This window comes from Narcine bancroftii, chromosome 2, assembly GCF_036971445.1.
Source record: "Narcine bancroftii isolate sNarBan1 chromosome 2, sNarBan1.hap1, whole genome shotgun sequence".
In the NCBI taxonomy this organism is placed as follows: Eukaryota; Metazoa; Chordata; class Chondrichthyes; order Torpediniformes; family Narcinidae; genus Narcine; species Narcine bancroftii.
This window is the reverse complement of record NC_091470.1, coordinates 39139436-39211524: the sequence shown is the minus strand read 5'-3', so window position 1 is coordinate 39211524 and position 72089 is coordinate 39139436. Positions and strand designations below refer to the sequence as shown.

The 72089-nt window shown below is 40.9% G+C and overlaps 2 long non-coding RNA genes across 2 annotated transcripts; one reads left to right on the top strand and one right to left on the bottom strand.

Moving 5' to 3' along the window:
• Nucleotides 1-37697: 37697 nt before the first annotated feature.
• LOC138752307 (uncharacterized) lies at nt 37698-45968 on the bottom strand. Its single transcript, XR_011350506.1, has 2 exons — nt 45345-45968; nt 37698-37944 (listed from the first exon to the last, which is right to left on the bottom strand). It is a non-coding gene; the product is annotated as an uncharacterized lncRNA (long non-coding RNA).
• A 109-nt stretch (nt 45969-46077) lies between these two features.
• LOC138752306 (uncharacterized) lies at nt 46078-63030 on the top strand. Its single transcript, XR_011350505.1, has 3 exons — nt 46078-46289; nt 61006-61157; nt 62283-63030. It is a non-coding gene; the product is annotated as an uncharacterized lncRNA (long non-coding RNA).
• The last annotated feature ends 9059 nt before the right edge of the window (nt 63031-72089 follow it).

The window sequence follows — 72089 nt, the reverse complement described above, 5'->3', positions numbered from 1 at the left end:
TTTGTCTGCACAAAACCTGTTGGTGTTTCAGCACTCGGAGATGTTGGTGCAGGAATGCTGCCAAAGCATGGATCTCATGGCTTGTTAGTATTAGATAGAAAAAAAATGATTTTAATTCCATCTTTCTTGTCCTCAATTATCATCTAAAGCTAAATAATTGTTCTTAGTTTGGATGTCCATTTTAAGTGTAGATTCCACAATCTGATTGGCTGAAGACCATGCTGCTCATTTATTTGTTCAGATGGGTCTCATTCCCCTTGAAGGGCAGAGGGTTGGGGACATCCCCCTACTAATAGTCAGCTATGACTAGCAAAGTCATTAGGGCCCATTGCCCATGATTGGCTCGTGCTGCTGCTTTGTTAGTGACCAAGAGACCATCAGGGTCAAATCCTAAATATTCAAACCCAATTTTAATTTCTTTCATTAAAATCTGCTCAAATTCAGAAACCATTATTTCTTTTTCCTTTCATTGTCTTGAAAAAGACTGGCAAGAATTTCAAGGAAGTTGTCTAACCAACTAATCTTCTTTAAAATAATTCTGTATAAATTAATTCAATAACGTTATATCACTGAAATCTTGAGTTATTTCCCCAGTCTTGCTCAAGACAATTCTTGATGTCATTTTACCAGTTGACTGCTTTATCCAGGAAGCTGAACAACAGGGACAATTTAAAGAGTTTTGAAAGAATTTAAAAATTTTAAATTAAAACAAAGCATTGTTAATGCTATCATTTTCTTGGATCTGAGTGTCACCAGTTTATCTCCAAGGGGTTGGTGAACCATCTTTTTAAAAAAAACACAGGGATTCTCCTCCTGAGGGCTCCCCTCCTAACACTGTTGGATGGGAAGTTTCAGGATTTAGACACAGTGACTATGTAGGACCAGTTATATCTCATTGTGAGGAAACCTGTTGTACTCTTAGAGCGCATCGAAAGAATCAAAGGCTTGTAGATCCAAACCAAGGCTTTTATTAACTAGAAGACTGAAATGTATCACATGTAGGTCGACCAGTCCAGAATGATCTGGTCTGGCTAGGAGCAACCCTTTAAGACCTGCCAGTAGGCATGGCTACACTCTCAGCCAATCACAATTATACTACACTACAATCTATATATATACATATTGGTGATAGAATCTGTACTACCAAATTCACTCCTTCTTTGAGAACTGACCCCAGGGTGGATGGAGGGCCATAAAAAAAAGAAAGAAAGGGCCCAGTGGAGGTTAGGGGCTGTACCGGTCAGGGGGCCTGACCATCCGGCGTGACCGCCATGGTGCTGGGATTAGGGTCGCTGGAGTCGTGTTGCTGGCAGGCTCATCAGGTGCGGTCACTGCTTCGCTCAATTCCCCAAAGGTGTTGTCAACAGTCTGGCCTGAGCTGGTGGGGTGGTGCTGGTCCCTCTGTTCAAGCACATGACCTGGGGGAGAAGGATTTGGGGGAGACTGGGTTGGAAGCACTGCTGGGCCTGATCCGGCTTGGGCTAGGTCCCTTACCAAGACTGTGTCCTTCCACCCGTCCAGGTACTCAATGTAGGCATAATGCAGGTTCGCATGGAGCAGAGTCACTCGGTCAACCAAAGGGTCATTCTTTGAGTACTGGATGTGGCATTGCAGGAGGACCAGCCTGGGAAATGTGAGCCAAGCCGGTATGGTTGTTCCCGATTCGGATTTCCTCGGGAAAGAGGACATTCTTTCATGGGGGGGTGGCATTGATTGTGGTGCATAGGAGGGAGCGGATGGAGTGTAGGGCACTAGTGAGCATGTCCTGCCACTGAGAGGTGGGGAGACCTTTGGACCAAAGGGCAAGCATAACTGCTTTCCAGACAGTGGCATTCTCTCCTTCGACCTGCCCATTACCACGTTGGTTATAGCTGGTGGTCCTGCTTGAAGCAATACCACACTCCAGAAGGTACTGCTGCAGCTCTGCGCTCATAAACAAGGACCCCCTGTCACTGTGGATGTAACTGGGGTACCCGAAGATGGCAAAGATGCTGTGCAGGACCTCTATGACTGAGGAGGCGGTCATGTCCGAGCAGGGCACAGCAAACGGGAAGCAGGAGTACTCGTCGATGACCGTAAGGATTTAGGAATTATGGTTCGTCAATGGTAGGGGCCCCTTGAAGTCCACGCTGAGACGCTCAAAGGGGTGGGTGGCTTTGATGACATGGGTGTTCTCTGGACGGAAGAAGTGGGGCTTGCACTCAGCACACACCGGCCAGGCTTGGGTCATGGAGCGAATCTCCTCGACCATGTAGGGCAGGTTGCGAGCTTTGACAAAGTGCATAAACCTAGTGATCCCTGGATGACAGAGCTTCTCATGGAGTCTCTGCAATCTGTTCAGTTGTATGTTGGTGCAAGTCCCCCTGGAGAGAGTATCTGGTGGGTCGTTGAGTTTACCAGGCCAATACAGTATGTCATAATTAAAGGTGAAGAGTTTGATTCTCCACCTGGCGATTTTGTCATTCTTGAACTTACCTCGCTGGGTATTGCTAAACATGAAGGTGACCACGCATTGGTTGGTCAGCAGTGTAAACTGCCTGTCAGTAAGGTAGCGTCTCCAACATGTACTGCTTTGACTATGGCCTGGGCCTCCTTCTCGACAGAGGAGTGTTGGCTCTCAGGACCCTGGAGGGTTCTGGAGAAGAAGGCTTCCAGCTGACTGGCCTGGTTCAAATTGGCTGCCAATGCAAAGTTGGATGCATCGCTCTCGACTTGGAATGGGATGCACTCGTCGACGGCATGCAGCATTGCAGCGGCAATGTCTGATTTGATGTGGTCAAAGGCAGTTCTGGCTTCAGTTAACAGGGGGAAGGAGATGGTCTTGTCGGCATAGGGTGAAATCCATTGGGCATGGTAGGAGAAGAAGCCCAGGTAGCGTCTGAGTGTCTTCTGGGTAGCCAGACCAGATCATTCTAGACTGGTCGACCTACATGTGATATGCTCCAGTCTTCTAGTTGATAAAAGCCTTGGTTTGGATCAACAAGACTTTGATTCTTTCGACGCACTCTACAACTTTTTTAACTAGAAATTTTAAAAGGAAAGTAGCTGTTAAAGAAGACTGGAATGTATCACATGTAGGTCGACCAGACAAGAATGATCTGGTCTGGCTTGGAGCAACCCTTTAAGACTGGCCAGTAGGCATGGCTATGCTCTCAGCCAATCACAATCATCCTACACTACAATCTTGGCATACTATCACACTCTTGGTCTCCATAACAGATGTTCTCAAAGTTTGAGAAGAGCCGTGAAAGTGAATTAGCTGTTCAGTTATTGCACGGGTCCATATAAAATGGGTACTACCTTGTAGCATGATGAAAAATAGTGAGCTATTTTAAAAGGATGTCCACATATTAACTTGATGGTTTGATTGCCTGTTAAGTATTTGATTTGTATGACAGAAGTCATCTTTCCCTGGAGTTTAAGATGCTATCTTTGGCTTGGCTTCGCGGACGAAGATTTACGGAGGGGGTAAAAGTCCACGTCAGCTGCAGGCTCGTTTGTGGCTGACAAGTCCGATGCGGGACAGGCAGACACGGTTGCAGCGGCTGCAGGGGAAAATTGGTTGGTTGGGGTTGGGTGTTGGGTTTTTCCTCCTTTGCCTTTTGTCAGTGAGGTGGGCTCTGCGGTCTTCTTCAAAGGAGGTTGCTGCCCGCAAAACTGTGAGGCGCCAAGATGCACGGTTTGAGGCGATATCAGCCCACTGGCGGTGGTCAATGTGGCAGGCACCAAGAGATTTCTTTAGGCAGTCCTTGTACCTTTTCTTTGGTGCACCTCTGTCACGGTGGCCAGTGGAGAGCTCGCCATATAACACGATCTTGGGAAGGCAATGGTCCTCCATTCTGGAGACGTGACCCATCCAGCGCAGCTGGATCTTCAGCAGCGTGGACTCGATGCTGTCGACCTTTGCCATCTCGAGAACTTCGACGTTAGGGATGAAAGCGCTCCAATGGATGTTGAGGATGGAACGGAGACAACGCTGGTGGAAGCGTTCTAGGAGCCGTAGGTGATGCCGGTAGAGGACCCATGATTCGGAGCCGAACAGGAGTGTGGGTATGACAACGGCTCTGTATACGCTTATCTTTGTGATGCTATAATAAATTAGTAATTGTCACAAAATGCACGTTTTTAATTTCCTGTATTAAACTTTAGAAACACAAATAAAATGCACATTGGAAACTAAGTTTAGTCTACTGAGTTGGTGAAATTTCCATTTTTAAATTTGAACACTTTAGAATATGAAAGTGCCCATGATCTTTGGTGGTAAACAAGAAAATCTATAGATGCTGAAGTCTAGTGAAGTACACAGAAGTGTTGGAGAATCTCAGCAGTCCACACAACATTCGCAGGAAGTAAAAGGCAGTCGACATTTCGGACCTGAGGCCTTCTTCAGGGGTGCCGAAAATCAGACAGACAACTGCATAAAAAGGAGGAAGAAATCTTGAAGGGCTCAGGCTTGAAACATCGAGTGCCCTTTGCTTTCTATGGCTGCTGTGTGACCTGCTGAGATTCTCCAGCACTAATTTTTGTCGCTTACTCTTCCCCTCTGACTTGTATTCATTTATCATCTTCCAGCATCTGTTCAACCACCATACCCTTTTATTCAGGCTTCTTTCCATTTCCTGCTACTCCTGAAAAAGGGTTTTAGCCTGAAACGTTGATGATCTGTTGCCTTCTGTGGATGCTGCTTGATGCATTGAATTCCCAGTGAATTTCTCCAGTTATCTGTGTATTGACCTAACATTCAGCCTGTTCTGGGCCAATCTAACATTTCTTCCTATCTTGACTGGATCCTGTCCCCTCTGTCCACTTCCTGCCCACTTCCATCCATGATGATCCTGTCCCCTTTGTCCAGTTCCTGCCCACTTACATCCATGATGATCCTGTTCCTGCTGGTCCAGATCCTGCCCACTTGACTCCATGACAATCTTGGTCCTGCTGGTCCAGTTCCTGCCCACTTACGTCCATGATGATCCTGTTCCTGCTGATCCAGTTCCTGCCTACTTGCATCCATGATGATCCTGTTCCTGCTGGACTGTTTCCTGCCCACTTGCATTCATGACACTTCTGATGGCCTTGGCCATTTTGCCAATTTCCATTTCTTTGATCCCTTCCATCTCAACTTCGCCATGGATGTTCAATCTATTTACACCTCCATCCCATGTCTGAGGGTCCTCCATTTCTTTCTTGAACAGAGGTCCAACCACTTCCTCCCAACCAACATGAGTCTTGTTCTCAATACCTTCCCCCATGATTCAATTTACTTTATCCAGTTAAAATGGGAATTTACATGAGCCCCAGTTACACCTGTATTTCTGCCCAACATGCGGAACAATCATGTTCCAGACTTATTTGAGACCACTGCCCCACCTCTTTCTCTGATACTTTAATGACTACGTTGGTGTCACATTCTGTGCCCATGATGGAATATAAACATCATATTTTTTCTGCCGATTCTCTTACATTTCTTCCAATCTAGTCTACTGTATTCTGAGTTTACAATGTGGCCTCTACACTGGAGAAACCAAACACAAGATTTGGTCTTCTGGAGGGATACTGAGGTTCCTGTTGCCTGCAAGTTTAATTCACCATCTCACTCTATCTCTGACATCTCTGGCTTCCTCTACCATTACAAGCAGACCTAATGTAAGCTCAAGGAACAAAACTGTTTTTAAAAAAATCACTAGCAAAAACAGAAATGTTGAGAGAATACAAGACAGGCAGCATCAATGGCGAGAGAAATCAATTCATGTTTCAGGGCAAAGACCATCAGAACTGAGAAATCGGGAAAGTTACTAGTAACAGAGCAATTGGGGAGACAAAAGGTTGAATAAAGGGAATATTTGTAACATATTGCAAGCTGGAGGACTCAATATTAATTTCTCCATCCTCAAGTAACTTGCTCTTTCTTTCTATTTGTATCATGACTGGTTATCTATACATGTCCACAGAAAGTGTATCTAACCCACATTTATGTAAAACCAGTCCAAAGTATTCATCGTTTAAGAAAAGCAGGCCAATAACTGGCAAACACAGCCAAATGTGGCTGAAAAGAGTGTATTCACGGTGAGGTGCTTATTTCTATTAGGCACAAGGAATCAATAATATTTCCAAGAGTTTAATTCCAATGGGTAAAAATGTGTTGGGTTCAATCCAAAATAATATTGTCAGCTCATGGCCAGGATAGGGTTTTATATATATATATATATATATATATATATATATGTAAGAGGATCATGTGCTGACCAGCAATGAGGTTTCTTGCATTGAGCCTGGATCTCAAAAATTCAAGATCTGTACTTAAGTTAAACTGGGTTTTTATTCTTCACTGGTCATACATGCTTATATTCATATTTTTAAATACTGGAATGACCTTGAGAGTGTTGATCATGAGTTATGAGTTGTGAATAGTATCACATTTACAAACATTTAGAATCTAGTTTTCATCTTCTTTGTTTTTGTATTAATCAGCAGAACTGATTGATGGCTATGGAACCTGCTCAGTTCAGTGTGATCACTGGGTTAATTCCATAATGCTCGATGTCCCTACGCTCCAGTTTACCAAATGAAGATGCAGCTAATGTACAGAATCATGTCACCTGTTTTCCCATTAAGATTCGTAAATTGAAGGATTCTTAATTTTTCCTCGTAGTGACATAAAGTTAGGATGGTTTAAAGTCATTGCACAGATGTGAGGTTAATTGGTGAGGACATTTGAACATCAGTTTTCTTTCCCAGTGGATTAGATCATTCATTGTTGATTACCTGTGATAATATCTCATCATGGGGACATTTTCCAAAATGAACTTCAAATCGAATTGATGAGAGATAGTACTTAGGCTACACGGACTCATTATAAACTCGAAGCAAATACAGGTATCAGCAGATTTTTTTCTCATATCTCCTGCAAATCTTACTCAAAGCAGTCAAAGAGAAGCTGAAGGCACTCAGCAAGTCAGGCAGCATCGACAGAGAAAAATGGACAGCTAATATTTTTGGGACAGGGCCCTTTTTTTAATACTAGGCCACACCTCGCATAGATGTCTTCAGTGGGTGGGAGGTTGGAGCCTGTTGTGGACCTAACTGTGTTTGCTACCTTCCAGAATTCCTGGGCCTTGAAATTCCTACACCAGGCTGTGGTACCGCTAATCAGTACACTTCCCACAGGACACCTGTGAAAATTTGACAACGTGCCAAATCTCCTCAGATGCCTTTAAACAGAGGTGTTGGTCTGCCTTCTTCATAGTTGCCTCAATGTGCTGACTCCAGCAGAGGACTTCTGAAATATAGAGTTTCAAGGTTCTTACCCTCACCACCTCTGTCCCATCAGTGCAGGCAGGTGCACTGTACCCTGACCTCCCCTGATTAAAATCAAAAATATGCCCCTTGGCCTTTGTGATGTTAGGAGCAAGATTGTTGTTCTTGATCTCTATTCTGTCTCATCATTTCTAATTATTTGGACAAACAAATATTTCAAAGCACTGATTTTAATTATGTTAGCCAGCACCTCTATTTCTCAATTACTTGTGGATGCTCTTAAAAATAGCACAGCACATTCATTAATTAATAAAAACTCTGCCTTGCTATATTGAATCTTTGATTATTTAAATTATTTCCTCTTCTTACAACATTGTTACAGCATTGATAAATTTGACTCCTCAGTAACATATGAAGTTTACAGTACTGTTTTCCAATTCCCGGTCAGTATTCATAATCTGCAACAGACAGATGAGGCTTCTTTACCTGATGCTGCATTCGTACAATGAGGCACAAAACAGAAATGAAATGAAGCAACTGCACTGAACCTAGAACACAGGAGAGTACAGCGTAGGAACAGGCCCTTCATCCCACAGATGTTTGTGACGAGCATTATGCCAATCTAACTCGTCCCATCTACCTGTACATGATCCAGAACCCTACATTCCCTGCCACTTCATGCACCTGTCTAAATGCTTCTTGAATGTTGCTATGATACGTTGTCTGGCAGAATGATCCATGCAACTACTACTCTTTGAGTAGAATAAAATTGCCTCACACATCTATCTCACTCTCACAAAACTATGCTTTTTTTGTGTGTTTCACATTGGCAGCCTAGGAAAATCACTGACTATTAACATATAGAATCATAGAATATTATAGCACAGGAATAGGCCCTTCTAGTCTGCTCAACTATTATTCTGCCTAGATCCATTGATCTGCACCCAGTCCATAATCTCTCCATTCACTTCCCATCCATATACCTATTTAAATTCTTCTTAAATATTAAAATTGAGCCCACATACATCACTTCAGCTGGCAGTTCATTCCACACTCCCACTACTCTCTGTGTGAAGAAGTTCCCCCTAATGTTCCCCTTAAACTTTTACCCTTCCATCCTTAATCCATGTCCTCTGGTTTGTATCTAACCTAACCTCTATGCCTTTCATAATTTTATCCATTACTTTCAGGTCACCTCTCAGCCTCTGACAGCCCCATTCTGCGGCTTCAAGTACCATAGCATTCATTGAACAGATGAGGGGATCTTCTCACATCCCTTTGCTCTTTCTTCTTTGGTTTGATTAGAACATCTGAAATTTCCTTGTCGGAAACTTTTGGCAAAGGAGGAGGATAACCACAAAAGGGTATAGCTGGTCACAGAGACCAATAAGATAGTCATCCTTTCATTTTGAATATTTTATTTTTAATTTTCAAAGACTGATACAAATCCAAACAAACAGCACAATCTTGTTCAACAGTAGTATATAACCTCCAGAGTCTCATTCCCCCCCCCCAACCCCTCTCCCCTCCCTCCCATACCCTAATACAACAAATAAAAAATTAAATAAATTAAACAAATATAAAGAACCAAATATCAGTAAAGTCACAAAGCCTTAGGGGAACTTAAGGAAAACCCAAAGAAACCTAAAATAAAAAAGATAAGGAACAAAATACAAGAGCACGTCATCTGCGCCACGACCCACTTCATTGACCTCTATCATTTTACTACTGGCACAGATTGTTGCATTTCCTTTATTCAGAAGGAGTAGAATTATATCTGCGTACCAATGTGTTGCAGATAGGGTTGCCGCACCCTAACGAATGTGCCATATTTTCTCCTTAAAGTGTATGTGATTTTTTTCCGGGGAATACAACTCTGCATTTCTGTATTCTATTGTGTAATGTTTAGATGGGAGTCAGACTTCCACATGTCCACTATACACTTCCTGGCTACCGACAAGGGGACTTTCACAAACTGAATTTGGCATATGGACATTTAAAACTCGTGTCCATAATATTTCCCAGAAGGTACAATTCCGGATCCTGTGGAAAATCCTCCTTTGTAATTTTTTTCAGATCCTCCCAGAAGCATCTCACATCTGTAAACAGCCAGGTTGAATGGATAAAGGTTCCAGTCTCCACACCACACCTAAATCACATTTTTGATATTTCTGATTTAGATTTGTGTAGTTTTTGTGGTGTGACATACAGTTGAGGCAGGAAATTGTATTGCACCAACCTGTACTTGGCATTAGTAACTGCTGTCATGCAGTCCAAACAAAAGTCTGACCTGCACCACTCGTGGGTTGTTGTGCCCAAGTACATCCCTCACCTTTCCCTTGACCTGTATAATCTTGGCTTCAGGCCCTCACTTTGGAATAGGAGATACATCATGGAAATGAACTTGTGTGTATTCTCCTTTCGAATTAGAATGTCACTACACATAGGCAGGGCCACAGATGGTCCTAAATTATCCCTTAAGAAAGATTGTAGCTGAAGATAGCAGAAGAAAGTTTTACAAGACAACTCATATTTATTCCTTAGCTCTTTGAACATCATAAGCTGACCTTGTTCATAACAATCCTTGATACACCTGATTCCCTTTGGCACCAGGTGTGCAGTATCTTATTATCCAGAGTCATAAATATTAATTTGTTCTGGGGTCAAGGGCACTGTAAGAGTTATCCTCACCTTTATTCCGATACATTGATTTTTTTTGCCACGTCTGAATTACCTGTTTTAATATGGGATTATCCATTTTCTTTGCTATCACTTTAGTGTCCCATTTATATATAAACTCTCCTGCTATCTTTTCTCCTATCATGTGTAGTCCAATTTGTGCCCAGGAGGGGGAACCACCTCCCTCAAAGAATGAGGCGATAAACCTCGACTGGGCTGTCCAATAATATTTTTTAAAATCCGGTAATTTCAGACCTCCCAATTTACAATTCCAAGTCAACTTTTCCATGGAGATTCTAGCCACTTTACCATTCGACAAGTACATTCTGGCACATCATCCGTTGAGCATCTTAATAAAGTCCTGGGCAATGGAATGGCCAAGGATGGAAATAGATATTGTAGTCTTGGCAACACCTTCATTTTAATGCAATTAACTTCTCATCAAAGTTATGGGCCAGGTTCTCCATCTACCAAGATCCTCCTCAATCTTCTGAAGCAAATGGAGATAATTAAGTTTATATAAATTGTGTAAATCCTTATCTACTTTTATCCCCAAATATTTAATGCCCTCTTGCAGTCATTTAAATTGACTCCCTTGTCATATTGTAGCATACTGTCCGTATTCCCCTTTTGTCAAGGGCATGATTTCAGTCTTACTCAGATTTATCTTATATCCAGAGATCTTTACATAATCCTCCAGTGGGGTCCTCAGCCTGGCCAATGCCACCCCCCCCCCCACCCCACCAACCCAGGTCAGTCAAATACACTAACACATCATCCACAAATAAATTAATTTTATGCTCCTCCTGGCCCTGGTAGTACAAGGGGTAAGTAGAAGACAGGGAAGAGTTTGGGAGAAAGTGCAATCACAAAAGAAATGCTCAGACTGAATCTCCAGTAGCATTCAAGGGTGAATGTTGATTGGAAAATAATCTAATTTATTATATTTGTAAAGGACATATTCGATATATGTTCAAAACCGGTTATTGTATTAAGGAAACGAGAAGAGTCTGGAAATCAATGTGTATCTTCATAAACTATTAGGTTGATTTTAGTTTCCAAGAGGAATGTTTTCATGAGGGTAAATTGATTATGCTGCAAAGATTTTCAAAATAAAATTATAATTATGTTCTTACTTCCAAATTATCTTGATGGGGATGTGATGTGTTGATTAGATATCGGGCTGTTCAGATTATCGACCCCTTAAGTACATAAATGTGATATCAGAGGTGGAGCTCATCACGCTGGTTACAAAACTTTTTGCATCTGAAAATTAAAGTCCCCTTTTCACTTAAAAGCATAAAAACTAGAAGAGAAATAAATTGGTTGTTACGGTTAGTAGAGCAATTAGTGGAACACTGTTACAGTGCCAGCAACTGGGCTTTGAATCTGGCACTGTCTGTAAGGGTTCTCCGTGTCTGCGTAGAATTCTTTCAGGTGTTACGGTTTCCACCCACTCTCCAAAATGTACAGAGGTTGTAGGTTAATGGGGCTCATGAGTCGAAGGGGCCTGTTACCATGCTGTGTGTCTAAATTTAAAGAAATATGTCATTTTCACTCCCACCCCTCATCCCATCCTCAGTTCCAGCCTGTTTCTCCATTCAATAAAATCATGGCTCATCCTTTTTCTTGTCCTGTTTTCCTCTGATTCCCATATTCCTAATTTCCTGATCACTTCAAAATCTATTACTCTCACCCCTACTTTACCCATAACCTCCTGGAGTAGAAAATTTAAAAGATTAGATCCATTCACTGCTTTAGCAAAGACTCTCACTACCTTTATATCATTGAACAGTGAACCAATATTTCTCGTGCTCATTTCTCCAGTAGCTGAATCCTGAACGATGGAAGGTTTTTGAAGTTTAAAGGAATGGCTTTGGACGTGGAAGATCCAGTTTCAAACAACACCTTCTCGGCACAGGTAGCTGCAGCCTGGACAGGCTGACCAACAGGCAGTATAAGAGTGACGACGAATGACAAACCTTAAATTACAACTACAGTCATCCAGCCAGAGGTCAATGGCCAAGATGATAAAATGGTAAGTGCATAGCTAACGCTAACTGGATGTCAAGACTGTCATAATTAGCAAATCCCACGTGTTTCATTTACTGATGAAACCAGGTCAGGAATCACTATAATTGCACACTTTTTTCAAACAGTTTGAAAGCAAAGATTCTGAGCTGTTGTGTGGGCCATGTCATTTGGATCAGTTATAGGAATATTGGGAAACCAAACAAGCTAATTTCTCATCCATGTATTCATTAACTCAGTTTGTAGGTTAAAATGTGAGCTTCCTTCATCATCCCATTCAACTGCCCACCATTCTGTCCTTGGGCTCCAATGCAATGAGAAAGGAATACAATTCTGAAATGTTAATAAGAGCAGGATATTTAAAATAAATGTGACTAATTGGAAAGAATAGTCTGTAGGGAGGAATCGTTGCAATAAGTATGATTGAGAAGGGAACAGATTTCTAAGCAAGATGATACCAGATGATACATTGACCTCAACAGAACTGAACAAACATTTCTCAAGTATATTAGCAGGGCAAGTAGCATCAATGTGAGGGGGGAAAAATGGGCAATGTTTCGAGCTGAAGCCCTTTATCATCTCTGGAGAACTGTAAAGAAAACAGGATGCGAGGGGTGGAATGACCCTGGTTTACCAATCCCACATGGGGCCCATCCAACCTTATCTTCTTTATACTGCCTTCTCCTACATCTCTCCCCTCTTGATAAAGAATTTTAATTTGAAACCCTGACCATTCTTTTTCTTCCACTGATGCTGCTTGACCCACTTGGTTCTTCCAACAAAGCAGGGTTGGCTTCAGATGTCAGCATCTAAAATCTCCTAAGTGTCTAGAATAAGTAAATGACAGCATATCTTGCAATTAGCACATGTGACTAAGATACAATTTCAGCCCTTTCTTCCACAAATCATAAGATATTTAGTGAAAAGTAGCATACTATCAATGAATATCTCCACTAAGTCTACCTGTATTAATAATGGGCCATACAAGTGTCTTCCTGAGGGGCCAACAGACCATCACTTCTTACTGTGCATTGATTCACCTTTACTTAAGTTGAAAGATTTCAATGACTTAAGGTGATGGCGGATGCTACAATACATTTTGTGAAGTTAAACGTGTTCTCATCTTGGTTCTCAAATGAACAGTTGATTATATACACCTTCTGCTGACTGACCAGTTCATACTTTCTCAAGCAGAATCCCTGTTTTAGTAGTCACACTACTGAACTCTTCTTATTCCTGGTCCAGGTTATCCCTCCTTAATTATATTGATTCAAAACCTGGGAAGCAATTCTTTTAAACCTTTAAATTCTTTAAGGCTCAGTTGGTCATTTTCAGTTGATTGTCCAGTTGCTCCTTTGTTCTCCAGCCTTCACTGTGGGCTAAATTTTGCATGACATTAATGGATCATTTGGCCCTGGGTATACAAGAACCCAGCTCAGAGTATGTTATCTTCTTCTAATACAAGTTTGTTGCTTTTCAGGAAATATATGTTTTTGAGTTTTTTTTAAATGCACATATTCAATTGAGAGCTGGTTCCTCATGAACACAGGCACTGGTGTATGCCTCGGAGTCCCTGTATCTTGTTCTTCTGTTCTCTGAATCTGTAGAGGATTTATATCCAAAATCCAGCCAAATGCCTTGTCCGTATCCTAATTTTTATCCTTAGATAACAAAGGTCTCAGATGTAAAGTTCTCAATTGAGTTTGGCTTTGGTGCCTTTAGTTCAAAAGTTTTATTGATTATTCTGTAATTTATAGGAAGACCACTTGCCATCTTGGTAACATTAATTTTGTACCAAATCACGTATTTCCATCTTACAATTAATTCCCAAATGGAAAGAGGTTAGAAGGCGGACTTTGGCAATAGTTCTGTCATAATATCAAATCTGATTTTTAAAAAAGCAAAGAATGAAATGCATGCCTGTTGCATGTAATAAGAGAGTACTACCACCAGGAGGAGTCAGAGACAGAGTGTGTAGCATCTGGGGAATGTTGCATCTTGGGTAGATTCAAAATTGATGCCTGCATATGAGGTCTGGCATGTGTATGTTCTGTCCTTAAGGATGCTTGCTTAGTTAATAAATCTAGTTGTTTTAAAAGAACCCAAGTTTCTTTAGTGCAATAGCATCACATGGTACCAGGAGTGGAAGAAACAGCCAAGTTCTGCTGTGTACAGGAGTGAAAGAAAAAAAAAAGAAACACACAGTGAGCATTGTGAATAACAGCTGGTATCAGCAGTGAAAATATGGAAGGTTTAAAAGTTCCTAATGCTGTAAAATGGACTGGAAATGTTGACCATGAGTGGAGGCTGTTTAAGCAAAGATTTATGCTTTACCTGCAAGCTATTGGACTTAATTGCAAACTGGATCAATGGAAGATTGCACTGCTACTTACCATGGTGGGACTTCAAGCTCCTGAGGTTTTCAACACATTTATTTTTTGCCAAAGCAGAAGACCAGAGCAAATTTGACAAGGTTATTGAGATGTTTGATGAACACTGTTCACCAAAGAAAAATGAAACCTTTGAGAGGTACGTGTTTGTTCGCACACGCAGCTTTGATACTTTTTTAACAGACTTAAAATTAAAAGCAAGAAAATGTAATTTTGGATTGCTGCAAGATTCAATGATCTGTGATCAAATTGTGTTCAGAATTAATGATGAGAAAGTGAGAGGGAGGTTGCTGCGAGATGTAGCTGGAGTTGATGTAGCTGGAGTTGAAAAGACATGCCATGCCAGGGAACTAGCTCTGCAGCATGTGAAAAAAATTGGTGATAATGTAAAAGCCAGTGTAAATGAAGGCATAGCCATAGCCACGATGTCTGGACACACACCCAAACAAAAAATGAGATACAGGAAACAACAAAAAATTGGAAAGACATTCAATTGTAAACGAGGTGACACTAAACATTCATCAAAGCAATGCCCAGCTTATGAGAAAGTCTGTAATAAATGCAAAGGGCAGATCACCATGCAAAGCAATATTTTTCCAAAGAGTATACAATATAGAACACACTATAGAAGGCATTGTAACTCTATAGAAGAAACAGCTCTCAGTGATACACTTTTGTGGGCATGATGGTGCAGGAAGTGAATAGTGTCGAGCAGGATAAATGGGCTTTGTCATTGCACACAAATGGAACAAATATTCCTTTCAAGTTAGACACATAGCCAAAGATCAATTTGATCTCTGAGTGCGACATCAGGGCAATAAAGATAAAGCCGTACATCCATGCAAATCCTGTACTGCTCAAAGCCTAAAATGGACAGAGCATCAACATGAAAGGTACATGTAAACTCGAGGTGAAAGTTAAAGATAAAGAGCACCACCTCAGGTTCACAGTAGTCCCAGATGGACATGGTGACAAAGCATGTGAAAACTTAAACCTAGTCAAGATGATGGATCACATTAACAGTGACCATGTTCACTAAATTGATGCATCTCCGGGTTTCTGGCAAATAAAACTCCCTGATGATAGTACAAAATACTGTACATTTAATACACTGTTTAGCTGATGCACATGTTTGAGGATGCCTTTTGGAATTTCCTCAGCTCTGGAAGTGTTCCACAGGACAATGGAGCACATCATAGAAGGCATAAAAGGTACGTGTGTCTGGATGCATGATCCTATGGGGATCTACACAAAAACCACACAACAAGAGGCTCATCAAAGTGCTACAACATCCAGAAGTATGGATTCAAGTTAAACAGAGCAAAATGTCAGTTTGGTGTGAAGGAAATCACCTTTTTGGGAGATTGTGATATCTCTTCTATTACAATAAAGAAACTTGGGTTCTTTTAAAATAACTTGATTTATTAACTAAGTAACCAGCCTTAAGGACAGAACATACACATGCCAGACCTCATGTGGAGGCCTCTATCTTAAATCTACCCAAGATGCAACATTCCCTAGATGCCACACACTCTGCCTCCGACTCCTCCTGGTGGTAGCACTCTATCACTGCATCCATAACAATTACAGCACGGAAACAGGCCATTAGGCCCTTCTTCCTTGAGATGTTTAATCAAACATGACACATGAATACAATATTCTTTCAACGTAAACACGAACATAACATGAGCATCAGCAGCACAAACATTTAAGGGTGCAGCTCTTTTTCTTTTACAGATTCAGTCTGTCAGGTGCTTTGACAACTCATGTGGATCTTCTTAACACAGATGCTTGTGTCGGCTCTGCTGGTCCGCTACTGTCTAGTACTGGTGGTATTTCCTCTGTTGCTGTGCAGGCTGGACCCTTTGCATCTGTCTGTTCCTGCAGTGTCTCTGGCATTTTCAGCAGGCTCCATCGGTTCAAGTCGAAAGAGGTTAGAAGGTGGACTTTGGCGGTAGCTCTGTAATAATATCAAATTTGATTTTTTTTTAAAAAGCAAAGAATGAAATGCATGCCTGTTGCTCCTTTGAAGTTAAGACGCAAGCACACCTAATCACCATTCAGAATTCAGTGCATCTTTTAAGCCATTCTGCGTCTTTCCCAAGAATACTGCTGTCGTGAAATAATAGAGGTGATTGAATATCTTTGCTTCTTTGATTGAGAGAACTTTTGACCTAGATTAGAATCAGCGGACTGAAGAGTAACTATTATGTAATGTGAAGAGAATGAAGCTGCAGTCATAAACTACAACTATCATTAACTTATTTTCAATACTTATCACTGTACAGTAAAACCCCTGGTATCCGGCACCTATGGGGCTTGGTAGATGCTGGAGAAGTGGGCTTTCTGGTTGCTTGAGACTCACTTTTACAATGCCTAACTAATGCCACTGCATTAAGAATAAACAGTTTAAAAGACAAAAATACTTTACTTACACTGAACGAACTCCACAAGCTTACAATCATTTTATCTTATTTTCAGTCACATTCTTGCAAAACATTTAACTGTCTCTGTATTTGTAGGTTCCTCTACCTCCATGGGGCTGCCCGAAAGACAAACAATAACATCATAATCACCGCCCCCCAACCCCACCAAGTTTACAGTTAAAGCCTCACTAATATTCTTAATAATATCCTAATAAAGATGAAAACTCTGACTAAGCAGACACTTTAAGAGAATCGTCCCAATGGTGAGTGGCATCAAACAGCTCTTCATCCCGGGCAGTGCCATTTTATTCAAAAACGAGCAAAGCAGGACCAAGGCACTCATCTGATTATATCTTTGCTCCCAGCTTCACCAAAGGTTTACGTGTTACTTCAGAGAACATTTACTTATACAATTTTAAATTTTTATTTATTCTTGATTTTAAAAAATAGTTATTTTTCTTTTTTTTTTGCCAGTTGCTCTGAATTCCTGATAACAGGGAGCTTCCTCTGAAGAAGTTGAACTATTTTTGAATGAAATAGAAATTTCACTCAATGAGCAATTCACAAATATTTGATAATTGTAATAAACTAGTAGTTTAATTGATCTTCACGGTGACCTTGAAGTAAAGACGACTTCATTTCAATATCTGCCTGCATGCATGAACTCCCTTCCTTATGGAATGAATTACTGAGAAACATTTCTAGTCTTGGCTCTGACTTCAAGGAATATGGTTGTCATGTCTGTGGATAAAGTCTGCAGAGCAAAGCAGGAAAGTAAATGGTTATTCATAACAGGATAAAGAAAAAAGAGAACGAATGAAATGGATGAGGCATGTTACCAATGATAGGAAGTAATGAAAGTTTGCTCATCTGACAAAACAAATGTCTGTCAAAGAACCATCAGTGCATTTTGTAGTGACAGGGTCCAGTGAGAAAAGCAGGTGTTATGAACTATGATTGATCAAAATCCAAAAGGATTAAATATTTGTGGTGATGGGTTTGGAAAGCTTGTAAGACCACTCTGAAGAGTATTGTGACAAAAATGAAAGCTATGTAATGTGAGCATCGAATACAATCATGATCTATTGTCCTTTGAACCCTTACTGTTCTGGCACAACAATATTTCAGAAAACACTAATTTGATGGTGAATTGAGTTTGACCACTATTTCTTTATCTGTGGAACCTAAATATGAATCAGGCTTTAGTCTACACTGATGGAATGTCTCCTCGAGTCAAGGGTTCTACTTTCCTGAATGAAATACTTCCAGGGAAAACCTTATTTAGGAGAAAAGTAAATGCAGGCAGTCTAAGATGCATTAGAGGGCCTTGAAACATTTAAAAGCTCAGGTGCAATAATAACTCATAAAACAAAACCTTGTGTTGTGGAACAAAGTCCATAACTCTAAGATCTTGTTTAACACCAAGCTACTTGTCAGTCTCTGTCATTTTTTTTTCATATATATACAGATGGACAAAGCCTGCTCATAACATTTTGAATTTCTTTTTGCTGCTAAAAGCGACCAAGAGGGCAAACCATAAGATAAGTGTGATCAGGGAGCTTATTTTGACTCATTCCTTTAGTTCGACAGGAGTAATTTATTTCACTGACTCCTCATTTTCAGCGATATTCCTTCATGAGACACACTAGGCTTCGACAATGATGAGTATTTTGTGGCTATCAGTCCCAATTTCATATAATTACCGATGATCCATTCCAAAAGCTTGCCACCTCTCGGAGAGTCTCAAACTTCAGCAGCGGGACCATGGCTTATATTACCCAAAAACTGCTTACCCAAGCACCTATTTCCAGCACAGCAAGAAAAATAAGCGAGCAAGCTAGCATACTAGGCTTCTAACGAATAACATAATTTTCAGCTTATCACTTTGAATACAATGGTTTATTTTGCATCAAGGCTAGGCCTCTGACAGTCTATGACCAAAACAAGCATGAAGATTAAATGTTCTTGGTACACAGATGTCCTTTCTTCAGATAACAGCATCTCTGCCCCCTCGGTGGAATTTAGCTTATGTCTGCTGATTCTAAAAACAAGCAGGTTCTCAGCCTTGCAGAAGCAAAAGCTGCAGAAGTTAAAAAAAACAGTTAGAATCTTCCATTACATTCCACCCCTTGGTCACAGGCTGTCAGACATGAAACTTGACAAGCATAAGAGTACAAAAAGAGCATAAAAGAGAAATTAAAACTACAATAATCATAAAAACAAGCAATAATGCGAGCAACCAACGGACAATAGTGTGGCTCAATCCACAAACAAAATATAGGAACTGAGACTGGCAATAACATATTAAATATAAGCTGCAGTTGAGGCGGGTGACTGAGGACTTCCCTGATGTAATGTATCGGACCGTGTTTCCCACGGGCAACTCCCGCGGAATGTCCTCGACATTACAAATCCAATTGTTGGCACCAAAGCAGCAGTTAAGCCAGATCACTAGGAGCACAAGTCGGAGGACCTGGAACAAAGATGCCTGACACATGTCACTCACGATACCGTAAGCGTTCAGTGTTTAAACAGACTAAATCATCCTGTCCCTCAATAGCTACCCACTGAGTGTTACCCTGGGCAGGTGTCACTATTTCTCCTTTTACAGGAGGGTCACTACCTGGTGGTGCCGCCCATATCTTTTGTCCGACATTCTCAAGTTCAGGAGTGGGGGGCAATGACTGTTTTTCCTCTGGAATAGGCTGTAGTTCAGAAGCGTGAAGAAGTCGGTGGAAAGGTGTACCTCCTTTTAAAGGGCGATGATTCAAATTGTCGACTGCCTGCTGCAGCACATGACACCACCCCTTCAGGGGTCCCAGTGGTGTTAACAAATGAATTTGTTCCTTCAGTAGGCCGTTCATTTGTTCAACTAACCCAGCAGCCTGCGGGTAATAAGGAATATGGTGAACCCATAAGATACCGTTGTCATTTGCCCAATCACAGATTGCCTTGCCGGAGAAGTGTGAGCCATTATCAGACTGAATCTCCTCTGGAACATCATAATGAGAAATTAAATGGTTTAGTCCTTGGATAGTGCTAACTTGGTCAGCAGTCTTGGTGAGAAAAGCAAAAACCAGGCCCAAAAAGGGGTCAACCATTACTAGGACGTAACGTTTACCCATACAGTCTGGCATAGGGCCTATGTAATCAATTTGCCAAACCGCAGCTGGGCGAGCACCCCGTTTTATTCGGCCATGTGGACCAGGAGGAACGACACGGGACTTCACAAGTTGACATTCTGGGCATGTATGCACGACCTTGCGGACATCATGCTGAGGGACGGGTAAAGCATGTGTACAGGCCCACATAGCTGACCCCTTCTCTCCAAAATGACCACTCTGTTCACGTGCCCATCGAGCCAGGGGGACGGTATCAGCATGGCTGATAGTGGAAAGCTGATCTGCTACTGCATTATGTTGTGCCATGTTAGTCGCCACATTGGTATGGGCATCAACGTGATACATGGTTATCTCACAGTGGTGGGAAGCATCCCACAAAAGCTGCCACAACTGTTTGCCCCATACTGGGGCATTTATCATCCAGTCGTTCTTTTGCCAATCAGATATCCATACCACAAGTCCATTAGCCACAGCCCAGGAATCAGTAAACAGGCGAAGAGGGTGATCATGGGGATCTAGTTGTAAAGTGACTGCCTTCAACTCAGCATACTGTCTGGAGCCACCATCCCCCTCCTCTGATAAGTGAGTTCCTGACTTGGGATGGTAAGCCACTGCCTTCCACTTTTGCTTTCCTTGCACCCACCAGCTGCTACCATCAGTAAACCAGGCATCCTCTTGTTCTGCTTTCTGTACCACCTCTTCTGTGGCCCCTTGGATCATTACATCATCAATATAATGGTGAATTGAGAGGGAAGGCGATACTGGCACCGTCTCCAAATCACGGGCAATTAGGCTGCAGAAAATAGTAGTGAGAGAGTGTACATAACCCTGAGGGAGGCGGGTGAAAGTATACTGGCACCCCTTCCAGGTAAAGGCACACTGATCCTGTGAGTCCTCAGCTATAAGAATACTGAAGAAGGCGTTAGTGAGATCAATGACAGCATATCATGTTCCTGAGTTCCCTGTAGCAATGTTTTCAATAAGGGTAACAATGTCCGGAACTGGCGAACCAAATGGTGGAGCATGTTTGTTGAAGAAACAATAATCAACTGTCATTCTCCAGGAGCCATCCGGCTTCTGGACTGGCCAAACAGGGCTATTAAAGGGCGACGTTGCAGGCCTCACTACCCCTTCTTCTCGCAGAGCATCGATGGTCGCAGTAATCTCTTCCTGCCCTCCAGGGAGGCGATATTGTGGAATGCACACTGGTTTCATGGGGGGGTGGCACCATCACAGGATCCCACTTAGCCTGACCCACTACTAGTTTTTTTTTGCAGAACAATTGAGGAACCCCAGAGGAGGGTATAGCAGCATCTCTGGCCCCTCGGTGGAATTTAGCTTATGTCTGCTGAAATTAAAAAAACAAGCAGGTTCTCAGCCTTGCAGAAGCAAAAGCTGCAAAAACACAGTTAGAATCTTCCATTACAGGGGTCAAAGGACTCACACAGGCTGCTGGAAACTGGCTCATGGGAACCAGGTATCGGAACCAAGATTTGAGAGGGTGCTGAGGGCAAGAAGGGATCCTGAAGAGCCTTGGCGCTGAAGGCTTCCTGTCTGTATTGGAGGTTTGGACCTGGAGCTTGGGTAGCTGATGGATCGAACAGGGGTCTGTGCAGTGGCAGAGGCCGCGGGAGTTCCGGACACACAATGTTTCTGAGGGGACTCTCTTTTACTTCTCTTTCTCTTATGTTTAGGGGTGCCACGCAATGGTCATAGCGATTCTTTGTTTGTTTTACGGCAGGCAAAGGAACCTTGAATCAATTACATCTGTGTGTATGAAGGCAGCAACATTCTTCAGATATCCTGTAAGCCCTCAGTCTGCCCAAATAAGAGCTGGATATTACAATTTCAGACAATCATCGGAAATGCATCATTCAACGAAAACTATAGGGATCCTAAGATGCTTCTAGCATTCAGCATCGCTACGGGCATCAAAGCCTAGATTTACATTTGAAAGCAGCAGAAAGCTTATCCATTCAGGATAACTTGTACAAAGAATTCATGGTACTACTTCAACCAAACTGTAACAGCACAGACTATTGTTTGTGGGCCTCAGAGAATAGGTAGCAGCAGTATACATCAATACACCCCCATTGATTCGAAAAAATTCCCAAGGGGTCAGTTGAGCATCCATTTGGAGGACAGGATTCCAACTCAACTGAAAGTGAAAAATAGCTCTGAAGGAGAATGGCATTTTAGATTAGGGACAATCAGATTTTAGATCAGGGTAGCATAATGTGTCAGTGACCAGGGGGGTGAATCCGGCGCTGCTTGCAAGGAGTTTGTATGTTCTCCCCGTGATCCTCCCATGTTCCAAAGATGTATAAGTTAATAGGTCAATTATTCACATGGGTCTATTTGGACAGCACAGGATGGTGGGCTGGATGGGTCTGTATCTCTAAATTTTAAAAAAAATGATGAAAAGAAGGAAGAACATAGGCAGAAAATGTACTTCATTATCTTACATTGATAATAATTTAACATTTTTCATAAGGTGACAGATATAACAGAAACTAAGGATGACATGGCAGGGTTACATGGTCCAGGAGGTAATGTCTTCTAGAAGCAGGGTATCTGACTATTGGAGGAACTAGTTGAAAGTGTTTAATAACTTCTGTTGAATTCTGTTTCCAACTTTTCTCCTTCCTCCTGTTTCAGCCTTCTGAAATTAATTTCTGAGTCAGGAATCAATCATAGCTGAATCCAATCATCTTGGAGCTCTCATGCTTCCTGTGTTATTAAACTTATTCCCTTACGCACTGGGGTCGATAATCAATTACATCCAACATCTATTGTGCCGAAGTGATGAAGGGATCCACTCCCCAGATGAAGGCAGCAACATTCTTCAGATATCCCTTAAGCCCTCAGCGAGCTAATCTACTGGACAGGAGCTTAAGATCTGCTGGGTTTCCAACTGTATCTCCCTTCCCCGTGCCCCTGGAATTGCAGAAAGGCTGGGATGGCCCTATAATCCAACCAGAGATCTGACCAGCACCAACTGCATGCACATCATCAACTGATGCCATTGGACAAAACATAAATGATAGCCCTCAAGGTAAATGCCAAGGCCTTCATGCATCCTTCTATCATTCTGAAAGGCCTTTGTGCAGCGCCTGCAATCCTTTAGCCTGATGAAACTAGATATTGTGGATGATGCTTCTAGAGCTCTAGAGAAAATGATAAAGGTGAACAGGTTTGACCTGGAGTAGTCTTGTCAGAAAAGATCAGCTCCTTGATGTGTGGAATGCTGCACAGATCCTGTAACATTGGTCCATTTTATTGGATGCACAAGAGCAAATAATTGTGCAAAGCTTAGGGTGATGTTCTTTCAAATGTTTAAGATTGTTAATAATGACCATGAATGCAAACATTATTCAAAGATGAAGATCAGCAAAGCATGTAAAATAAGCAGAAACTGAAAATGGTTTGGAAATTATGTAAAGAACAATGAGAATCCATTTAATGTCAGTAAACAATTTCATTTTGCTAATTCCTTCCACTATTCACTGAAGAAAATCCTTCATATCAGTCTTTCTTTAACTAACCAGCACTCTGGAGATCTACCCTAAGAAGTTCATCATTAACAACTATTTTATCTCCACTAAAACCTAAAGCAAAGCAGATTCTCATTAAATTTGTCATAAAATAAAACATGAACATTCTCATGAACAATAAGATGCTGTTAGGTGTGGGGGTGGGGGGGGGGGGATGTGTAATTCACCCATACCCAAGGCTGGTAACAGGCCCTGTGATTTATTGTGTTTTCCTGGACCAAGCAGGAGGACAGCTTTCCAGAAATGAAGACATCTCATACAATGTTTTTTTTTCTACTGATCTTCAAATTGACAAATTTCACCTACCATATGTTGATCCCCAAACTAATTCGCCAATACAAATTCCTAGAATATCCCACCCAACAACACTGTGAGGGCAACTTCACCAAGGGCACCTCTTCCTTCTCAAAGTTGATGAGGGACGCAAATCTTTCCAGATAGGCCCTCAACCTGGAAGCAGATAATAGTGAAAGTGCTGTCTTTTCTTTGATTCGTTTGTCTTTAAGCACTTGGTTTTTTTCATTCACCCAGCATGTCATGTTCCAAAGGGAATGCCTATTGATGCATCCATGTCAAAGGGCAAATGGTTTGTGAAGAAATCTTGAAGAAAAAATTGATCATATGATGCAGATAATTTTGGTGCGTGGCCCAATATCCAATGCAATTGTTATAAGACAAAGGGTATAATCAATGAGCACTTTCAATAATCACTGAGAGAGACCCTTCGTGTTGCCAAATACATATCCACTTGTGTAATGCTAAAATGTCCCAAACGGTATTCTGGAGTGCTCACTCCATATACTAGGCACGTGTCTTGTGATTATTAGCACAACATAAATTAGCATCTTCCCGAATATGACATGCAGGGCAATTTGCCCAACAGGTGAACAAACACACGTCATTCACTTCTGAAACAAGAGAGCATCATTTGCAACCAAAAAGTGGACACAACAGCACAAATTCTGCACCTCTGTTTTCAACTCAATGGTTGATGAACTGATGTTCCAGCCCAATGTTTCTCAGCTTACGCAGCAAGTGGAAATTGCCTGAAGTTTCAACATCTCGCATTTAGTCATGTCATGTAACAATAGGCTGCTGTTATAAACTACAATAGTAATACAAGAAGGTTCAAACTCATTTTTAGGCGGTGTTATCGAACCAGCAAATTGTGTTGATCTTGTGCTTTTTGTAACATTCACTGTTACCATTCTCTCCAAACACTTTAGATATCTGAACCAAAATTGCTAATTCAGCCTCGGGCCTTTATTGATGAAAAATGTCAACTGGATTGATGGAGCCAGCACTTTACAGATATAGGCATGAATGAACCACTCCTGTCCACGGATCAATTCAGTTTCATGACTCCAAAGAGATAAAGGTATTCATGGGACTTCCCTTGATTATATGCTGCTTACCTACTTAGTACTCTATTCAAAAAGTTTCATCATTTCAGTTTATAATTGGAAGAGATGCTCATCACTATTTAATTCAATTGCATAGCCAATTACCGCAAGTTAAATTTGCATTTGAGTGATTAGAGAACCCTAATCATTTCAGAGTCTCAGACCAACTACCATGTAATTTAACGACTTCCCCATCTTTAGAGCCTTTTGGCTTAAATGTACACCTACATTAGCTTCTTCAGTAGGGTTTAAATTTATTGCATAAAGAGAAAAATTGAATTATTCTCATGGTGACACTGAAGTTTATTCTTACAATACTGGTAAATTCTGTATCCTACACTGGTCGTCCAAATTTGCAGCAAATGTCTGAGCAACGTAACGTTATTTCTCTTTTTCTCTCTTTTCGTAGAACAATTTTCAAAGTATTGCAACTTTCGCCAGATTCACTGGTGGTGGTCCTACAAAGTTAAATCTGCTAATCCTAATCTCTGGGCCTCTTGTTTGAGCACATTTTTGGCCATTTTATCTCCAGGTTCTTGGATTTGCAACTCAGAATATCCCTGTGCTTTGAGTAATGGTTAAACCACGAGTTTTCAGGCCATTATTTTCTATTGATACTGTAGAGCAGGATCAAAATATTGCAGATGCTAAATATCTGAAATGAAACAGACAATACTGGAACTACTCAGCAGGACATTCAGCATGGGTGGAGTGAGAAGCAGAGCTAACATTTAATGTCAATCAACCTTTTCATCAGATCGGGGAAAAATATAAATATCAAATATTTCAAATGAGAGAGTAAATGAGGAGGGGGACAAAAGAACAATTAGGAAATAACTAGAATGGCCAAGGTGCTCACTGTCGTGTGCTTCTAGTTCCCTCCCAGTTTGAGCCTCCTCCTTTAATATCTCTGTGCCTCCCACCATTCTCTATACTTAAAACTTGTTTCATACCTAACTTTTCTTAGTTCTGATGAATGGGATCATTAACAGCACATATTAACCCTGCTTTCCTGTCCTGCCTAATGTTTCCAACTTTTTCCATTTTTATCTCTTTCCAGATTTTTGTTTATAATTGAACTGTACTGTTCATTCCAACTATGAAGGGATGCATGCTGTACTTAGCTCTTCTCCTGTCTCTCCTCATTCAACTCTATTGGTACAAGGACACCCAAGAGGCTGTAATCTGGAGCAAAGAATTAACTTTCATCAGAACCTGTAGAGGAAAGGAATTGGGTCAATACCTTGCATTAGAGCTAAGAGTGAAGAGGAGAGATAACCATTATAAAGAGGTGAGGAGAAGCCAGAGGGGGGAAATCCTGATAGATGGATCAAGGAGTTGGGGACAGATGATAGACAGATTAGGCCAAGTGGAGGAGTGAAGTTGGGAGACAGGTGGATGATAGGTGGAAGCAGAGAATGTGAAGAAAAAAAAATAAGGAGCGGTAGCCAGATACGGTGATGTGAAGGTGGAGATAACTGAAGAAAATGATAATGGGAATTAGTAGGGGAGAGTTGAGGGGGAGATGGAACCAGATGGAGGAGGAGATCCAGGAGGTGAAATGAGTGGGTAATAGAAGATGGAACCAGAAAGTGGAGGAGTATGAAAATTTCTTTGTTGTCTTTGCATTCAGATTAGTGCCTTAAAAAGTTACATTTGCTAAGCTTCGAAGGGCTAAAATTAGGCTAAACATGTCCGTATGGTCATCTGAAACACGTCATTTTAGATGGTTATCAATGGGAGGGGTCCTATGTCCTTTGCTGCCATCCTTACTCATGCCCTGTGTGTAATTATACTTCCAACTTGCTCCTTTCCTCAATTTAGAAATATATTTTTCAAGTCATCTCTAACTTGAATTTTCTCATCAAAATTCCCAGTGTGTGTCTTTTTTACAAGGTTGCAGATATATTTATTGCAATCTGTTTCACTTTTCCTCCAAATTTGAAGTTGTGCTTTGAACCACAAAAAGAATAATGTAAATATTTATACAATTATGAACAATTATATAGTTCTAGCCGAGAACCTGGGGAAGGCCATTTAAAATAGAACCTTTACAGCCAGGTATCCTTTATACTGTAATGCCGCAGCGAGCTGTTTGTTCTTAAATCTTCACATACTCTAACCTTGCATCTTATTCTTTTATGACATCCCTTTTCAAAAAGCTAATCATATAACACCTATTGAATTCACTTTTCTCTGTTTGTTTTCCAAAGAGTTCATTATGATGGAGGTATAATGTATTGAAAAAGGGTCTCAGGAATGCGCAAAGCAAGGCAAAATCATTTGCAAGAGAAACTGTGTTAAAGTCTCGCATCAATAACTTTTTGTGAGAGCAGTTTTGCACAATTTGCTGCATTAAAATTCATAATGCTATAACACTAAAACAATGAAAATTAAAGTGATGTAAATATATATACGCATAAGGTCTAACCAGGATTAATATAACATCTGTCACCATATCTGACAGGGTTTACTGCTTTTGTAATCTGTTTGAAGGTAGCTTGCAAACTTATTAGAAATTCTTTAAACAGAAATTGATGTAAGAATGTTTCACTGTCCATGAACAGATTTTTTTTGTCTGTGAAGTGCTTAATGAGCATTGCAAACAAAATAGAGATCTCTAATTCCAAAGATAGCTACAAATGTAACCCTTGAAGCAACGCAGATTCCCTAATGCACGTAATCTGGTGAAGGAGTCATAATACTGTGTTTTCTATGCAATGGATTTTTAAAGTGAGCAACAAAGTCCTTGTTCAGAGCGCACTGAGGGGACTTAGGCTGATAAATTATTTTTAAGTAAATATAAATAATAAGAATTGAAATAATTGCTAACTTATATGCAAACAGTAAGTTCCTTAGCTGAGAAATCACTATTTTTCATTTACTGTGAAAATTCGTAAGTACAGTTCATTAAGTTCAGTTTAACATCAAAACCATTTCATTTTGTTTACTCTAGCATTCAGGAAATGAAGTTTTATCAATGATATAAATTGATTAGAACCCCATACTTTTCATCATGACTCTTGATCCAGCAAGCTCTCTGTGCAATCATGTTTCCTTACTTATTCCCCAGCAGCTTATTGCCATTAACTCCTCTCTGATTCTCCTACTCAACCAAGGAGAATCCACATGATCACAGAGAGAATGCTCTAACTCCAAACAGGCAGCAACGGAGATCAGTGCTGAACCATGGTTGCTGGATCTGTGCATGACAACATAGCTGCCATTCTGCCCTTAATAAATATTGTATTATTCCAACAAACTCAATAATCGATTCCTCATAGCAAAAGAGGTAACAAGCATATTTTTATTCATGTGGAGCTTGAAGCATGTTTAAAACGTTCAAGGGAGAGCAGGCCTCTTTTCCAATGCCATCATCACACATTCTTCTAATTTTATTCATACATTCAACAACTGTTATAACCTTTAAAATATTCACTTTATTCTCTTTGGACATGATTTATTTTCATGTTATGTAAATTTTCTTGATACCTTCCTACATTACATTAATGTCCACTTCAAAGTCACTTCTTCAGATGTTAAATGGTATGGAATATTCTGCCTAATGAACAATAAATGTAGGCCTTGCCGGACAATTTAGCCCTTGTAGACAATGTAGGCCTTGTAGACAATGTAGGCCTTGTAGACAATGTAGGCCTTGTAGACAATGTAGGCCTTGTAGACAATGTAGGCCTTGCCAGTTGCTCCCACATTCTGTGTAAGTATAAATACTTCTTGCTTTCTTTCACACCATCATCACTATCTTTCATCCAACAATTTTCCACTTCTTGTATTGACTTACCACTTCTTCATGCAAAGCAAGACATAAAATAGTGAGGTCTACTTCATATCCTTCAACAGGCAGCCATGTGAAAAGAAAAAGTGTATATCATGGCTATTGTGATTTATGGTGTGAAAAATAAAAAATTAAAAAAAAAACAAAAAAAAAAAACAGGCAGCCATGTGAACTATCTTTTACATATTTATCAAATTAGTGAGAGAAATTTTACATGTTGTCTGTTTTTAAAAAAAATGATGAAACAGGTTCAATGGACATGAATCCCAAATAGGGCAGTGCAGGCACATTTCAAGCTCTTCCTACAATGCATTTGCTGGGAGTGCAACGTTTTGCCACATTTCTGCCAGAAATCCTTTGCTTTTACATTCCTAATCGTTGTCCTTCTCCTCCTTTCTAAAGTCATTATCATGCTTTAGAGAAGGAACATCAACCCGCAGCAAATCTTTCCTCCTTCCAATCTCCAGCACAGAGAATAGTGGTCCATAGTGATTCAGAGGATCTGGTGTTAAGTGATATACAGATGTAAATCCTGGAGTGGAATGGCTGGAGGGGAAACATAGATTAGACTATCTGAAGAAGACAGAGATAGTTAAATGACTCATCATTTTATGTACCACATTGTTGGAATTCAGGTGCAAATTAACCATTTAATGCAGTGGTTTTCAATCTTTTTCTTTCCCCTCACATACCATTTTAAGTATTCCCTATGCCATAGGTGCTCTATAAGGGATTGCTTAAGGTGCTATGTGGGGAGAAAGAAAAATGTTGAAAACCACTGTTTTAATCGTACCTCATTGACTTGTTATGTGCACAGTTTCATAACTCTAAAGGAAATGGGCCAATGACAATTTTTCTCAAGCAAAATATCTCAGTAACAACTGGATCTAGAGCAGTGGTTTTCAACCTTCCCATTCACATACCACCTTAAGCAATCCCTTACTAATCACCGATAGCATATGAATTAATTAAAGTAGTATGTGAGTGGAAAGAAAAAGATTGAGAACCACTGTGATCAGCACATCCCAATATACCAGCCGCGTAGTCCCGTCCTCGCCGCCCCAGCCCTGATGTCCCGCACCAGGGGGGACTGTCAGGCAGCAGGGAGTTGAGTCGCCGGGCAGCGGGGAGGGGGGCTGTCAGGCGCGGGCAGTTGGGTCACTGGCTGATTAGGTATAAATAAAGAGGTAATGAAATGGATTCAGCAGTGGTTGGATGGGAGGTGTCAGAGAGTAGTGGTAAAAAATTGTTTGTGCAATTGGAGGCCGGTGACTAGTGGAGTTCCTCAGGGTTCGGTCCTGGGTCCACTATTGTTTGTTATATATATTAACGATCTGGAAGTAGGGGTGGAGAATTGGATAAGCAAGTTTGCGGACGACACAAAGATTGGTGGTGTTGTGGACAGTGAGGTAGATTATCGTAGATTAAAAGGTGATTTAGGAAGGCTGGAGGTGTGGGCTGAGAAGTGGCTGATGGAATTTAATACAGATAAATGTGAGGTGCTACATTTTGAAAAGGCAAATTTAAATAGGTCATATACATTGAATGGTAGACAATTGAGGAGTGCAGAGCAACAAAGGGATTTAGGAGTTACGGTAAATAGTACCCTCAAGGCTGATACTCAGGTAGATGGTGTGGTGAAGAAGACATTTGGAATGTTGGCCTTCATAAATCGGAGTATTGAATTCAAGAGTAGGGAGGTTATGATGAAATTGTACAAGGCATTGGTGAGGCCAAATTTGGAGTACTATGTACAGTTTTGGTCACCAAATTATAAGAAAGATATAAACAAAATAGAGAGAGTGCAGAGAAGGTTCACGAGAATGTTGACAGGATTTCAGGGTCTGAGTTACAGGGAAAGGTTGTGCAGACTGGGGCTTTTTTCTCTGGAGCGTAGAAGATTGAGAGGGGACTTGATAGAGGTGTTTAAGATTTTAAAAGGGACAGACAGAGTAAATGTGGATAGGCTTTTTCAATTAAGAGTGGGGGAGATTCAAACTAGAGAGCATGGTTTAAGATTGAAGGGGGAAAATTATAAGGGGAACATGAGGGGAAATTTCTTTATGCAGAGGGTGGTGGGGATGTGGAATGAGCTTCCGGCAGACGTGGTCAAGGCGGGATCATTGGTTACATTTAAGAAAAGACTGGATCGTTACATGGATAGGAGGGGACTAGAGGGGTATGGACCAGGTGCTGGTCAGTGGGACTAGGAGGGTGGGGATTTGCTACGACATGGACTAGTAGGGCTGAACTGGCCTGTTCTGTGCTGTAAGTGGTTATATGGTTATATGATTATATGGTCATCGGCCCGCCCCCTGCTAGGCACCTGCCACTTTCAGGCTGCTGCTTTCAGATGCCTAGGGGGAGTGCTCGGAAGCGGAGAATATACCTCCTCGAGGTGGGTTGAGTAAGTACACCTTAAGGACGGGTTCTCCGCTTTCAGGTGGCCTCCCAACAGCCGCATTCAGGTATTTTCGGCCCATCTGAAAGGGGCTAACGATAGTGTTAGTGGGTGTGGCTTGCAAGATCGCGTAATTGCTATGGCTCTCAAACATCTGAGGTTTATGGTATGCAGCTCTTGTGTTAAGCAACTTTGGCCACCCCTGCAATATGCACAGCACACAATATAGCTATGCTTTGATTAGCATACCTTTTAATTACTTTAGCTGCTCCAACTGTGCCTTTATTAATTTATTTTTAAATTTTAAATGTATTAACCTCCAACAAGAATGAAAAAAGCAGCAAGCACGCTGAACACCATGACCTACAGATTTCCCTTCAAGTCCAGCGTTGGAAATAGATCACCCAACCATCAATATCACTGAATCGACATCCTGGATGTTCTTACCCAGCAGCATTGTGGGAGTAGCTTTACCAGAAGTGCAATGATTCAATGGCTTTTAATGCTATCTTCTCAATAACAATTAGGGGTTTACTGGTAACTTCCACTTCTTGGAAAGTTACACTGGACAATGAAGATTTTGCTTTTGGGTGTATTTTATGGATTTTGGGATGGTGATTATGAAAATCACCTTAAAATGTCATCATGTACAATTTTTAATTTATAGCCTTATTTTTGTGATTTTTTGGCATATTTTAAGTCAACTTCAAGAATACAATATCATAATGTGCAACATGTCATCGAAAATTCATTTTCTGCATTTGCACTTGGAGTTGTTCCCTGGTGAACTTGGTGCAGTCAATGTCAAACATGACACTGCCTGTGCAGAGTACCCCTGTGGAAGTGCCACTCAGCAACATGTATTCGGCTTTGGATACTGTTGGGGGGGAACAGCCTATCAGGGACGAGTCGTGGGGGTCAGGTATCTGGCACAGGGGCTGCCCCTGAGGTTCAGAAGGGAAGGAAGGATAAGAATAGGATTCTTGTAGTTGGGGACTCATTAGTCAGAGGGACAGATAGGAGGTTTGTGGGAAGAGATCAGGGATCCAGGTTGGTCTGTTGCCTCCCTGGTGCCAGGGTCAGGGATATCTCTGATCGAGTACATAGCATTCTGCAAGTGGAAGGAGAACAGCCAGAAGTCGTAGTCCATGTGGGGACCAATGACTTAGCTAGAAGTGGGGATGAGGTCCTGAAACAGGATTATGTGGAATTAGGTAGGAAGTTAAAAAAACAGGACCTCCAAGGTAGTAATCTCTGGATTGCTGCCCGTGCCACGCGCTAGTGAGAGTAGAAATAGGAGGATGTGGAGGATGAATGCGTGGCTAAAGAGATGGTGCAGGGGGCAAAGGATAAGATTTCTAGATCATTGGGATCTCTTCTGGGGAAGGTCAGACCTGTACAAAAGGGACGGACTCCACTTGAACTGGAGGGGGACCAATGTGCTGGCAAGCAGATTTGCTAGACCTGTGGGAGAAGGTTTAAACTAGTTTGGCAGGGGGGTGGGGAATAGAGTGTGAGAGCAGTGTCAAGGGAGCGTGGCCACCTAGATAGGAATAATAACGATAACAATGGTAGGATGGAGATTAGGGTAAAAGGTAGAAAAGAGAATATATGTGAGGGTCATTCTCTGAAATGCATATATTTTAATGCAAGAAGCATAGTGAACAAGGTAAATGAGCTTAGAGCATGGACAGATACTTGGGGTCACGATATTGTGGCAATTAGTGAGACCTGGCTACAGGAGGGGCAGGACTGGCAACTTAACGTTCCAGGATACATTTGTTTTGGATGTGATAGAGCAGGGGGTAAAAAAAGGGGGAGGAGTTGCTCTGCTCGTCAAGGAGGGTATTACTGCCGTGAGGTGGCAGGATGGTCTGGAGGGATCATCCAGTGAGGCTGTTTGGGTGGAATTGAGGGGTAAAGGAGGCATGAGGGTGCTAATAGGGGTGTATTACAGACCACCAAATGGGCCAAGAAAATTAGAGGAACAAATTTGTAGGGAGATAACGTGTATGTGTGAGAATCATAAGGTAGAGATCATGGGAGATTTTAACTTCCCTCACATTGATTGGGATACCCATACAGTTAGAGGGCTGGATGGGCTAGAGTTCATTAAATATGTTCAAGATTGTTTTCTAAATCAATTAGTAGAAGAACCGACTCATGAAGGTGTAATACTAGATCTCCTGTTAGGGAATGAGCTAGGTCAGGTATCGGACATTAATGTTGGTGAACAAATTGGGTCTAGTGATCATAACTCTGTTAGTTTTCGGGTAGTTTTAGGGAAAAGCAAGGAGGAGCCTAAAGTTGAGGTTCTGGATTGGAGAAGAGCAAATTTCAAAGGAATAAGAAGGGATTTGGGGAGTGGGACAGGATATTTTCAGATAAGGATGTAAATGAAACATGGAGGATATTCAAAAAAGAAATTTTGAGGGTACAGAGCAGATATGTCCCAGTGAGGATCAAAGGAAAGGCTGGAAGTCATAGGGAGACTTGGTTTTCGAGGAATATTGAAAATTTGGTTGGGAGAAAGAGGGAGGTGTACAAGAGGTATAAAGAGAAGGGAGCTGAGAGTTGGAAGAAGGACTACAAGGAGTGTAGATGGAATCTTAAGAAAGAAATTAGAAAACCAGAAAAAGGCACGAAGAGGCTTTGGCAGACAGAGTAAAAATAAATCCAAAGGGTTTCTATAGTTACATTAAAAGTAAAAGATTAGTGAGGGATAAAATTTGACCCCTTGTAGATAGCGAGGGTAGGCTGAGTGAGAAGTCAGAGGAAATGGGGGAAATTTTGAATGATTTCTTTGCCTCGGTATTCACTAGGGAAAAAAATATTAAACCAGTTGAAGTAAAGAAAAATAGTGGGGAGGTCATGAAGCATATAAGGATAAATGAGGAGGCTGTGTTGAAAAAGATAAAGGTGGATAAATCCCCGGGACCAGACAAAATATTCCCAAGGACACTCAGGGAGGCTTGTGGACAGATAGTGGGGCCATTAACAGAGATATCTAGGATGTCACTGGTCACGGGGTAGTGCCAAAGGATTGGAGGGTGGCGCATGTGGTTCCGCTGTTTAAGAAAGGGTCCAAATGTAAACCTGGGAATTGTAGGCCCGTGAGTCTGATGTCTGTGGTGGGTAAGCTGATGGAAAGTGTTCTGAGGGATGGTATTTATAATTATTTGGAGGTACAGGGATTGATAGGGAGTAATCAGCATGGTTTTGTCAGGGGTAGATCATGCTTGACAAACCTGATTGAGTTTTTCGAGGGGGTTACAAAAAAGGTTGATGAAGGGAAAGCTGTAGATGTTGTCTATTTAGACTTTAGTCAAGCTTTTGACAAAGTTCCCCACAGGAGGTTAGGGAAAAAGGTGGAGGCATTAGCTATAAATAAAGAGGTAGTGAAATGGATTCAGCAATGGTTGGATGGGAGGTGTCAGAGAGTAGTGGTAGAAAATTGTTTGTCCAATTGGAGGCCGGTGACTAGTGGAGTTCCTCAGGGTTCGGTCCTGGGTCCACTATTGTTTGTTATATATATTAACGATCTGGAAGTAGGGGTGGAGAATTGGATAAGCAAGTTTGCGGATGATACAAAGATTGGTGGTGCTGTGGACAGTGAGGAAGATTACCGTAGATTAAAAGGTGATTTAGGAAGGCTGGAGGTGTGGGCTGAGAAATGGCTGATGGAATTTAATACAGATAAGTGTGAGGTGTTACATTTTGGAAAGGCAAATCTAAATAGGTCATATGCATTAAATGGTAGGCTATTGAGATGTGCAGAGCAACAAAGGGATTTAGGAGTTGTGGTAAATAGTACCCTCAAGGCTGATACTCAGGTAGATGGTGGTGAAGAAGGCATTTGGAATGTTGGCCTTCATAAATCGGAGTATTGAATTCAAGAGTAGGGAAGTTATGATGAAATTGTACAAGGCATTGGTGAGGCCAAATTTGGAGTACTGTGTACAGTTTTGGTCACCAAATTATAGGAAAGATATAAACAAAATAGAGAGAGTGCAGAGAAGGTTCACGAGAATGTTGACAGGATTTCATGGTCTGAGTTACAGGGAAAGGTTGTGCAGACTGGGGCTTTTTTCTCTGGAGCGTAGAAGATTGAGAGGGGACTTGATAGAGGTGTTTAAGATTTTAAAAGGGACAGACAGAATAAATGTGGATAGGCTTTTTCAATTAAGAGTGGGGGAGATTCAAACTAGAGGACATGGTTTAAGATTGAAGGGGGAAAATTATAAGGGGAACATGAGGGGAAATTTCTTTATGCAGAGGGTGGTGGGGATGTGGAATGAGCTTCCGGCAGACGTGGTCAAGGCAGAGAAAAGACTGGATCGTTACATGGATAGGAGGGGACTAGAGGGGTATGGACCAGGTGCTGGTCAGTGGGACTAGGAGGGTGGGGATTTACTACGACATGGACTAGTAGGGCCGAACTGGCCTGTTCTGTGCTGTAAGTGGTTATATGGTTATATGATTATATGGTTTTCTCAGGAAGGGAACCATTTGAAAAAAATTTGTTGTCTATTGTCAAATTTTACAAATTGTGCCTTGCTTCAATTCAGAATTTCTATACATCACATCTCCCTCCACTGCTCCTTTGAATGATTTTTACTTGCTTCTTTCTGAAATGTCTATCCGCTGGAGTGTGTAGTGCAGACTTTTAGGTGACCCTGTTGAATATCGTGAGCCAGAAGCCTATTGATCTCTTCAAACTAACTGATGCTCACATGGAGTCAACACACATCGTAAAGTTTTCCTGACCAACTGCCCCTTTATGGATAATCTTAGCTGGTGCTCACCTAAATTCCTCGTAAACTAGTTTTCAATCTTTTTCTGCACACTATTCACAGATGTTAGATATAAGATAATGTTTTCTTGAAATGCATCTCAATGTCAGATTACTGCTGAGGATGTACTCCGACTCGCCCATTCCTGAACCACTGATCATTCACAGTTCAGCTCAGGACAGGAAAGAACAGCAATTGAACAAATCACACCATGCATTTGTTACTACCTCAAACTAGCCCACAGTTAATGTAATATCATTAAAACTAATTAAAATAAATAATGACGTAAAATTTAACAGGATTTGGAACTCATTTGAAATCCATGATTTTACCTGCACGTTCCTTAAATCTTATCTGCTTCATAAACCACTGAAACCCTATGACCGAGGGCAGGCCTGCAATATAACATAGTGCCTGAGGAAACTCTAAAATGCATTATTAATAGAAGAAGGGTTGTGCCATGTGGACAACTTGAGGACCCAGGGAATGACTACCTGAACGTTGTGGGCATGTTAAGTGACATTTTGCCTTGTTGGGTATCTGCCTTGATATTAATGATCTGGTGTGAAATGTGTTGAAGCAGCACGGCAAGGTGAACAGGGAGCCACAATCCCCTCCTTCCTTGAACACCGCTCCCCCCTCCTCTTCACTCACCATATTGCTGGGCTCTTTGGGAGTAAATGAAGTCAGTTGGTGGCATCTATCCACTGTAGTTACCTGGTTCAATAACTATCTCCTTGTTCTCTACAGTTGCCTAACAATAAAAATAGAAAGGCAAACCAACTTTTATGAAGCACCTTTCGCAATATCTGTCCACAATTTAAAACCAATTAAATACTTTTGAAGTTTAATTATCTTTGCAATAGAGGAAATATTACAAACAACTTTCAAGCAGCTAGCTCCCACATGCAGCAATCTAGGAATGACCAGTCAATCAGTTTGTGCATAAGTGAGGAATAAAGGTTGACCAGGCCATCAAAGACAAATCCCTGACTCTTCTAGCATATCAAATCAGCTTTCTAATCAAAAATTATTCATTTTTGCCAAGGATCAGCGAGGTAAAGTATTTCTGAGCCTAGTACCTTTTTAATGCCATTTGGTTGTTGTACTGGGAATGGCTGCAAATGTTACTGTATTCTGTTGTGAAGAGTATTGGTTTCAGTTGTTTCTTATATTGACTTGTGAATATTGTTAAGAAAACTTGGAGAAATTCTGTTCTCCTAAATAGTGTTTTCCTTTAAATTTTTTGTAATAACTTTAAAAAGGCAGGTGACATTGCATTGAAGCATGCTGATACATTAGTACAGTTTTCTCTGTAACTCTGAAGGTTTTTTGTTGCAAGCAATTTTAGAAAATTACATGCCTTTAAATTAATTGAGCAAAGGGAGGTACATTATGGAATAGTTGATAAACATCTATAAGAAGCACCACCCATTCTTCAAATTTTTTTTATATTTGGAAAAGTAACAATTACCGTATGTTCTGGTGGTTCATTGTCTGTTCTCCAGGGGTCGCCAGTGGTTCCACATATTTTTATTAATTATATAAGGTAACCTTGATTAGAGGGAGGGGATAGATTAGAGTGAGGGGATAGATTAGAGTTAGCTTTAGTTTTTTTTTCCTTTATTTTATGTTATTTCAACAAATGGGTTTAACATGGTCGCACAGATCATTTTAATTAATTGTTTTTGAGGTAATATAAGCAATTATTGATGTAGTTTTATCTATTTTTGTGCATGTTTACTTGTATACAAATGAATCATTATGCGCTTGCCAATTCCGTATTTATGCTTATATGTTAAACTCAATAAAATATTTTAAAAAGAAGAGAGAACCATCACAAATCTGTTGAAAGTTCAATGAATTTAACAACCAAGATGGGAATCAACTGCTTTCTTGAATTGTTGCAAATGACATCAGCGGTTATAAATCAAGTAATAGAGTTGTTCACTTTACTGACTCATCTCTGCACATCATCCTTGATTAATCGGAGATAATTGTCCAAAATGTGCCTTTGTCCAAATAATGGAGATCATTGTCTCAAAGGATTCTGTTGTGTATGGATGCCATTTGTCACGAAGAACAAACATTTAATCTGAAAGGAAGTGCAGCAACTTAAAGGATAAGTCATTTTGGACATAAATTATGCACAGTTTTTCAAATAGTAGAACTTGCATAATTGAAATCTTCAGCCCTATCAGCAATATTATCCACGTTACCACCTGGATTTTGGTTATTTAAGTTATTATAAAAATGCTAAAATAAAGGAAGAGGTCGCTCAGCCCATTCAGCTTGTGCCAATTCCTAGGAGAGGAATATCATTCCCTGCTCCTTCCCTGTGGCTCTGAAAATTATTTTCTCTGCAATGCCAAACCAATCCTTTATGAAGACATAGATTAAGTTTATTTGTACTGCTTACTTGCAGGGAAATCTTTTTAAAATATTTTATTTAAGCTTTAAGAAAATACAGAATGTAGGACTCAATTCATATAATAACAATAATGTATAGAATATAAAATCATGGGAAAATATTCATAGGGTCCCAAAAAAAAGGAAAGGAGAGTTCCTCTTCTCCCAGCTCCCCTCCCCAGATTCTAAAGAAAAGAGGATGGACAGCAGGGAATACAGGAAGATAAAAAGAAAGAAAATAGAAAATAAAAGCAACGGGAGCAAGGTTCGACACCTCAGAGTGACATAATTTTAAAGTATTATATTTCTAATAAGGAGGTCACTAACTGATAAATATCAAAATAAATTATACAATCTGGGCATTGGGTTGTCAAATTTTGTCGAACATACTGTACCTATTCCTAAGACTATAAGTAATCTTTTTAAGGGGAATATAACTTTGCACTTCCATGTTCCAACGATCTATGTGAAGTAGGGAATCATTTTCCATGTTACTGCTATATATTTCCTGGCTATTGACAACACAATTTTAATCAATTTAGATTTACTTCTGGAGAAGTTAACTTTATAAATGCCAAATACCCCATAAGAAACAATTCCAGGTCTAGAGGGAAGTTCACCCCAACAATTTTTGTCTCACAGGGAAATCTTGATCACATAAACTCTCTCTGAGTAAAAATATATTTATGTTCACATTTGGACTGGTTGATTTCTGATATATCTGTGACTAAAGCTCAGTTTCCTCCCTCTACCCTATCTAGACCAGCCACGAGCATCTACCTCTTTCCTCAGTCAAAGGCCTTAAAAGAAGCTCTCACATAAGATCAGGGCACAGATGTCAGTTCAATAGTGAATAGAATAAATATTACACAAGAAGACTTGAATTCACCTAACTCATGATACCCAAGTCCAGATACAGAAACCACTCAATTTTCAATTCTCATTTTCCTTGAAATACAGATATTATCTATCTTCTGCTCTCTGTTCTCTAAAGAATTGATTTATTCTCTATTCCAAAATGCTTTGCCAGATTCTGCATTTGCTATATTTCAAAGAAATTAATTCATGTTGATAAATCTAGGTTTGAAGAAATGTCTTTAGCTATTTTTAGTTGCAATTGCAACACTGCTCATGTCTCAGACTTGTTGAAATCAATGTGCATTAGTTTTGATGGGCAAAATCTTACTTCACTCTTTGGTGAGACATTTTACAAGTTGCTAAATTGGTGTGAATAATAAAACTTAACACTCCTTTACACTCCTGTTTGGCTCCGAATCATGGGTCCTTTACCGGCATCACCTACGGCTCCTAGAACGCTTCCACCAGCGTTGTCTCCGCTCTATCCTCAACATTCATTGGAGCGACTTCATCTCCAACATCGAATCCACGCTGCTGAAGATCAAACTGCGCTGGGTAGGTCATGTCTCCAGAATGGAGGACCATCGCCTTCCCAAGATCAGGTTATATGGCGAGTTGTCCACTGGCCACCGAGACAGAGGTGCACCAAAGAAGAGGTACAAGGACTGCCTAAAGAAAGCTCTTGGTGCCTGCCACATTGACCATCGCCAGTGGGCTGATATCGCCTCAAACCGTGCATCTTGGTGCCTCACAGATCGGCGGGCAGCGACCTCCTTTGAAGAAGACCGCAGAGCCCACCTCACTGTCAAAAGACAAAGGAGGAAAAACCCAACACCCAACCCCAACCCACCAATTTTCCCTTGCAACCGCTGCAACCGTGTCTGCCTGTCCCGCATCGGACTTGTCAGCCACAAACGAGCCTGCAGCTGACATGGACCTCCATAAATCTTCGTCCACGAAGCCAAGCCAAGCCAACATACATGCTTCTATTTTCACACGTAAACGTGTGTTCTGACTCAATTGCTCAACTTTTCGAGCACCTGTGTCAGGAATTATTCAGGAGTTATGGGTTATGGAATTACATGGATACAATAAGAACCATACAATATTGTTCTTCAACTTTACATTTGGCCTTGCCTTGGTGGTGAGACCAAGGACAGACATGGCTGTGTGGGAATGCTACAAGGAATTGACATTAATTCATGTCCTCCACCTCTTTGAAGAATTCCAATTCTTTGGGCCTCACCACCTCATCTTCATTATGGACATGCCATCCCTATACACATCTATTCCCCATCGGGGGGTCTCAGAGCCCTCCAATTTCTTGAACACAGTGCCATTCAGTCCCCATCTACTAGCACTCTCCTCTGCTTGGTATAATGTGTCCTTACCCTTAACAACTTCTCCTATGACACCTCCCACTTCTTCCAGATCCAAGATGTAGCCAAGGACACAAGAATGGGCCCCAGCTACCCTGCAATTTTGTTGGCTGTGTGGGGCATTCCCTGTTCCAATCCTACTTGAGTACCACACCCCAACTCTTCCTCCACTACATCAATGACTATGTTGGGCCAACATCTAGCTCCCATGCAAAATTTGAGAATTTCGTTAACTTCAGGCATCATAGTTGGCATAGCAGTTAGCGCAACACCTTTGCGGTCCCAGCAACTAGGACTGGGGTTCCCGTACTGTCTGTAAGGATTTTCTATGTTCTCCGCATGGGTTTTCCCTGGGGCTCCAGTTTTCTCCCACCATTTGAAACATACCAGGGGTGCAGGTTAAGTTGGTGTAAATTGGACAGCACAGTCTCCTGGACCAAAATGCCCTATTACCATGTTGCATCTCTACATTTTTTTTTATTAAGATAAAACTGTGGACAATTTCCACCCTTCCCTTAAATTTATCTGGAATGCTTTTGAGACATCTCCCCAATTCCTGGACCTCTTGTTCTCCATCTCAAGAGCTCAAGTATCCACGGGCTTCTATTACAAACCCACTGACCCTCCAGGCTCTATGGATTAACCTCTTCCCGCCCTGTTTCTTGTAAGGATGCAATTATTTTCTCCCAATTCCTGTCTCCAATGTATCCATTTCCAGAGTGAGGCCTTCCACTAATTTTATGATTTAATTCTCAAGATTCCCATCACACCACTCTTCTTCCTTGGGCTCATACTCCTGTGGCCAGGTCTGAGTTTCTCTGGTAGCTGTATTTTGGCAGAGCTGGTGTGCATTTACTTGTATGTGGTTTTACTACAACTGGCATTTCTGGTTCATATATAATAGAATGTTTCAACAGGGGGCCAATGCACAAAACATACACGGATGTACCAGCATTGTTCCTTAACGTCCCTTTAAGTGTAGGATAATTTCTTCGACACTATCTTTTTAAAATAGCTGAGGGAATAGGGACAGGAAATTTAAAAAAATATTGAATTGCAGAAAGGGTAAGTCAGTAATTGAAATTTACTATAATAAATTCCAGAATTGGAGGATATTTAATCCCACTCCTATGGGAAACAGAATCCTATTGGAAACCCAAAGGATTTGGTGGAATGCTAGTGTTGGAACTTGTCCAAGAAGGTAAAATCAGGCAGGGCATAAAGATGGGATTGGATGGATTTTAAGTCCTCTGGGCATGGTTGGATAAAACTGTCTCTTATAGAATGTGAGAGCACACTTCACCAAAGGCTATAAGCAAAAGGATGAAAAGGTAATGCATTGTCAACCACTCATTTATGCAATTAAGATGGCATAACTGACACCTATCACACTGTAATGTCATTTATCATCAATAGAGACACACCTGAATGACATCTGAGTTCATGTTTGTTCTCCAGCGTATTGACACTTTGAACTAAATCTACAGCACTTTCAGAATATTGTTGCTGGAAACCTTTCAGTATTCATCTTCAATGAAAAATAGATGAATATAACTGATCAATAATTCATGTTTTATTTTTCCCATAATGTGTAATGAGTCGGCAAAGGACCACTGCGATGGGAAATTGTAATCATATATTAAATGTCATTTTTAAGCAATGGAAAGGTCAGAAAATGGCACGTTAGTCATGAAAACCTGGCAGCTCCAACCTCTGCCAGCTCTCTCACTTCCCACAATGTGGGAATAGTACATTAAATAATTGGGCAGTGTGGGAGGGAGGAAGAGAAGTTTGTTTTGAATCAGACAGTGCAATGGATGGGGTGAGGTGACAGCACTGACAAACCAGATAACAAAATGTGATTGGATCATAAATGCAAAGCAACGATATTGATTCAAGAATTTAACCAAGGTATTGGGGCATTCTCACTCCCAACCATCTCCATCCTCAGAAGTGGTGAGCCATCCATTACAACTTGTCAATTAGAGATGATGAGTGAGTTTTGCAACTGTTTTAACTCCAGTATTACAAGCCCAGAGGATCCCAAAACCCAGCAGCAATAGATATTCACCGAGACAAATGGTTACTTAAACAAAGGTTCCTTATAATTATCTTTAAACATGAAAACAGAATCCCACTTTAACTTATCACTATTGACTTAACTCACCCCCTTCCAATTCTAAGTGCATGTGTATGTAATGTGTGTGTAAGTTCAGAAATGTTCTTTGATCCACAGTCCAACCTCACATCTTATTCCTCCAAGTTCACTGGTGCCAGGCAATTCTTATACTGTGCAAAGAATTTAACATTTATAAAGTTCACCAGGCTTTGGTGCTTGAAAGGTAAATGGTTACCGCTCAGGAAAGTCTTGTTGGTTTTCAAAGAGAGATTTGTTATATGCTGGACACCCACAACTGACTCCTTTCTAATCAGCCACTTCAGTATCTTGCCAAAGAAAATTGCCCCTTCAGGGTTCTCCAGATGATACCCTCTTTTTTTCAGGTCACCACAGAGTTCCATTTTATTTCTCTTATTTCAAGTAAAACATTAAATAGCCAGTCCTCTCCTCTTGCATTGGATTTAACCAGGCTGAACTAAGCACTCACAACCCGTCTTCCAAATGGGGATTTCCACAAGCTTGACAGCTTGTCCTGTTCCAGTCCCAGCTACTGCTGCTCACTGTAAAACTGAGAAAAATGATATCTCTCTCTCTCTCTCTCTCTCTCTCTGTGAGAAAAAAGTCTGTTTGACTCTCTCTGCTTACAAAACCACATGACCCTCCTAGAACAGCAAGTTCCACTCCAGACAATCTGTGGCTCCAACAAGTTATTTAATCTGTTGCCTTTTTGTAAATAATCCATTAGTGAAGTCTCTTGGACACACTTCAAAGCTTTTGCAAAGGCCCTGGGGCCAATATGTCTAGCATTAGCAAAGCTGCAGTATTTTAAATAAGATCTGTTTTAAAGTGTTTGTATGTGACCTATCCCAATTTATCTCCCAAAACATATCTATATACTGTCACACCAGGCAAATGGGTTTCCAAAGGTCTGTGAACCAGGAGAGAGCACAGAGTCTTTGAATGGTCAGCATCACATGGAACGTCTTTACAGTTGCTCTCTGCAATGTGCCTGCTGCATTCCATTAAACCTTAATAAATGTTTGACAACTTTATCAACTTTGTTGATCACTTTCACACTTCTAGGCCTCCCCACTTACTGTTTGTGGAGGGCCACACAGAGTAAGAGTGAACTGGGGAGCCATAAAATGTCCTTGTGAGTAAAGTATTTCATACGCACATTAGCTAGGAGATAGTCGTTGAGTTTTTTTAGTAAGTGACAAAGATGTTACAGGCTGTAAACATAGGCTTTTGGAGTATTGTGAACATTTTTGGGCTTTTCATTTAAAGAAAGATTTGCTGATGTTGGAGAGGGTTCAAAGGCGGTTCACTAGGATAATTCAGGGAATGAAAGGGTTATCATATGAAGAGCTTTTGAGAGCTCTTGGCCTGTATTAGTTCAAATTTAGGAGAATGAAAGGGGATCTCATTTCAAATGTTGAATGGCATGGACAGAGTAAATGTTTCCTATGGTGGGAGAGTCTAGGACAAGAGGCACAACACAGGATTGAAGGGCACCCAGTTAGAACAGAAATGTGTTACAATTTCTTCAGCCAGAGGGTAGTAAGTCTGTGGACTTTGTTGCCACAGGTGGTAGTGGAGGCCAGGCCATTGGGTACATTTGAAACACAGACTGATAAGTTCTTGATTGGCTGATCATCAAGGGTTATGGGGAGAAGGCAGGGTAACAGGGTTGAGTGGAAAAATGGATCAGTTCATGATTGAATGGTGGGGCAGATTTGATGATCTGATGTCTTTAATAAGGCATTGACAAGGTCCCTCGTGGTAGGCTGTTCCTTAAGATTAAGGCACATGGAGACTTGATAGATTGGATTCAAAATTTGCCTGACAATTGAACACAGAGGGTAGTGGTGAATGTGCATCAATAGAACCAGAGACCCATAGAACATTACAGAACAGAAGCAGGCCCCTTTGGACCTTTTAGTCTGTGCCAAAATATTTTTCTGCTTAGTGCCACTGATTTTCACCCAGTCCATGGCCCTCCATATCTCTCCCACCCATATATCTGTCCAAATTCTTCTTAAATATTAAAATTGACCTTGTATTCACCACTTTGGCAGGCACTCCCACCACTCTCTGTGTGAACAAGTTCCCTCTCATGTTCCCCCTAACTTTTTCCCCTTTCACCCTTAACTTATGTCCACTGGTTTGAATCTCACCTACCCTCAGAGTAGGTGGGTGTCCAACGTACTGTTCTGTAAAATTATGTGATGGGTAGATAGGATAGAGAGTCTTTCCCTATGGTGAAAATATCAAATACTGGAGGACATACCTTCAAAAGAGGGAAGGAAAGTTTAAAGGAGGCAAGTTTTCTACATGGAAAGTTTTAGGTGCCAGGACATTTGTGCCACAGAAGACTTTGAAGGCCAGATCATTGGGTATATTTAACTTAGAGGCTGACAGGTTCTTGCTTAGTAATGGTGTCAAAGATCACAGAGAGGGGGCAAAAGAATGGGATTGAGAGGAAAAATACATCAGCCATGGCAGAGCAGGCTTGAAAGGTCAAATGGTCCAATTCTGCTCCTTTGTCCTATGGTTGTATAGAACATGCTACCAGTGAAAGTGATGGAAGAAGATACAATGACAATATTTAAGAGCCATACACATGAGCATCATGAACTAAAAGGCTGGACTGTCCCTATGTTCAAACCACAATATGTGGCCCTTGACCCAACTGATAATCAGAATGAGAGATTGCAGGAGTCCTCTTACCTCCCACAAGACTATATTGGCAGAGCTTGGGTCCTGGTTGTTCAGGACACAAGTTAAGCAGACTTGGGCTATGGTAGGTTCTCCGAGGACAACGAGAGTAGGAGGAGCAGAAGGACATTGGAAGCCACAGGAAGGACATTCCTGCTCACCGTCCAACCCCTCTTCTTCAGCTGAACAGAGAAGGCAGGATTTATCTGCATGAATGCAAGGAGCTCTGTGAAAATAAGACGATTTTCTGAGAGGAGTCCACAAGGTAAAATTCCAGTGAAAAGCACCTACACACTCCAATCCTTCACATCACCACAGTTTAATAATCAGCTCCAAGAACTTGTATGGCAATATACGATTCCCTCACATTTGACTACGAAGCTGTTCTGAATATTGCATATGATTCCCTGATCCTATAATATTTCTGGCTCAACACAGATTCTCTGTGTTTTCTGTCAGGTGCAACTGATTTATGACCTGTGTGTTAAATACTCTTTCCTTGGATCAACTGCAAGCTGCAGATTCAAATTCTGGTTTAGATTTTTGCAGCAGCTAAGAGTAGAGCAGATACAACACACTGAAATGATTAGACATCAATTGGTAAGGAAACACAGCGAGGGCCAATGTTGTTCAATGATGCCAGATTCCCGATTAGCTTTATTTTATGCAACTATAACAAATAACTGTTTAACGCATCACAATAGGGGGCATAGCTGATGAACTATTACATGTCAGCTTACAACAGATCTGATCAATGTTGTGTGATGATCTGCACAAGTGGTCGCCATTTATTGATGCTCTCTCACATTCTCGATCCACACATTATTGAGGGAATTTTAATGAAGATGTTGCATCTCAGCTTTTGTCCTCCCTCATAATTCCCTGATTCCATTAGGAACCCTTCCTCCAATGTGCTTTGCAAAAGCAGAACAATGAGGGGGTAAGAACTGCTCTGTGGTAAGCGACTTTGCATTGGGGCTCACACTCATTCCTTGTCAGAGAAAATGGCAGCTTTGGCATGAATCTTAATATATTTCACAATCATTCGGTCCTCTGATCTTGAAACTATAATATTTTAGCTAGCATTTGATCTCTGAAATTGATATAAGCTCACACAAGGTCAGAAATAGTCAAGAGGAAGAAAGAAACATACATCAGGTTTAGGAAGAAGGAAACTTACACCAGGTTTAGGAAGAAGGAAACATACACCAGGTTTAGGAAGAAGGAAACTTACACCAGGTTTAGGAAGAAGGAAACTTACACCAGGTTTAGGAAGAAGGAAACTTACACCAGGTTTAGGAAGAAGGAAACTTACAGCAGGTTTAGGAAGAAGGAAACTTACACCAGGTTTAGGAAGAAGGAAACTTACACCAGGTTTAGGAAGAAGAAAACATACACCAGGTTTAGGAAGAAGGAAACATACACCAGGTTTAGGAAGAAAGAAACAAACACCATGTTTAGGAAGAAGGAAACATACACCAGGTTTAGGAAGAAGGAAACATACACCAGGTTTAGAAAGAAGGAACCATACACCAGGTTTAGGAAGAAGGAAACATACACCAGGTTTAAGAAGAAGGAAACATACACCAGGTTTAGGAAGAAGAAAACATACACCAGGTTTAGGAAGAAGGAAACATACACCAGGTTTAGGAAGAAGGAAACATACACCAGGTTTAGGAAGAAGGAAACTTACACCAGGTTTAGGAAGAAGGAAACATACACCAGGTTTAGGAAGAAGGAAACTTACAGCAGGTTTAGGAAGAAGGAAACTTACACCAGGTTTAGGAAGAAGGAAACTTACACCAGGTTTAGGAAGAAGAAAACATACACCAGGTTTAGGAAGAAGGAAACATACACCAGGTTTAGGAAGAAAGAAACAAACACCATGTTTAGGAAGAAGGAAACATACACCAGGTTTAGGAAGAAGGAAACATACACCAGGTTTAGAAAGAACGAACCATACACCAGGTTTAGGAAGAAGGAAACATACACCAGGTTTAAGAAGAAGGAAACATACACCAGGTTTAGGAAGAAGGAAACATACACCAGGTTTAGGAAGAAGGAAACATACACCAGGTTTAGGAAGAAGGAAACATACACCAGGTTTAGGAAGAAGGAAACACACACCAGGTTTAGGAAGAAGGAAACATACCCCAGGTTTAGGAAGAAGGAAACTTACACCAGGTTTAGGATGAAGGAAACATACACCAGGTTTAGGAAGAAGGAAACTTACACCAGGTTTAGGAAGAAGGAAACTTACACCAGATTTAGGAAGAAGGAAACATACACCAGGTTTAGGAAGAAGGAAACATACACCAGGTTTAGGAAGAAGGAAACATACACCAGGTTTAGGAAGAAGGAAACATACACCAGGTTTAGGAAGAAGGAAACATACACCAGGTTTAGGAAGAAGGAAACACACACCAGGTTTAGGAAGAAGGAAACATACACCAGGATTAAGAAGAAGGAAACTTACACCAGGTTTAGGATGAAGGAAACATACACCAGGTTTAGGAAGAAGGAAACTTACACCAGATTTAGGAAGAAGGAAACATATACCAGGTTTAGGAAGAAGGAAACATACACCAGGTTTAGGAAGAAGGAAACATACACCAGGTTTAGGAAGAAGGAAACATACACCAGGTTTAGGAAGAAGGAAACACACACCAGGTTTAGGAAGAAGGAAACATACACCAGGTTTAAGAAGAAGGAAACTTACACCAGGTTTAGGATGAAGGAAACATACACCAGGTTTAGGAAGAAGGAAACATACACCAGGTTTAGGAAGAAGGAAACATACACCAGGTTTAGGAAGAAGGAAACATACACCAGGTTTAAGAAGAAGGAAACTTACACCAGGTTTAGGATGAAGGAAACATACACCAGGTTTAGGAAGAAGGAAACATACACCAGGTTTAGGAAGAAGGAAACATACACCAGGTTTAGGAAGAAGGAAACATACACCAGGTTTAAGAAGAAGGAAACTTACACCAGGTTTAGGAAGAAGGAAACATACCCCAGGTTTAGGAAGAAGGAAACTTACCCCAGGTTTAGGAAGAAGGAAACTTACACCAGGTTTAGGATGAAGGAAACATACACCAGGTTTAGGAAGAAGGAAACTTACACCAGATTTAGGAAGAAGGAAACATACACCAGGTTTAGGAAGAAGGAAACATACACCAGGTTTAGGAAGAAGGAAACATACACCAGGTTTAGGAAGAAGGAAACATACACCAGGTTTAGGAAGAAGGAAACATACACCAGGTTTAGGAAGAAGGAAACATACACCAGGTTTAGGAAGAAGGAAACATACACCAGGTTTAAGAAGAAGGAAACTTACACCAGGTTTAGGATGAAGGAAACATACACCAGGTTTAGGAAGAAGGAAACTTACACCAGATTTAGGAAGAAGGAAACATACACCAGGTTTAGGAAGAAGGAAACTTACACCAGGTTTAAGAAGAAGGAAACAAACACCAGGTTTAGGAAGAAGGAAACTTACACCAGGTTTAAGAAGAAGGAAACATACACCAGGTTTAGAAAGAAGGAACCATTCAACAGGTTTAGGAAGAAGGAAACATACACCAGGTTTAGAAAGAAGGAACCATTCAACAGGTTTAGGAAGAAGGAAACATACACCAGGTTTAGGAAGAAGGAAACATACACCAGGTTTAGGAAGAAGGAAACATACACCAGGTTTAGGAAGAAGGAAACATACACCAGGTTTAGGAAGAAGGAAACTTACACCAGGTTTAAGAAGAAGGAAACTTACACCAGGTTTAGGAAGAAGGAAACATACCCCAGGTTTAGGAAGAAGGAAACTTACACCAGGTTTAGGAAGAAGGAAACTTACACCAGGTTTAGGATGAAGGAAACATACACCAGGTTTAGGAAGAAGGAAACTTACACCAGATTTAGGAAGAAGGAAACATACACCAGGTTTAGGAAGAAGGAAACATACACCAGGTTTAGGAAGATGGAAACATACACCAGGTTTAGGAAGAAGGAAACATACACCAGGTTTAGGAAGAAGGAAACATACACCAGGTTTAGGAAGAAGGAAACACACACCAGGTTTAGGAAGAAGGAAACATACACCAGGTTTAAGAAGAAGGAAACTTACACCAGGTTTAGGATGAAGGAAACATACACCAGGTTTAGGAAGAAGGAAACATACCCCAGGTTTAGGAAGAAGGAAACATACACCAGGTTTAGGAAGAAGGAAACATACACCAGGTTTAGGAAGAAGGAAACACACACCAGGTTTAGGAAGAAGGAAACATACACCAGGTTTAAGAAGAAGGAAACTTACACCAGGTTTAGGATGAAGGAAACATACACCAGGTTTAGGAAGAAGGAAACATACACCAGGTTTAGGAAGAAGGAAACATACACCAGGTTTAGGAAGAAGGAAACATACACCAGGTTTAAGAAGAAGGAAACTTACACCAGGTTTAGGATGAAGGAAACATACACCAGGTTTAGGAAGAAGGAAACATACACCAGGTTTAGGAAGAAGGAAACATACACCAGGTTTAGGAAGAAGGAAACATACACCAGGTTTAAGAAGAAGGAAACTTACACCAGGTTTAGGAAGAAGGAAACATACCCCAGGTTTAGGAAGAAGGAAACTTACCCCAGGTTTAGGAAGAAGGAAACTTACACCAGGTTTAGGATGAAGGAAACATACACCAGGTTTAGGAAGAAGGAAACTTACACCAGATTTAGGAAGAAGGAAACATACACCAGGTTTAGGAAGAAGGAAACATACACCAGGTTTAGGAAGAAGGAAACATACACCAGGTTTAGGAAGAAGGAAACATACACCAGGTTTAGGAAGAAGGAAACATACACCAGGTTTAGGAAGAAGGAAACATACACCAGGTTTAGGAAGAAGGAAACATACACCAGGTTTAAGAAGAAGGAAACTTACACCAGGTTTAGGATGAAGGAAACATACACCAGGTTTAGGAAGAAGGAAACTTACACCAGGTTTAGGAAGAAGGAAACATACACCAGGTTTAGGAAGAAGGAAACTTACACCAGGTTTAAGAAGAAGGAAACAAACACCAGGTTTAGGAAGAAGGAAACTTACACCAGGTTTAAGAAGAAGGAAACATACACCAGGTTTAGAAAGAAGGAACCATTCAACAGGTTTAGGAAGAAGGAAACATACACCAGGTTTAGAAAGAAGGAACCATTCAACAGGTTTAGGAAGAAGGAAACATACACCAGGTTTAGGAAGAAGGAAACATACACCAGGTTTAGGAAGAAGGAAACATACACCAGGTTTAGGAAGAAGGAAACATACACCAGGTTTAGGAAGAAGGAAACTTACACCAGGTTTAAGAAGAAGGAAACTTACACCAGGTTTAGGAAGAAGGAAACATACCCCAGGTTTAGGAAGAAGGAAACTTACACCAGGTTTAGGAAGAAGGAAACTTACACCAGGTTTAGGATGAAGGAAACATACACCAGGTTTAGGAAGAAGGAAACTTACACCAGATTTAGGAAGAAGGAAACATACACCAGGTTTAGGAAGAAGGAAACATACACCAGGTTTAGGAAGATGGAAACATACACCAGGTTTAGGAAGAAGGAAACATACATCAGGTTTAGGAAGAAGGAAACATACACCAGGTTTAGGAAGAAGGAAACATACACCAGGTTTAGGAAGAAGGAAACTTACACCAGGTTTTGGAAGAAGGAAACATACACCAGGTTTAGGAAGCAAAAGTCAGGAAGGGCCCATGAGAATTATACAGGAGCTAGGAAGGAGCTTAAGAAAGGATCAGTGGCTGAAATTCATTGTCAGGGCTGGTGGTGGAGACTGGTTCAAGGCTGGGGCATTTAAAAGACTCTTAGACAGGCACATGAATGCAATAAAAATATAGGGATATGCATGTGAGGATTAGCTTATTGAGTAGGTTTATATAGGTGGGCACAACATCATATGCCAAAGGGCCTGTACTGTACTGTAAAGTTCTATGTTCTAAAAGACTTAAGAGAGCAAGAAGTGGTGATGAGAAGGCTTTTGCCTGTAGGATTAAGGTAAATCTTAAAGCGTTCTACGTGCACATAAAGAACAGAAGGATGACTAGAGGGTAGGTCCAATAAAGGGTGAATGGGAAAATGTATGCTGGAGGCAGAGCAGGTAGGGGAGGTCTCAAATGAATATTTTGCTTCAGCATTCACTGCGGAGAGGGACCTTGGTGAATGTGAGGTCAGCGTAGACTAATGTGCAAGAGCATGTCAAGTTTAAGAAAGAGGAAGTGCTAGATCTCCTTAAAATTTTTTGGATACATACGTCCCCAAGACTGCAAACAATATACCCCAGGTTATCACAGGAAGCAAGGGAATAGATTGCTGGAGTATTGGCATTAATCTTTGTGTCCTCCCTCACCACATAGATTGGAGAATGGGAATCACATTCCTTTTGTTTAAGAAAACTAAAAGGGAGTCTTACATCATTGGTGGGCAAATGATTGGAAACAATTCTTAGAGAGATTATATATAAGCATTTAAAGGAGCATAAAGTGCCTCATGAGCCTAATTTACAGTTTTCAAGGAAGTGACAAAGGAAACTGATGATGATAAATTAGTGAATGTGATGTATACGGATTTTGACAAGGCTTTTCATAAGGTCCCTCATGATAGACTCATTCAGGAAGTTATTAGGCCTAGGATCCATTGAAGATTGGTTGCTTGGATTTAGAATTTGCTTGCCGACACAAAGCAGAGAATGATAGTAAATGGAATGTATTCTTCCTGGAGATCGGTGACTAATCACATTATGTATAGATCTGTGCTGCCCCCCCCCAGCCCCCAACCCCCCACCTCATTCTTTGTGATCTTTATAAAGGACTTGGAAAAAGAAGTGCAGGATGTGTCAGAAAGTTTGTAGATCTTGTGAAGATTGAAAGTGTTGGGGATAGTGCATCGTAGGACAAAACAAGATATATATATGGTTTTTAGACAATCAAGGAATTTTGCCGCTACACAAGCAGTTTAAAAAAAAATGTGCAACAATTTTGAGGCAATTCTTGCTCCATGATTTATCCTGCAGGACCCCTACAACTTTTTAGAGGAAGCCTGCAGTGTAAATTGTACCGAAAAAAATTGTTGACGGTCATCCATCCACTACACATCCAACCACTGGGACTGTTGCACTCAGGTACTTGCAATCTAAAAAGGTGCCCAGTGTGAACAACCACAAGTAATTATGTTAATTTTTTCCTCAGTTTTGCAGTTTTAAAACCATAAAAGACAGGATACATAGTTGGATAGAGAAGAGGCTGATGGAGTTTAGTCCAGATAAGTGTGAAATTTTGAGGGTTGAACTTGAAATCAGAGGACATGGTTTATAGTAGGATTTGTAGAGGAACAGAGCGATCTTGTGATCCAGGCCCATAGATTCTTCAAGCTTGCAGCGCACATTTATGGAGTGGTTAGGAAGGCATATGGTGTTCTGGGTTTCATTCATCAGGGAATTGATTTCAAGTGCCATGAGGTAATGTTGCAGACCTGTAAAACTAGTCAGAAAACATTTAAGAGTATTATGTTCAGTTCTGGTCCCCTCATTACAGGAAAAATGTAGATGCTTTAGAGAGAGTGCAGAGGATATCTATGAGAATGCTGTCTGGATTGAAAACATGCCTTAAGAAGCAAGATTGGCAGAGCTACCAATTTTCTCTTTTGACAAAGGATGAGAGATTATTTAATAGAGGCATATAAGATCATCAGGGATATAGATAGATATTGTTGCCCTAGGGCAACAATAGCAAATACCAGAGGACATCTACTTAAGGTGAATAATGGAAAGTTTAGTTTAGGGGAGATGTCAGAGGTAAGTTTTTACACAGGGATTGGTTCCTGAAGTGCATTATCAGGGGTGGTGGTAGAGACTGGTACAAGAAATTGTTGAGACTGGTACTGTTAAAAGAATTAGCCAGGCACATAGATACAAGAAAAATAGAGGGTTACGGGGGTGAGGTAGGGAAGAATGAGGTAGTTGTTGAGTAGGTTTACAAAGGTTGGCACAACATTGTGGGCTGAAAGGCCTGTTCTGTGCTATTATGTTTAATGCTCTATGCTCTAAGGTGAAAAATAACTGCAGTAAGTGGTCAGTTTTCTCCAAAACAGGTAGCTGAAGCAAATGGAGTCACACAACACTGCAGCTGTTCTGGAGAGTAAAAAGAGAGAGAAATCAGAAAGAGAAGTTGTTCAGGGAAAGAACAAGCTGTGCCAAGTGGAGGAGTGTGTCAGTTGATGGGAAATGGTTGGATCTGCATTGCAGAAAGAAATGATGGGGGCCCAAGGGTTTCCTGATAGAAGTATATAGGGACTGGACGTCCATGTTAAACATGGGGTAGCTCTAGAATCCAGCTGAAGGAAAATCTGATTCATTCTGATATTTTTTATAAATATCATTGATATGCAGGATAGAAATTTCAAGGGGGTTCTGCTAATAATCTAGCATAACACTGGTGCCACAAAATTTCCATGCATCTTCCATCAAAGTTGCAGCAGACAATCTGGAACTCCCTGATAGACGTTCAACTCCTCTGCATTTTCCAACCGCTGCCATGAAAATTAATGAACCATTTACGACTGTGTTGCTCCATAGATTACTGCCTTTGAGCTTCTTGATGTTGGAGCACCTCAGGAAGATTATTTTAATTGGTTCGTGTAGCATGTCTGATGTTCATAATGTTCAATTAATCAATCTCTGAAATCTATTTTAAACTCGACATGTACTTTGTCTTGGATACAGGAATGGCTAGTTATCCTATTTTGTTGTGAAGTGCTTTGATTCTATTGTATTTTCAGTGATTATCATGCTCTCATCTTTGCTACCTACTCTATTCGTTACCCTGACTGCTTGGACAGAGACTGGTGTCAGCTTTTCAGCTTAGCTCTTGACTGCATTCCTAGAATAATCATTTGTTATTGATAGTTTCAGTAATGCAAAAAGGCAGCTCATTTGTCAATGCTGCTATATAGTTATGAATGTACACAATTTTTGGTAAGTGGGTAGAAGATTCAAAGAGCATTACCATTCACTGGAAGTGGAGAAGAGAAATGAGGGTCACGTAAATGTGTCTTTCCATTGCTCTACACGCTTCAAAGTGTAATGTCTGATCTTAGCTATTATTTGCATTAGAAAGGAAAATGCAATTCAATTCAAGTTGTGCGATGCTGTATGCCGTTTGATAACCTGACCTTCATTTCAGTCTTGAAATAGTATTGTAATTGCAGAGAGAAAAGAAATGAAAGGAAGTGTGTTAGCTGCATTTAATAGCATCAACTGCATTAGTGAATCAATATAACTTTAAAGAGATAGCCCCTCGCCCCATTTGTCACTCTCCTGAGTTGGTTGCATTTAATAAATGTCAGAGATAGGTAATATTCCTTTTCCAAGTGCACAAGTCCTTTCATAGTGTCCTTAGAAATTGTCAGAAATCTTATAGCACAAACACACATTAAATATGACAAGAAACAGTGATCTGATTACATTAAAGAACGTTTTGCGCATCTTCTTCATTGCTATTCTATCCAGCTCAGGTTTTTTTGTTGAATTTGAGAATTGCATTTGAGACAATGGGAACAAGAATTGAATTTTCTCTTTTACCTTCTTGGTGAAAAAAGCAGATCCAGTACTTGCTGAAGTTATTCTCTAACTCAAAAAAACTTTGAAATAACTGCAACAATCTTTGGAACTATTCCAACTGGTTAAAATATCACCAACTTCTCAAAGTTATTGCACATAATTGATTAGATATACATTACTGATTTATTCATTTTTTTGGGGTCAAATCCTTGATTCTAATGTGGAACTTCAGGTACTGCCAGCTCAGGCGTCCTGTGGTTATGCTGAGGCAGGAGATGGTGGGTTAGGGCGTGACCACTCCCTTCTCTCCCACAGACATTTCCTGACCTGCTGAATTCCGCCCCCAATGTATTTTTTTGTCCTAGTCTTGCTGGTTCATCTAGAAGCCTCCAGTGGCTTGACCAAGCTGGTCCAATGCTTAAACACCCGTGGCAAAACTGATTTGTTTCAATTAACATGATTTTCTGATTTTGAATGGATGGTGGATCCACTGTCCATTCACTTAATTGGCAAAAGACCCTCAGCTTTAAAGTCAACCCAGGTCAGGTCCGACCTTAGATCTGGAAAAGTTTTGGAGCTCTTTAAAAGTGGAAAAGCATTACTGCAATGTTAAGTGTACTTGCGTGATATAAGAGCAAATTAATAATGTTAAATTAATAGAAAATAGATTAATCCACCATGCAGAAATGAGCATATTTAAGGTGCTCTATTTTGAGGAAACATTGAAGACAGAAAGCATTTCCAGGATAATGTCACAGATGGAAGGTTATTCTTAAGAGGGTATACTTGAGAGAGTCATGCTATTTCCACTGGAACAGGGATGGCCTGGAGGAGATGAATGAAGGTTTTTAACATGATGAAATATTTTGATTGAATGAATAGAGAAAGACCTTTTCCTCTGGTTGAGGAGTTCGACGATTTAAAGTTGTCACTGGAGAGAATTAGGGGACAGCTTACGAGAAATGTCTTTATCCAGGAGGTTGTTGGAGCATGTAATGCTTTGCCACCAAACCTAGTTGAGGGAGATTGCATTGTATCTATTAATAGAAAAGAGGATAAATAACTGAAGCCGAGGAAAACATTGGCCTGCAGGGAGCATGTGAGCAAGGCGACTGTTTCTATGTAGTAAACTTCTGTACTCTCTCATCGTTTCACCGGCAGCAACTGGATTGCTTGCCAGAAGCAATTTCAAGTAGTTTTATTATTTTAAGCAGGGCACAAATAAATCTTGTCATTGCTTTACAATAAATATATATATAATCGTATCCCTTTATTCAAAGAAGCAGTTGTTGTTTTGGCTGAATGAACAGTGCTCTGCATCATTGCCCTATATTCTTCTATTCATGAGTTGAAATGAAGGCCTCAGTTCCGTGCGGAGAAAGCCCTGGACTTGTTCATTGGTGTCACAGCCTTTCTATGCCCTCAGTCACTACCCTGTTCAATGTCTTCAGACAGCCTGGTTCACCATAATTAATTGTAGCTGCATTCTCTTGTAGTCTGTTGTATGTTCAAGAAATGTACTGGGATACTTCTGCTTTTCAATCGGAATGAAGGAAAATCCAAAGTAGCATCAGATGTCAATTACTTGGTTGCACTTCTGGTTCAGTGCCCCTCTTCGGTAACCATAAAACCTGACGTAGAACCTCGTTATGCCCACTGTCACGGAGGCATTGATTCTTTGGCTTCAAGAGATTCATTGCTTTCTCTGATTTATTTAAGGTGCTGTTCATTGCGTTACTCATTCTATTTCTGCCCCTACTTCCATGCTTCCACTGTAGTAAAAGAAACAGGAACGCAGCACAGTTTGCACAATGAGCAAATCCTTCACCGTGCCCCATGCCCAGTGGGTACAGGTAGAGGGTGCGTTGAAAAGGAGGTCAAACTGCATGGATCTGGGATCCTGGATGGTCCTTTTAGCAGATGGTTCCAGGCCCAAGAAATTGCAGAGATGAACCAGTGTCGAAATCATCCATCTCAGAATGTGAGCTTGTACATGAGTGCTGTTTGGGCCAAGCTCAGAGTTGGCACATTTGCCTTTATTCACAGGGATGGGACCCTTTCCCACTAAGTATTGCCCGCACTGAAAATCAAAAACTGAAGATGTTGCAAACCTGAAAAAAAGCAGAAGGGTCTTTGATAGAAAACATCTTTACATTCTTTGATAGATGCAATGGATCTGATTTTGAAGATGGCCCATATTGGCCTGATTAATTTCACAACCAACTGATTTTCCCACCGCCATTTTATTGATGTGGGCAAATTAGCTGCCTTATTTCCTACATTACAGAAATAATTAACTGTGTACAATATGAAGTTGTAGCTGTGAAAGTCATGAATCAGGTGTGAAGCCTTTGCTTGTTGCCCCTCTTATAAAGGAGGAACATGTTAAATAATATTTATTTTGTAGATGCTCTCAATTGTGCTTTCCAATCTTTTCAAAGGGGCACCGCAGTTTATTTTAATGGAAGGTCAAATGTTCACAGCTTTGTTTTATTACTTATGCAGCAAGTTACTGTATAGTGTGGTGGTCGAAGCAACTATTCACTTCATTTAATCTGAGATCTCCCTTTCAAAGCTGAGGAAAAAGGAAACAGCTTAAGGTGTACATATCTAGATCATATTTAAGTTTTAACATTTGCCTCTCATCTGAACCTCATGCCCAGCCCTTGTGGTAACTTAAAATCCTCATACATTTACATTATGTTGCAAACTCTATTTACTCAAGTCTTTAGCTAGGCTATGAATGGACTTCCTCAGTATTATTAATATTATTGACAATTCTTTCTTTGGCTTGGCTTCGCGGACGAAGATTTATGGAGGGGGTAAATGTCCACGTCAGCTGCAGGCTCGTTTGTTGCTGACAAGTCCGATGCGGGACAGGCAGACACGGTTGCAGCGGATGCAGGGGAAAATTGGTGGGTTGGGGTTGGGTGTTGGGTTTTTCCTCCTTTGCCTTTTGTCAGTGAGATGGCAATTATTGGTAATTAATGAAAGAATATCTCACTATTTTGGGGAGGATCAGTGTCGATCCTCGATCCAAGTTCTGGGGGGAAAATCTCGATCAGCAATTTACTGTCCTGAAGAATGAAGGACTCAGACTTTCCTTTAGCCAATTCCTTTTTTTTTCTAGAGCAGTGATTTTTTTATTTTTTTTTAAATTTTTTTTTCACACCTTAAATCACATTAGTCATGGTATACACTTTTTCTTTTTCACACATATACAGTGACTTTTTCTCCCCCCCCCCTCCTCCCAGGCCACCCCCCCCCACCCACCCCCCCCCCTCTCATCCATTTTAGGTATACAATCTAGGTTGCATTAAACCAGTCAGACAATGTTGTCATTCAACAAAAATACACCAGAAATTCTACTGAGTCAATTCTTTTCTTTCCTTCTCCTTCCATCAACTTAGGTAATGTTTGTCCCCGGTAGGTTTTCGCTATTGTATTTAATGTAAGGCTCCCATATTTGTTCGAATATTTCAATATTATTTCTTAAACTATATGTTATTTTTTCTAATGGAATACATTTATTCATTTCTATATACCATTGTTGTATTTTCAAATTATCTTCCAATTTCCAGGTTGACATAATACATTTTTTTGCTACGGCTAGGGCTATCTTAACAAATCTTTTTTGTGCATCCTCCAAACCAATTCCAAATTCTTTGTTTTTTATGTTACTTAGGAGAAAGATCTCTGGATTCTTTGGTATATTGTTTTCTGTTATTTTATTTAATATCTGATTGAGATCATCCCAAAATTTTTCTACTCTCTCACATGTCCAGATTGCATGAATTGTTGTTCCCATTCCTTGAAGGATCAAGGAGCTCCTTGAACCGATAAATGCACTTATCCAAATTCTCCAAAGCTATTTGACATTAACCAGACTCAAACGATCACCTCCTAGGCAGCAAGCATTATCCTATCAGCATTATGCAGTGTCTATCTACATTAGTGGTTTTCAAATTTTTTCGTTCCATTCACATACCACCTATGCCATAGGTGCTCTGTGATTAGTAAGGGATTACTTAAAGTGGTATGTGAGTGAAACAAAAAAATTTGAAAACCACTGTTTTGATCATACCTAATTGGCTTGTTATGTGCATGATTTCATAACTCCAAAGGAAATAGTCCAATGACAATTTTTATCAATCAAAACAATTGGATCCAGCGCAGTGGTTTTCAACCATTTTTCCCCCCACCTTACTAATCACAGAGCATCTATGGCATAGGGATTATTTAAGACGATATGTGAGTGGAAAGAAAAAGTGTGGAAACCACTGATCTACATGATGCGCCATATTGTGGACAGACATGACCTCCCTCCCCTCAGGTACTTTTGCAGTTTCAGTGCTCCTAATTCTTGTAAATCACATGATTCCAGAGAGAAGCAGGATTATTGGAAATTTATCAGCCCGTCAGTTGTTATCAGGCAACTCACATTCTGGAGCTTCTCGCTGCTCTTGGACAGGACTCATGGAATTTCAGCTTGACTGTCATTGCCAGGCAACACATATCCAGCCATCCCCACCACTGTCTTTAGGTATTTGCAACAGTCCCCAACATAAGCATTAACCTCGTTGTATTTATAGTTTGGTTAAATATTGAATGTGTTAATGTATTTAATGTATGCATCAATGTCAACTAAACTGGAAAGACCCTTACTTCTACAATATTTTCATGGGATCTATAAAGGCATTGAGTTTTTCTCTTGAATATTTGTATCCAATTTTTTTTAAAATCATCAAGTAAACAAATCTTATGTGATTCCACCTTCAATATTTGTCCAATAATTTCCTTCATGACTTTTCTAGATCCATCTGATCAAATTATGTTCTGCATTAAATATTTAACCAGTTGGTCTCCCTCTTCATGCCCTATTCTCAGAATATCTAAATGCTCTTTAAATGTCCACCTATTCTAAAAGTTATGGAAATTGACAATACATTGAGACACAGACTGATGTTGAAGCAGTTTGCCAGTGTTTATGGGAATACTGTTGGTACTCTTTATTTCTGATCCCGCTGGGCTTCTCACTTCCCACACTTCACTGCTAGAAGCTTAACCTCCTAGTCTGTCACTTGAGATTTATTTGGATCATTGAGAGGCCTCTCATGGAGTGATTTGGGTCACTGGTCCATGTGGGACTTTAGGAAGGGGGTGGGGGTGAGGGGGGAAGCAATCCTGAGGGTGCATCCAGAGTGGGAATGTTGATTGACAGGTTGGGGGTGAAGTTGTGGGAGGGAGTCTGAGGAGAGGATATCAGGGAAGGAATACACTGCTGAGCTTTAGTCTTAGTTCAGAGTGTGGTGTTGCATTTTAAGAGGCTTCAGCAAGATGAAAGATTAATTATTTATGATTTTATATTTACCTTTAAGGTTACTGATGTGGAAACCCTTGCTGATTCTTGTTGGTCTTGTTCTTATTCAGGGTGCAGTGTGTATGTGGCCTAATAAAAGGTTGCAGTCAATAAACATCACCAATAGTTTTCCTGCCAATCACTTTGGGTGACAAGGCACTGAACATCATAACGGAGCCAATTGTATGGTTTCTGCTGTGTTTTTAATGATCATCGAGTGTTGTGGAGCTCACCAGAGGCCCAGCCCTGCTGAATTCAGTCAGGTGCTCAGCACACTCTTGGGTTACAAGTTAGAGAGGAGTCAGAGACAGTCAACGTCATTCATCGTCAACACCGGGCCTTGCTGTGCTTGACATTGTAAACTTATGTAAGATGGCGAAACCAAACCAAGAGTTCACCTTAAATTAACTATGACAATTGTTTAAAAACTAAGTGTAGAGTGCGTCGAAAGAACCAAAGACTTGTTGATCCAAACCAAGGCTTTTATTAACTAAAAGACTGGAGCATATCACAAGTAGGTCGACCAGTCCAGAATGACCTGGTCTGGCTAGGAGCAATCCTTTAAGACCTGCCGGTAAGTGTGGCTACACTCTCAGCCAATCACAGACATCCTATACTACAATATATACATTGGTGATAGAATCTGTGCTATCACACTAAGCGGATTGTAAAATGGGCTGATGGTTCATTTTATGCCATCACAGAACATTGAATCCAGCTCCAATTCCTTGATCTTCTTTGGAGTGCCACGCTGCAAGGAGTGTAACTGGAGGGATGAAAAGTTTGCTGAGGTGCCAATGCCACTGCAAGGATTAAAACACAGCCTAGAGTGTGATTGTCAGTATTCTCTTCATTGGTGAGTAAAATTCTCTTCAGTTTCCAGCGACAGCCCACACACGTTAACCATGGAAATACTCGAGTTACTGTAATTGACAACCTGCACCTCCTCAGGGTGAAGTCCTTGCTGACAAAATCCTAAGTTTATCTTTTACTTCTTTAATACCGAGACATGCAATTTTAATTAAATGAAAAAACAATACTCCACCTACACATACACAATGGTTAAGAGATGTCTCTTGTTTAAGTTTAGGAAAAAAAACAATTAGCTATTCCATTAAAAATTCAAATACTATTTTCATAAAGACATGGGGCCCTTTTATGGACCATGACCATCATCTAAAGTTTGAAGATTATTAAAAGCTTCAATGCTGTGCTGTCTCTTTAGTTTTTTTTTCACACCTTGCATTGTGATAGGGGTTATGACTTAACGGGAGTGTCTTCTAAAAAACTGTTATTGTAATTTGTATTTCAATATATAATGGTATTCTTTAATTTTTGAATTATTGCAAACTTCAATAAAAATATCTTAAGAATAAAATCCTAAATTGAATATCTATTAAGGAATTAATTGTAATTAATTAAGCATCATCACACCAAAGGCCAATAAAAATTGTAATCTTGTCCAATTATGAGGAATAGAGATTTTAATTCCAGAAGTAGGTCATAACTTGTTCTGATTAAATTTCTCCCTTAATTTCATGCATTTGTCCCAATCAGTATTTGCTTTTCAAGGCCACGAGCTATATGTGATCTACATTAATTCACCTCTTTACCAAGTGCAAGGATACCATCATCTGAATTGTTAGACAGCAACCTGCCCTATCTTTAAATTTCATTGACTCCAAATTTAAGATGACTGAGAATAAGGTAATCTTTGAATGGATGCTAAAATTTGTGTGGGTTTCCTTATCCTGTGACTACAAATTATGATCTTTTAAGATGGAAACAGTATCAATTCATATTCACAAAAAAAATCTGTTGTCACATATGCAGGATATGTGCCAGGGAAAAAAAATCAATTCCTTTCGTATTGTGCACCAAACAAGCTGAGATAAGCTTCATCTATCTTGTGATCTTTAATGGGTAATTTTTCTCACATTATGGAACTTAATGTACACTTTGTCCTAATGCTCATTTGTAGATTTTCTCGTGCATAAGAATGGATTGCAGAATGAAGCTGATTAATATCAATCAAAGGAGCTTGGGGCAACATTCGAACTATTTTGCAGTGTGGAATTTGATGCTGGTCAAATGAGCTCAGTGATAAGAAAAGTATTGTTACCAAGAGCTCACATTTTAAACAATTAATGGAATGTAAGTGGGTGTCAATATATCTGGTGCTGAGAATTGTGTAGCTGGAGGACAACTTAGGAGGAGGCTGCATAGCAAATGAATCCAGTCTCCAGAAATAAATTACCCGGTAGTTTCTTCAGACTCAGTAATCCATAAAGAAAAAGATCAAGATTGGTTTTGACTGTGTGCGCTTGATGTCAACGAAAATAACTAATGAGATATAAAACAAGCGAAAACAGTTTGTCAGCTCACTATCACCCGTTCTACAGAATTGCATCAGAATGGATCAATGCCCATCTCTGTCATTCCATGGCACATTTTAATCAAGATTCCTAGCAACACCATGGATTGGTACGTTAATCCTTTACAATTGCATGTCGCAATCATATTGAAATGGTATGCCACAAGGAAACTTAGCAGTGAAGAGACTCTTTGAAGACAATTAGAAAATCAACAGGCCTGTTATTTTTAAGAACAATACAGGTAGTCATCAGCTTACAACCTACGCGAGATACGTCAACCCACACCTACAACCGTTTTTTTTTAATACTGTACATGTGCTGAGATTCTTCATTAAAGGTTCATTTGTTGAAAAATTGCTTTGATACCTTGTTAAGTCATGCAAATCTGACTTACGACCAATCCAAGTTATGATCAATCCTTTGGTCATACCTGTATACCCTTCCGTAGTAACCGTGCTATTATAATTTTGGGAAGTATTGAATGTAAACCTGGATGAGATTTTGTATCTGTAAGTTATAAACAAGTTGCAGGAAAGTGAAGCAAGGCCTTCAGATGCTGCAGATCTGAAGCATTGGACCTAAATTTTGCAGGAATGGTGATGGTGCAGTAGAGGGTTGGATGAACCCTCAAGAAACGTGAGTTCAATTCACACCCTGGTGACTGTGGAATTTAAATTTAGTTCACAATCTGGAATTTAAAAATATTAACTGTCTTAATCATAGTGGCATCAAAACTATTGGATTGTCTTAAAAATGTATCTACTCCACTATCCATTGATCGAGGTATCCACATTCAGATATTTACTCCAATTTTAGTTGACCTTGCTAAATTCTCCTTAACAATATCTGGGAATTATGTTAAATTTGGGAGGCCTGTTCCATAGGCTAGACAGACGTACAGTAGCATAGCACCTACTGCCCTCATTTGACTGAATCACTGCACCTCCATGTTAAATAACATTTGTAAGAAACTACCAAAGGTAGCGTGGGCTCTGGGTTGGGAACATCATCAAGACTGATTTAGCACCACCACTGGCCAAGTAGTGAAAGATGTAGCTACCAGGCATGTGGGAAATACTAAAGAATATGTACAAACACAAAAATGCTGGAAGAACTCAGCAGGTCAGGCAGCATCCACGGGAGGTAAATATATTTTTGGGCCTGAGCCCTTCTTAGAGGTGTGAGTAAAAAGCAGGCAGATGCATGAATCAAAAAGCTGTGGAAGAGGGAAGAAAGGGCAGGGGGATGACCCTAGACCAACAGGCAAAATGCCATTGGGGGACATGGAGAGGAGGACAGGAGAGAAAAGCTGAGAATTGATCGGGGTAGAGGATGACTCTGTGAGTACAGAGCAAGAGGAAAGGAGATAGGGATAGGGGAAGGGGAAAGGCAGCTAGGAGGGTTGGGGATGGCTAACAGAATCAAGAAGTCGATGATAATCCCATCTGCTTGGTGGATGCCAAGATGGCATTGTTCCTTTAATTTTCCAGTGGCTTCAGTCTGGCAGCGCTTGAGACGACGGACCGACGTTTGGGCATGGGAATGGGGAGGGGAATTGAAATAGGTTGTCATTGGGAAATCCACACTATTGCAGCAGATAGAACAAATGTGCTCAATGAAATGATCTCCCAGTCTGCCTCTAGTCTCTCTAATGTAGAGGAGGCAACAAAAGGAGTATCAAATGTAGTAGATGACCCCTTCTCTTGGAAGGACTGTTTGGGACCCTGAATGGTGGTGAGGGAGATGGTGTGGCTGCATGCAACACTTCCTGTAGTAACAAGGGTCAGTACCAAGGGGAAAATTGGTGGGAAGGGGAGAGAGGACAAGGGAGTCAAAAAGAGTGTGGTCCCTGCAGAAATCTGAGAGAAGAGGGGGAAGATGTGTCTGGCAGAGGGTTCATGTAGTAGGTGATGGAAATGGTGGAGGTGATGGACATGTTGGATGCGGAAGCTGGTGGGTAGTAGGTGAAAACAAGGGGAACCCCACCAATGCTGTGTGTGGAGGTGGAGGAGGCCAGGGCAGATGTGTGGGTAATGGAGGAAATGGTGGGGAGGGCCAAGTTGAAAGCAGTAAAGGGGAAGCCACCTTTTTTTTAAAGAAGGAGGACATCTTGGATGATGTGGTTTGGATGACCGTGTCCTGGGAGCAGATGTGACGGAGACGGGGGAAGTTAAAGAAATGAATAGAATCCATATAGAGGACAGAGTGTGAAGGGGTGCAGTTGAGGTAGCTGTGGGAGTTGGTGGGTTTGTAGAAAATGTCTGTCTAGCACAGTGGTTTTCAAACCATCCCCTAGATTCACATTCCACCTTAAGCAATCTCTATTCCATAAGTGCTCTGTGATCAGTAAGGGATTACTTAAGATGGTATGGGATTGGGGAAAAAAGGTTGAGACCACTGCTCTAGACCCAATTGTTACTGAAATAATTTGTTTGAGAAAAGTTGTCATTGGCCCATTTCCTTTGGAGTTACGAAACCATGCACATAACGAGTCAATTAGGTTCGAATAAAACTTTCTCTTTTTACTCACTCACACTCATAATCCCTTATTATTCACAGAGCACTTATGACATAGGGTTCGCTTTAGGTGGAATGTGAGTCTAGGGGGGCAGTTTGAAAGCCATTTGTCTAGCATTTCTCTCCTGAGATAAAGAGATCAAGAAAAAGGAGAGATGGACCAAGTGAATTTGAAATCAAGGTTGAAATTGGCAGCAAAGTGGATAAAGTCCACAAGGTCATCATGGGTTCATGAAGCAGCACCAATATAGTTGTCATTGAAGTGGAGGAAGCATTGAGGAGTCTTGCCTGTGTTTGCTTGTATCATGGATTGCTCCACATAGCCAACAAAAAGTTAGGCACAGCTGGGGACCATGCGAGCACCCCTTTGACTTGAAGAAAGTGGGAATGAGTCAAATGAGAATTTATTGATGGTGAAGACAAATTCTGCCAGCTGGCAAAGAGTGGCAATGGAGTTGGGGGATTGGTGTTACTGATGGGTCTGTGGTCAAGGAATAAATGAAGGGCTTTGAGGCTTTTTGGTATGGTGGATGGAGATGTATGTAGATTGAATGTGCATAGAGAAGATGAGGCAGTCAAGTTCAGGGAACTGGAAGTTGTTGAAGTGATGGGTGGCATATGAGGTATTTTGGATGTAGGTGGAGATGGACTGGATCAGGGGGACAAAAAAAGTCAAGGTACATGTCTACTAGTTTGGTGGGACAGGAGCAATCAGAAATGTTGGGATTGCCTGGACAATTGCGTATGTGGATCTTGGGCAGGAGATAAAAGAGGGAAGTGCGGGGTTTGGGAAACAATGAGGTTGGAGGCTGTGAAAGGGAGAAGACCAGAAGTGAGGTCAGAGATAGTGTTTGAGACAGTGGCTTGATGTTTAAGTAGAATTAGGAAGAGGTCTGAGAGCTGTCATCTGACTTCAGCCAAGTAGAGGTCAGTGCACCAGACCACAACAGTGACCCCCCCTACCCCCCCCCCATTGCCTGCGGGTTTCATAGTGAGGTTGGGATTTGTGCAGAGAGAATGGAGGGCCAGGCATTCCAAGGGGGTAAGTATGGAACCAATGAGGGGAATAGTGAAGTCAGGATAGTTGATGTCTTATTGGCTGATGGAAATATAAAGATCCAGAAAATGGCAAAAGGCTGGAATGAGATTTCCAAGAGGAGGAAGAAGGCTGGAGAAGGGGTCTATGGTGGGGTGTGGTGAATCCTGATGGAAGAAGTAGGTATGGAGATGTGGCCAATAGAAGAAGAGTTCAGTATCATGATGAGCAGAGAATTTGTTGAGGTGTGGGTGAAGGGAAATGATGTTGAGACGTCTACTGAGGACAGACCATTCCGTCTCCGAGAGGGTAAGGTCAGAGAGGATGGTAAAGGTTGGAGAGGGATGGAGGGTGTTGGAGGAAGGAGAAAGGGGTGGATCAGGAAGTGGACGGTCAGAAGGATCCAAGGGAGGAAGCAGAGTTTGGGAAGTCAGAAGGGGGAGGAGGAGGAGGATGAGAAGGACCAGGATGAGAGCTCACAATTGAGCCTCAGTCCTGTAGGCTGCCGGGGCCAGGGTAAGTGTTTGTGACAGAGGCATGGTCCTGTAGGCTGCTGGGGCCAGGGTGAGAGTTCATGATGGAGACACAGTCCTGTCAGCTGTCGGGGCCAGGGTGAGAGTTTGTGACAGAAGTGGTCCTGTAGGCTGCCGGGGCCAGGGTGAGAATTCGTGATGGAAGCGCAGTCCTGTAGGATGTTGTGCTCAGGTGTGAGTTTGTGGTAGAGGCTTTGTCCTGTAGGGCACCAGGCCAGGGTGAGATTTTGAAACTGAAGCTCGGTCCTGTAGGCCACTGGGGCTGACCTGGAAGCCTGCATTGTAGATTGCAGAGGGTGCAGTCTCCAGGGAAACGAGCTTCTGATCCTTGATGGACACCAAGTGAGTGTGGAACTGGCTGTTGTACATGTTAATACTGCAGAGGATGAAATGTAAGGCTGTGGAAGGTTCTGGTGAGTGAGGTTCAGAGCTGTAGAGGTGAGAGAGCAAGGGTCTTCTGGCATTTGCCTGTAGCAGTGAGGGTGGTCCATAGGATACAGTGGGAGAAGCAAAGAGAGCATGAGTTAATGCAGTGCAGATACTTGAGAACCTTCTGGGGGCCAAACTGGGAGGCCTGGAACTGGAGTTGGAAGCCACGTGGCATAAGATGGAAGGACACATGGAAGCAAGTCTGGATGAGTACATAGCCGTAGAGATTGAGCGCAGCAGGGAGTTCAGATGGAGAAGTTCTTTCGGATAGGCAGATTTTGCAGTGGAGCATCCAAATGGAGTGAATCACAAAATTCTGCCGAAGCTCAGAATGTAGAAAAAAAAGGCTGAAGAAACTCAGCAGATCTCGCAGCAATAAAGAAGGGAAATCTAAGTAACCCAAGTTTCAGGCCTGAGCCCTTCTTCATATGAGAAAATAGCAGGCAGGCACCTGAATTAAAGAGGCTGGGGAAGGAGGGGAGAAAGGGCAGAGGAAGGAGCACCGGCCAACAGGCAAAAGGCCATAATTGAGTTGGGAAGCATAGGAAAGATGAGAATGATGGGAGGAGGGGGTGGCTCTCTGACTGCAGAACGGAAAGGAGACAGGATATGGGAATGGGGGGTGGAGGTAACTGAAACTGAGAAGTTGTTGATAACATCATCTGGTTGGAGGGTGCCCAAATGGAATCTGCAGTGTTATTTTCTCCAATTAGCCTCAATCTCACAGTCCTTCCAAGTGAAGTAGGAATATCAGTGCCAGTACCACCAGGCTGAGGAATGGCTTTGTCCCATGGGTAGTGAGAATGCTGAATACCCAGGAACTGCTCGCAAAACAATATTTATTTTTATGGATGATAATACGTCCTGCATATATATTATATTTTTGAATATGGGTGTTATATCTAGTTGTGTGTTGCATGTTTCTGCACCAAGGATCAGTCAACATTGTTTCATTGGATTGTACTTGTACAATCGGATGACAATGAACTTGACTTTGCTTCTGAATCTTCAGGGATCATCTGCTACATCCAGTGCTCCTGCTGTGTTCACCTCTTCTTCGGAGGGACTGGACTCATTCTAGGAGATAATTTCATTGAGCAGCTTTGCTCTGTCCATTGCAATAGCTGGGATCTCCCAGTGGCAACCCATTTCAAGTCCCTGCACCATTCTCGTGCCAACATGTCTGCCTATGTTCTCATGCACTGCCAGTCCATGGCTGCCTGCAAATTGGTGAAACAGCACCTTGTATTTCACCTGGACACCCTCCAACCAGATGGCATTAGCATCAGCTTCTCTGGTTTTCAATAGCCCCTGTCTCTCTCCTTCCCCTATGCCTGTCATCTTTCCCCCAGCTCTGCATTCACAGAGCCACTCTCTCCACGATCATTCCTCTCCTATCTATGTCCAATTTTGCCTGTGGGCCTGTGCCCCACCCCTGCCCTTTCTTCCCTCTTTTACCCAGCCTTTTTATTCAGGTGCTGGCCTGGTCTTTGCTTAGACCTTGAAGAAAGGCTCAGGCCTGAAACTTTTGTTATATATTATTTTCCTCCTCTGGACACTGTGACCTGTGGAGTTCCTGCAGCATTTCTGTGTTTTAGCTACCATCACAGTGTGTGCAGGTTTTTATGTTTCACTGAAGATTGTGTGCAGATATTATAGGTGTCCCTGACCAAGTAATGTCAGGAGTGGAAAACAGATACATTGTTACAACAAATAAACTTCTCACTCCTCATGAGGCTTTCATGTGAACACATTCTTTCTTAACTTTAAGTAAATCTTTATTTTATTATTTCCCCTAAAGGAATAAAGAAAAGTTGTGAAGGCGAAAATTGAATCCTTATCATTTGATAGCCTTTACCTGATCTCTTGAATCCTTACAGCAAGGTTTTTAAAAAAAAATCACACAATTGAATGAAGGACACAGCACAAATGCAAGGACGCAGAAACCAGTCTGGATAAAAAGACCAGACCAGCTGCTCCAAAAGAGAAGGTCATAAGTGTAGGGATTAACATGGAGCTACAGACTGCCAAACCCGATCCTTTTTCGCAGATATCCATAGGTATTTTGAAAGTTGAAAAATACACAAAATTCACGTATGGTATCTATGCTTCTACACTATTGCAATGAATGGCATCAAAGGTACATAAAACTACTATGAAAGAACAATTACCTAACAGTGAAGGGTGGGGGGAGGCAGGGGGGTGGGGGGGAGAGAGAGAGAGAGAGATAGAGAGAGAGAGAGAGAGAGAGAGAGAGAGAGAAAGAAAGAGGAAATTAGTTCAGTCCTTTGTAGGAATGAATAAATGAATGTACATACAATGTATCAGACTTTGGAAACTAAAATGTGGAGTGTCCATGTCAGGCATTTGTAACCAGGGCACAACCTTGAAGTGAAACTGCCACAGGGATTGTTACTGTCATTCCCAATTTACATTTATGATTTGGATTTCAAAATGAAATGTGTAATTTTTAAAATGTTCAGATGATAAACTGTGTGAGTATGTAACCTCAATGAAAAGTGCAACACTTAAGACTTTAAACTTCAATTTTGCAAATGTATTAATTTACATATTTATTTGAATCCATATCCTTGAGAGTTTTTGAGTTTCTGGAGAAGAACAGAAACCTCAGAGTATGAGAAGTGGCCATATAGGTGGAGAACAAGAAATATCAGATATAGTGATACAAAACAAAAAAAAAGCAATTTAAAAATAAAATAACAAGCCTAAACTGTGTTCGTTTTTGGAGGGATGGAACTGAAAAGAGAGTGGTTGGCTTAATCATATCAAACATTGGAACTGAATTCCCAAGTCATGATTTAACAGTGTATGAAGGTTAGACCGGGGAAGTTGGGTTTGTTCGACTCAGCATCTGGAAACCTTCTTGTTTAATGGGCTTCCTTTTGCCTCTTTCTGTCCTACAGCAAATCTTCCCCATCTCCCTGATCTACTCTTAAGTCCACAATCACTCTAGAATGGGATATTTGTGTCAAATTTTGGGCACCAGATATTCAAACGGATGTGAAAGGATCAAGGGCGTACCCAAAATAATGTTCTGAGATGGAGCATTTGAATCATGTGGAAAAGCTCAGAATGGTTCCCTTCGAATGGGGAAGTCTGAGAAGGAACTGGATAAAAATGTTTAAAGTCATGTTTAAATAAAGGAAATTCTCAGTTTCTAGTTATCAAAGGACATTAATTGAGTTTGATGGGTGAAGAATCAGAGACAAATATCTTTGAACATGAGTGGAGGAGGTTATCAGTGCATTGACTGAGAGGAAATGAATAGTTAGGATTTAGAATGCTACATAAAGAAAATTGACAAATAGTTTAGCATCAGAAATGCAGGGAAGTAACCATGGAAGATGTTTGGAACAAACCAGACTCCTCTTTGGTGCAGATTTGATGGGCTAAACAATCTCCTGAGGTTGCATTATATTCTATTATTCTAGAATACTGCCCTCAAATGGCTTCTGTCTGGCAGCATGCTTCATGTCCTTACACCATCGTGGTTTTAAAAAATTTCTTCTGAGTTATCAGATTTATTAGCCATAATTTTATATTTATAACTTTTAGTTTTTTGACAACCCAAAAGTGAAAGTTAGAACATGGAACATAGAATATTAGAGCACAGTACAGGCTTTCCAGCCCACGATGTGTGTCAACCTATATAAATCTATTCAACAAACTAAACCTTCCCTACCTCACAGCCATATAACCCTCTATTTTTCTTGCATCCATGTGTCTGTCTAAGAGTCTTTTAAATGTCCCTATTGTATTTTAATCTGTCAACACCCCTGGCAATGCATTCCAGGTGCCCACTACTCTCTGTGTATTAACTGACCCCAAATGTCTTCCCTAAACTTTCCTCCCCTCACCTTGCACGGATGGTGTTTGCTACTCTCTATCCAGGAAAAAAGTGTTGGCTCTCCATCCTGTCTATGCCTTTCATAATCTTGTAGACTACTAATAAGTCACCTCTCATCCTTCTTTGCTTCAAAATAAAAAGTCCTAGCTCTGCTAACCTTGCCTCATAAGACTTAATTTCCAATCCAGGCTGTATCATCTCCATGGCTTCCACCTCCTCCGTGAAATGAGGCGACCAGAACTAAACGCAATATTCCAAGTGAGGTCTAACCAGAGTTTCATAAAGCTGAAACATTCTTGAACTCAATCCCCTGACTAATGAAGGCCAACATACCCTAAGCCTTCTTAACTACCCTATCAATCTGCACGGCATCTTTGAGCAAAATATAGATTTGGACCCCAAAGTCCATCTGCTCTTTCACACTGTTAAAAATTCTGCCATTAATCATGTACTCTGCCTTCAAGTTTGATATTCCAAAATGCATCACTTAACACTTATCCAGATTGAACTCCATCTGCCACTTTTCTGCTCAACTCTACATCCTGTCTACCTTCTGTTGTAACCTAAGGCAACTTCTACACTATCCACAACACCTTGAACCTTCATGTCAACTGCAAAGTTACTGATCCATCCCTCTACTTCTTCCTGCAGGTCACATAAATATCACAAAGAGCATAGATTCTGGACCATATCCCTGTGGAACCCCACTAGTCGCTGATTTTCAAGCAGACTATGTTCCATCAACTACCCCCCTGTGGTTTATGCAGGCAAGCCAATTCTGAATCCACAAATCAAATGTTCTGTGAATTCTATGCCTTATGACATTCTGAATAAGTCTACCATGACAAATGCCTTACTAAAAGGTATAAACAACACATCTACTGCCCTACTTACATCAATTTCTTTTGTTACTTTCTCAAAAAACTCAATTAGGCTCATGAGGCATGACTTACCTCTCACAAAGACATATTGACTATTTCCGAGAAGGCTAGACTTTTCTTTACATCTGACCACTCAACTACTGTGAAAA